Here is a 65,859-nt window from a genome sequence, read left to right as displayed (position 1 = left end):
GGGCGGCAGCAGTGAACAGTTTTCCATGCGTGGGACTGCACTTTCCGCAGGGAAACTTGGCTACTGCCGTGCCTCACAGGTCCCATCACAGCGGACCGTGTGTCGGAACCGCTTCCTCAATTTCCGGATCTTTTTTCTTTTTTTTTTTTTTTTTTTTACTTCCCCTCTTTGTTCACCAAAAAGAAACATTTGGATGTTAAAATACCTGGAAGTATTTTTTTTTTTTTTTTGCAGTGTCGATCTGGCTTATGTGAAGGCTTGATCACAGAGACCTCACCTCGAAGCCCAGCCTTTCTGGTACAAGTGGGCTGATGCGTTCATCTGCAGCTCATGCCTTTGCCTCCATATGTAGCTTTTGGTGAGGAAAAAGAGAAATCCCAGTTTCCTACTGAGCAAGGCTGCTCTTTTATGGTTGTTGAAGAGTTCCTCTGCAAGCAGACATTTTCAGTGATGGTGCAAGCCGGTTTTAGCCATGTGAGAGCTAAGTTAGCTTTGCAGCCAAAGCAGGTTCTGCTGTGTCTTGGCCAGCTGGTAGTACAAGTGCTTTACAGGCAGTTTCCTCTGCCAGAACTGTTGGAGGTAATAGTGTTATGTGATGGCCTGAAGAACAGGCTGACTTTTAAGTGTGGTACTTGTTTAGCTGGTTATTAATTGGGGGAAAATGCTTTTGTTTATAAATTGAGCAAATCTGCGTCAGTAGTTAGAATGACAGTACAGAGTCATTTTATAGAGTAGAATTAGACCTAGACAGTTTTATTGAAAAACCTTCATAATCTCTATCCCAGGAGCTACCTGTAAAATGCTTTCATTTTTCTCAGCTTATTTCTATTAAATTACCTAAGTACATAAAAAGCTAGTACATTTCACCTTTCTCTTTTTCATTCCAAGGTAAAGAGCTGGATTACAGTCACATGCCATGTAATTTCTCTACTACTGAATAAAGAAGTTAATAAAGGTTTTGTTAATAGCAGATAAGCATGAATCAAATATTTTTACATAACATAAACCTGAAACGTTCTAAAGAGTCGAGGCTATCTTTTAAGCAAGGAGACAGTTTTTCCTTCCTAGGCTTATTGATAGTATTTCTTTTTCTCCAAAAACTTTGAAGTGCACCTAGTTTATAATCTCAAAAATCATACATACTTAAAGACTGAATATTACTATTTGCCTTAGAAGCCTGGGAATAGCACCAGATGATGATTAATCTGTGGTTTACTGTAGCTACCCCTTTAAGTGCTATCTTTCTGAATGAGAAAGGCAAACAGCTGCTGAATTGCATTGAAAAAAGTGATGTTCTCCTAAGACAAGGATTTATGCAAAAGCATATTCTAATTGGAATTCTTTCCACTGTCTTATGTAGGAACAGACTAGATTTCTACACAAACCTCTTTATTTTTTCCTTTTTTCTTATTTTCTTTTTTTCTTCTTTTTTTCGTTTTTCTTTTTTTTTCTTTTTTTTCCCCCCTCTTTTCCCTTTCCTTTTTTCCCCTCTTTAATATTTTCTGTATTTTTTTTTTTTTTATTTTATTTTTCCAATAATTCCCAGGTCTAAAACAAGTAGACAAAACAACTCTTAGTTGTCCTAAAATAAAGCCAGGCCATCCAGATAAACTGACTGTTTTCTTTTTGTCCAGAGACAATATTTTTGCTGAGTCTGCAGTGAAACATAAAGATAGAACATGTTATCTTTCTCCCTCTGAGGCTCTCTAGTGCCTGCAGTTAGTTAAAGTAGAAGACTTCAGTATGGCCACATTCAGAGAGGTTTCTAATTTCTTAAGAATCCTACAGCCTGTTTCCCCAAAACCTTAACTATGCCAAATTACCATTTCATGAAACAAGCCCTATCTACTTTAGCTTTAGTAATGTTGCCCATCTTTGTTGTGTTTAAGCATATTTTCCCTTAATGCAGTTATTTTGAAATCTTTTGATTTCAAAAATTTGAAATGTGGCATTCACGCGTCAGTTACTAAGACAGTCACAGCCCTTCTGCATTATTTTTGGATGTCATCATGTTGACAGTTTCATTTGAGTAATCCAGGGGCAGTGATGATGCCACTGAAAATCTCAGTGGATGTGGCAGAATAAGTTAACTGAGAGTCCTTCTCAGAAGGGATCATTGTGTCAACAGGAAAAAAAAAGGCAAAGATACTGCATCCTATTTCAAACCCAGCTGACACAGGTCTGCACAGCCTTCTGCAGGCTGTCAGAAGTTTGTTCTGTGGTAATATGAGTTCATTCCTTCCTCTGAGCTGGCTGGAGGTTCTCTTCATATGGTATAAGCCTCAGGCAGATTCTCACAGGGGGAGAGGAACTTGTGAGAGGACCTTGCTAGTAACCATCCACAGAAAATGCTGATACTGACAGAGCCTGAGCATTCCGGGCAGCGTCTGGCTGTATAGTGTTACTTCAACTTCAGGCATGCTCTCTTCTATTGAAACGCAAACACTTACACTTGTCACCCCTAAAATAACATTGGGTAGGCCACAAGGCAGAAAGCTGCACAAGGTAGTCCGGAGAAGAAAATAATGAGTCTTCAGCTGAAAAACAAAAACAAATGCAACCAAACACTAACTTGTAGTTTGCTGGAAAATCCCTTACTCCACCAAAGACCAGTTCACCTGCTGAATGCAAAGGGGTGGGTGAGCCAGGTGTTACAAAACACAAAACCAGCAAGTTTGTGTCGTCTTCTTAATATTTCATGTGGTAGTTGCCAGAGGTCTGTCCTCCATTAGTCAGAGTTCTCTAAACTGAGCAAGGTCACAAATCAATCAAGAATCTAGTCCTGGTCCCCCAAACTGTCACATTTGTGTGCTGAGTCAGTGCACAGAGGAATCAGAGCAGTACCAAAGCTGCATCACTGAGATGGTGAGACAGGGTGACGGAGGGATGAGAGGACAAAGTGAACTGAGAAAGAAGAAAGTGGAGCAGCTGCTAGGTAAGCTGAGCTGCCTTGGTGTCCAAATCACCCAGATTGGGTGCCTAGTGGTACTGGTTACAATGTTGTCTTCTCCTGAGGGACCAGAAACTGGTTTCCTTCATGTCAGGAAGTGTTTTGGCCCATGGCCATGTAGGGTACTCTTAGTAAGGGTTTTCCCTTCGTCTGGCTGCAGTGTGCAGAGACTGACTCTGGAGTCTTTCTGGACTAAATCCTTTCAACCAAAGATTGCTTGGGCCAGAAGAGAGTGAGTGGAAAGATTGTTCTGCTTGATCAAGGTATGTTCATAGCTGTTTATTGAAGCAGGGCCACTACTGAAGCAGGGCCTTCGACCAACACCTTTCCACCCAGCCAAAAGCTGCAAACACTGAGCTGTAGGGTCTGTCTTTAACAGTCACCTGGTAGGTCATTATCTACATAGTGCAACGTGGAACAGCTTCAGCTAGAGAGGTGGGAGAGACCCACTACAAGCTGTGTTTGAGTGGTTAGAGCAGTACCGTGGGACTTCTTGTGCTAAAATCTTGTTGGACAGAAAAGAAAGTGCTTGTTAAGGACATTCAGTTCCGACTCCTGATTCAAAGAGAGAACAGTCCTTTTTTTCCTTTTGCTCATGATTTGTGTGGAAAGCTTATTCACTTACAAAGAAGAACATCTACTTGAATGGCTACAGCAGGTGAGGCAAGTGGGGTGGAAAACGAGGGTGGTGATTTGTGTCAAGTCTGAGGCTGTGAGGAAGTCCAGCCTCAGCAGGCAGGTGCTCAGGGTTCGGATTTCCTTATGTGGCAAGAAGCTGCTGAGCTTGCTATGCAGGGCTGAGCATCTGTATCCCATCTACATGGCACATGCAAGTACTGATTCCTTCAGACACAGATATTAATTTAGAGTGCCCAATATCTTGAAAAGTTGAGTAATTGCCAACATTTAAGTCCTTTTAATGGATCTAACCCAAGCTGCATGTTGAAAATAAAGCCCAGTGTGGTTTTGCATGCTTGTAACCTGCTACCTCACTGAATTGAGAGGGAGGTTTTCTGTGTTTTCAGGAAGCTCCTTGACCTGTTGTTGCTCTGCAGAAGGGCCATGCAAATTCATACCACCTCTAGAGCCACAGTAAGGCAGCTATTCTTCCCAGTGAGTGCCAGGATTGAGCCTGCTGCATTATGTGCAGCGCAGAACAGTGTATCTATCATGTTTGACGACAGGGCTCAGCTGTGCCTTAAAGACATGGTTTAGCTTTTAACAGAGCTGTTCAGCACACAATGTGCTGACTGTCATTCCTAAAGAGTAAAATGACAGATGGGCTTATGATACGTTTGTCTGGAAGCAGAGAATGAGAACAGCAACTTGGTTACAAATCACCTTCTCATCACTGAAAGGAGAAATGTCTATATTATTGACACAATTTGCATGAACCTGGAAAAATTAATGAACTTTTTCACCTTCAGTTGTCCCAAGCGTGAGCTTCACACCAGTATTTGCAGAGTGGCTCTGAGATTTGAATGCGGCCATTTGCATTCAGCAGGACAGCACAAACGCAACGTGAGAGTTCAGATATTTTAAAATGCATGTCTGCCATCAAGCTGTTTTGAAGCGAGAGCACTGCTGAGTAACAGCCATGGGTTGTACCAGTGGCTATTACCATCGCTTCTTTTTGTTACCCTTCTTTTCTTTTAATTCTATTTGTATCTGATTATCAATAAAATAATTACTGTTTCAGATCTGTTATTTAGGTTGTTATTTCTAAACTGATACGACTGCTTTTACATAAAAAGAATACTCCTGATATGTTGCAGACTAATGCATAAAACTGTGATTCCATTTAATTGTTGTTGTTGTTATTTGTTGTGTGTGTTTTGGGGTGAGTTTCTGATGCATAAGAAATTGTATCCTGCGTACAAGAAGGCTCAGTAATCTTAGAAAGTAAGGTACTACTGGGGGTAAGCTAAGGTGTCAGAATTGTGTCCTTAATGACTGTACCTACCAGACAAAGTATCTTGATATTAGTTTATATTTTAAATTTGTTACAGATAAGTGCTGATAAGATCCTTTGTATGAAAAGTCTTTGTGATGTATTATCCATTACATGTTTCATTTGCTTCTTGTTTTTTAAATGCTGCTTTAACACTTATGCCTCCTGATGGGCTTATTATTTTTCTAACAGTTCATAAGTAGATACATTAAATGCTGTGAAATAGGTTTACTTCATCACCTAATCCTATACCTGAAGAAGGTTGTGGTTTAAAAGTGTTTTCAAAATTATCAATGACATTTATTGACTCCGATTGCAGACTTCTTCACTAGTTCTTGGCATAATGAAAGATGATTATGGAGGTGGTGGTGATGAAATACTAAAAGCAATGTGTTGCTTGCCTAGGTATGAAAATGGGAATGATTTGCAGGGCTGCATTTGAAAAATAAAATTGTAACAATGAAGCATAGCTCTCTGGATGTGGAAACAGAAGCTTAAAGCTTAAAGAATATAGATGCTGATAATATTCAGATAAATGCTGGAGGCTGTTTTCCTGGGTTTGAAAGCTGATGCAAAACCAGTTTCAGCAATGCAATCAGTATATTGGGTATTCTATTGGTTTAATTTTTGAGACTCTCTTGATAGCTGTGAGGTGGTTGACACTTAATGGAAGCATTTTTTTTTCCTTTGGTTTGATTATGATGGGTCTTTATAGTGGGTCTAATCAGTAGCAGGGGTTACGTTTTCATGTAGGTCTAATTGAGAGTTTCTAGGTGGTTACCTTGAAGAATACCATTCCAGACAGTTGATGAACACTTAAGTGCTGCTCAAAGCCTGGGAAAGCCAAAAAAAAAATTGAAACAAAAAAATTTAAAAAAAAAATCAGTTGTAATCTAAGCCTGTTTTCTATTGAAAATAACCCCCTTCAAATCAGATTTTGCCATCTACTTTCGGCCTTTTCAGCTTATCTTCAGCTAGCTTGGCTGATCTGTTTCTCTTTCTTCTTTGGCTTCTCTGTTCCCTCCCAGTACCCAAAGCCCAAACTCAGTGCTGTGACAAAGACTGGGTTGCATGTTCTCCACAACATTCAGATATTTTCTTCATGGCTCTCCGTGTGAAGTCCACCTTCCCCCTTTCTTTCTTGAGAGCTGTGTACTCATAGGCCTTCAGCTTGCTGTAATAGTCTGAGAATTTGTTGTAGAGAATAGAGATCGGCATGCCATTCAGGATTATTCCAAACGCAATGCAGAGGAAAGCAAACAGGCGTCCAAGGTGAGTTTCTGGACACATATCTCCATATCCCACTGTAGAGATGCTGACCTACGGGCAAATCAACATTCAACTTATTAGCTGAGAAGAAACATACAATTCAGGGATCAGGGACAATTTTACAGTTAGCGTTTTTAGACTTCACATCATAAATCTGAAATACTCTCTGCTGACTTTTATTCTGTACTATCCATTTTATGCAAAAATCCCTAGCATAAATAATAATTCCTCTCAAGCAATAAAGAAAGATAACAGTGCAGTTTGACACGATTCAGCAGGATTTTCAAAAGCTTTGTCTGGCAGAAGGAATTTCCAAACAATTTCCACACCAGCCTGCTCAGTAAGTGGGTTTTCTTGGCTGTGGTGAGCGGATGAGAGAGATGGCCTCCTGACCATGCAAATCCAGTGATAACGACAGCCCTGCTCCCTCATCATGTTGCTTGGAACAGATGCCCTGTGTCTAAATCCAGTGTGCTTATAAAACCTGGTATTTTGTGACTTATTCTGTGAGTAGTATTTTGCATGTTACCTTTGTTTGTGATATACATTTTAGAAGTAATGAAAAAATACGTGAAAACCTTTAGCTAATTGTGAAATATATTTTTATAATGTTATATACTATTTTTTAAGAAGTGATCCAGGACTTTTAAGTTTCTAGGTAAAATCCCCTTTAATTGTTGCATACCTTTAAGGAGCTGAGGAAATACCAAAGATCTTTCTCTATTGCCTGGAAGGTTTTGCTCACAGTGTATTCTTGCAACATATATATTTATACAGCTAAACTGTTTGATCTTCCTGCTCAGCTGTATGTCAGAGGTTACAAGAGGAAGGTGTATGTGTGCCTTCAATAGGGAACATTTCTGTCTGGTTTAGCTCAGAGGTACACAGGTGGGATTTTTTTTTTTTTCTGAATTCCTCTTTGAAGAAGTGTTTGAGGGTTGTTCAAGATGGGTTTTTTTTGTGGGACTAATGGTATTTAGTATACACACTTTGTATGAATCTGTACATTTTGACATCACATTTTCTACATAGTTTCACGGACTTTGTTCTTCTCAGCCATCAGTATTTTCTCTTTTTAGACTATGAAAGTATGAAGGAACTGTGTTTTATATAGACCCAGTACTATGCCAACTACAGTAATATTGTCTTTGTGAAATTTAGTTTCAAAATTTCATGGATGTTTGCGTATGGGGATGCTACATATGAATTATGTACTCCCAAACAGTCAGCCTGTTTCTAACTCCTAATAACAGTAACTCCTAATTTATACCCTTCCTCTGCACGCATCTTGATTGTTTATAATTTTCACATTTAGTAAATATAACTTATGTTTCTCAGGTAAAACTTGCAGACTTCTGCCATCTGGCACTTCCTAGTCTGTGCAAGGGACCTTTTCAGCCAATGATTTTTTAGTTCCTATTTTTTTTTTCCCTCAGTATCTCAACACACTTGTAGTTTCTCGCTACTCGTGTGGTGAGGGACGGAAGCACTAGTTCCCTCCGAACTAGGGCTGAGACATAGAGCATTCACGGAATGAGGGTCATCAACGATTTATTGCACAGTTAGAATTCCTTATATTTGCTGCCCAAGCACCTCCCCAGAGTCAGCTGGTTCCTGTCCCTCCTGGCAGCTTCCCGTCCATGCACCAATCCCTACACACACTGTGGGTATCTGTGAAACTTTTGGCAGAAACAAAAGGCAGTAGGACTTTCACTGTAATGCCCTTCTGGCTTTAGCACTGAAATAAGTCTTTGGAAGGTCACAGTGTGCAGCCTGCCATCCTCTAACATGCTAAATAAAATGTTATTTCAAATGAAGAAAGCATTAGGGTACGTGAGACAACACAGGGTAAGCACATTTGTAGGATGCACCTGGTGCTTCCTGTGGAATAAAAAGGATTAGTCACTTGGTTTAATGGAAATTAAGTCACTGGATTTGAATGATAATACAGGATAAATATCTCCAAAAATAAATACTGAGATGAAGGCAAGATGTTTATCTCTACCAGTCAGGACAAAACCATTATCCTGTGATAACGTTCTGTTCCACTGGCATAGTCTTTTACACCTTCTTGTGACAGTTTGGGAGGGATACTTCTCCTGTGTGTGTGAGACCATGAGCACTGTTGAACTTGAACTTTAATGAAATTTGAGTGATCTGGATATTAATTTTCACTCTTAAAGAATGAATAAGCTTTAAAAGGAGTTTTATGCCTTGAAATTACAATGTTCATGTTACAGCTCTCTTTTGAAGACACTTGCTCACCTAATAGGCCTTTTTCACATCGTTATAGTCATATGGGTCTCTTAGGAGTATTTAAATCATTATGGTGTCACCAGCTTACAAAGGTGAGCCCTAGAGATTTTGCTTATATCCTGCATGTTCAGAAAACAAAGTATAAGGCTAATATCTTTATTCAAGTAATGTATGAAGCACAAATTTTTTCATAATCTGTGTATATCACTTAAAGACGACCTGTGAAGATCACATTACAGGACCCTTTGCTTTATTCACTGATTTTTTTCCTCCTTCCCATGCCCCAATTTAAAGGATATTCATCACACAGGCACATGCATGTATATATATAAATGTCTGTGGGTGTCTATAGGGCCAGTTTTATTGCGTGTGCTGAATCACTAAAACATATGTATAGGAAACCACCACATCACATCAGCCATCACTGAACCAGAAGTGCAGGCCATGGGCTCCTGGGGCTGCTGGCCAAGATAAGTGGCTTTGGATGGGATAGGGTCAATGTCCTGTGGGCCCCATACGCATCTCAGTATATCCAATTCCTATGCTGATTAACTAGCATGAAGAGATCTTCTGACTCCCTTCCAGTCCATTTGCATGGGCTTCCTTCTCCTGGGAGCAGCTGGAACATAGCCAGTCCCATAGCCAGAGCCAGAGGTCAGAAGTGCTCCTGGGGGCCCTGTAATAAACATGGATTATGGAGGCCCTCATCAGCTGCTGCAAAACAAAATGTACATGATGACAGACTAGAATAAGCCTTAGAGTTATAGACAGCCAAGATACAGGCCTTTTGCCTTCTCTCAGCACCTGCAATATCTAGCTGCACTCTGATTTAATCCAGACTGCCATAGACTCATCTTCTGCAATATAACAGAGCTGTTGTTTTCCAGCTCTGAAATGTTGCAGGCAGCAGCATAGGCAGGGATCAACATCCCCCTCTCCCCAATGCGCTTGATAAAACCACCCCTCTTCCTGCCAAAACATTGCTGTAAAAATGAGAATTGTGAAACTGCCATACTTGTGCAGGAAGATTATCTGCTAAGCATTTGCTTACAGCCTGCAACTCCCTCTCCATCATCTGCTAGCCTTGATAAACCTAAAAGTGTTTCTTTTGTCTTCACAGCTCACCTTGAAGAGTATATTTATCATTTTTATCTCACAATAGTTTGAGAAATACTGGTTAGCTTCCTAAGAGTGAATATATGCGTATCCTTGGGTGTTAACGCAATCCAAGTCTAGAGTTGAACTGCTTTCCAAACCCTTTATGAATGAAAACCTTTATGAAACCCTTTATGAGGTGAATTCCAGGTTTGGGGTGCTGAAACAGTCCTGTCAGGACATTGCTAGAGCCAGGAGGTATTTACAGCAGGTGGAGGACATTAAAATCTCACATCTTTGTGTTTCTGGCTGAATCTTCATGTCCCTGTGTGCTGGGTTCAGCTATAGCAATCATTTTTCTCCTTCTTAGTAGCTGGTACAGTGCTGCATCTTTGACTTTTAGCCTGAGAACAACGCTGATAACACCAATGTGAACCCAACAGCCTGGAAAATGCTGCCTCAAAAACACCCCTCCGCATAACTCAGTGTAGTAAACACCAGTGATAGTTCAAACCCCTCAAGGAGATGTGCCCAAATGCCTCAGAACACTAACCCAATGGCAGTCTCTAGACAGTCATTCTGCATTTATCGCTGAGGATTGTCAGCTGAAACTCAGGCAGTTACCCTCACTCCAAGTGCTTGGGATGGGACTAAAATCACACTCTTTCTAGCAGAGGTTGCAAAAAAACATTCAATGTGACATTAACCAGCTCTCAGTACTGACTGACATGGGATTCAGACCAGTGACCTAGATGTATAAGGCAGTTTGTCCCCTTATCAATTACTTGAGCCATTCTGCTTCTGTTTGTATTTATTCTTCTGTAAGTCTGGCACAGTATATATAACCTCCAGTGTTTTGTCTGTCTGCAGACATGTGCCTTAGATATGCTACCTAAAGAGGAGAACGCAATCTCTTATATAAAAGAACTGTTGGTCCTAATACATTTTTGAAGGCCAGAGCTCTGGGACACCTTTGACTTTGCAAGTTTCAGTGACCAGACTATAGTTAATAAACCATGTCTTCTCATCTTGCAGTTGTGCAGTAGAGCTCTGAAAAGAGGAAGAATGAAAATCCTGTGTCTACCTGCAACCATTAGTCCGATGCAAGCTTTTATTTTTTGTTTTTCTTTTTTTAATTTGGCAACACTGACAATGGGATTAATGCACTTCTTTAAAAGTGCAAGTACTGTCTGCATTTGATCGGTTGGGAATTTCAACACTGTCTGCCTGATTAAGCCTCGATTTAAGCTTACACCAGAGGTAAATGAGTGCAAGTGTGTGTGTGTGTGTGAGTGCATATGTCCTTAAGCTTGGAATTCAGAACAGATGTTCACTGATCTGAGCCTGCTGTTTTCAAGACTGTCAGTGACTCTAGTGAGAAAGGAAAGGGGAAGGGAGGGAGGGTCTCTGTCTACCCAGCAAGGTAAGATGTGTTTACTTACGGCAGCCCACCACCAAGCATGGGGGATACTGGTGAAGTTGGTACTGGAGACATCGTGCTCCACTGTGTAGACCATGGCAGAGAAGGCGAAGATGCCCATGGCAATGAATAGCAAAAGGCAGCCCACCTGCTGGTAGCACTGGCGCAAGGTAAAGCCGAAGGCACGCAGCCCCGTGGAGTGGCGGGCCAGCTTGAGGATGCGGAAGATGCGCATGAGACGCATGATGCGAAGCACTTGTCCCACCTTGCCAACCCGTCCCACCTTCTCAATATCGTGCTCATGCTGAGAGCCCCGACCTCGGGGCTGGTCATCATCAGCAAAGCATTCAAGCAGCAGCTGCAGATAGAGGGGCAGGATGGCAATCAGGTCTACTGCATTGAGGGCGCTGCTGGCAAAGCGGCGCAGGTCTGGAGTAGAGACCAAGCGCAGCAGGTACTCCAGTGTAAAGAACGCGATGCACAGGGTCTCAATGTGCTCCAAGACAGGCCGGCTCTCCCCGCTCTTACGGTCTACCTGCTGCATTTCCTCCACTGTGTTGAGTGCTAGGGCCACCACAGAGATGAGCACAAAGAAGCTGGAGGCCACTGCCATCACCTTGGCAGTGACAGAGGAGAACGGCTTCTCCATGAGGTTCCAGAGGCGCCAGCGCTGAGGACCATAGTAGCGCATGTGGTGGAAGAGCTGCTCATTCTCCTGAGCCTCTGCCTGGGAGCGCAGCTCACGCTGGACCTTCAGCTGTTCGCTCAGCTCATCACGGCGCTCCTCGAAGCAGATTCGGCAGCAGCGAGGTGTGTATTTGAGCCGCACGCCCCAGTAGCTCAGCTCCTCCAGGAAGCTACGGGGGCACAGCTCGTCCCGCACACGCAGCACCCCTGAGGCATAGAAGTTGTACACCAGCTGAAAGACGGCTGGGTCCCGGTCAAAGAAATACTCATCTACCTGGGCAGCGTAGTCATCACACAGTCCCAGTTGGCAGCGACGGTCAGTGGATGTAGCCAGGCGGCCCAAGCGGGTCTTTGGATAGATGGCCACTGCCTGGTAGGTGAGGTGGTAGCATTGGCCACCGACATTGATGTTCAGCACAGATGAAGTGGAAGCTGGGGCTCCAAAGGATGGGGCAGGAGAGCAAGGTATGGACAATGAGGGCTTGATTTCTTCCTCAAATGGTTCTCCACTTGGCCATGTTCCTTGTTCTTTCTCTTCCTCTTCCTCATCTTCATCGTCCATGTAATAGTTGTAATTTCCCTCAGGTCCCAGGAGCAGTAGGTGCTGGGAGTTCAATGGAGCGGTAGCAGAAAAGCCACTCTGCCAGTCTACGTGCATGACTTCATTGTCCTTCCCCTTGTCGGGCTGTGGGAGGGTATTTGGTGCTTCCCTCTCTCTGTCTGTATCTTTTAGGAAAGGAAACTGTTGCTGCATGTTGAACTGCAACATATTATTCTTCCTTACTCTTCTCCCTTCTTTGCATTCACCTGATCGAGGCATTAGAACCAGTCCTTTCTAACACTACAAAAGATGACAATTCTGTTTTCTTCTTTCTTTATCTCAGTACTATCACACATAGCAGTGTTTCTGCATTTTCTTCCGTGCCAGCCAACATGCCAGTTGTTGTTAAAGCTCCATGTGGGAAATAGACACATGAAGACTGCAGTTGACCGTTTTAATCTTGCTGACAGCCAAGATCTGAGTGCTTAGAGAAGGGGATTTAAGGGCTATTATCCTGTTCCAGTCTCATCTCCCTCAGGCTGTGACGTGAATGATTATGGATCCATAAATCTATGAAAAATCAGTAGGGCAAAAAAATCCTAAACTTTTATTGCTAATAAACCCTATACATTTTCCTAATTTGAGTATATACAGATTAAGAATAATCTAAAAATGAAAACGTATGATGGGGTAGAGAGAGCATTACAGGTTTCTTTTGTCTACATGACTGTATCACGGCTTGGGATTCCTTAATGAAAATAATGAGTAATTGATATGGAATAATGGGTAGGAATTCACCAGGGTAACTCTTAAAGTGTTTCCCAAAGGTGAGTAAATAAAAGCCATCCCTTTTTATTCCCAGTTAGAATACCTCCATGTGGTTATGGGTGGAGGAAAGCCGCACTCTGTGCCCGAGACTTTGTCTGTGCTCAAAGCTTTGTCTGTGCTCTTGGAGAGAGCTCCTTTAGACACAGTGGAAGTAAAGGGGAGTGCTGTGAAGAGGTTTTCAGCCTGCTGCTTCAGTTCAAACTCTGCATGAGTTGCTGAGAAACAGAACAAAGCCACTCTTGTTTCTCTTGCAGGGCATGTTTAATAGTGTAAAACTGCAGTAGGTACCTAGCAGGATAGAAGACATGCTTTCTCTTTGTTTTGGTGGAGGTTTCATCTTCAGCTCTGGTTGAGCTGGCACAAGCAGTAACAATGAGCATCCTGAAAGCCAGGTTACTTCTCCTTGTTACTCAAGCACTTCAGCTGAACTATAGCTCCTGTGAAGAAGAAGACAAACAAAATAAAAGGATGGCTCCTGCAAGGTGTTCTTAGCCTCCGATTTACAGTTTCTTAGTCTCATGGTCTTTCACCTGCAAACTCCAATAAGTTGTTTTAGTAGTGTCCTGTGGGAAGCAATTGCTGTTGCAATTAGAATCACCCTTTCTTTTTCCCTTTTCCCCTACCCCCTGTTGCAGCTTTTATATTTTCTAGCTGTCGACAAACCATAAGACACCATAACTGAGTGTTTTGCAATGCTTTTGTTCTCAGGCTGCATCCTAGTGGATGCATCATGCTTAGTCATAGAATCATAGAATGGTTAGGGTTGGAAAGGACCTTAAGATCATCTAGTTCCAACCCTCCTGCCACGGGCAGGGATACCTCTAACTAAACCATGTTGCCCAAGGCTCTGTCTAACATGGCCTTGAACACTGCCAGGGATGGAGCATTCACAACTTCCCTGGGCAATCCATTCATACATTAAGGTTTAAGCATCTCTAGAAAAACAGGAATTTTTCAGGTCCTGTATTGCTATAAATTGTAGAGATTTACAATTTTCATAGCAGAGATGATGCCATGAGAAAGAATCCATTCCACAGAAATTCCCCATTTACAATTCACATCATCTCTGTAGCAAGAGTAGCAATGATATGACAGGATGGTACCAGGGAAGTACTTAAATTTGACTTTACATTTCCAAACTGACTATGACAACAGAGACCAGTTGGGGTTAATACCATGAGCTCTGTCACCCAGTGCTTCGGGAGCTCTGCTCCGCTCACCTGGTGTCAGAAACCATGGGATCCTGGTTATTTTATTTCTCTTAAATCAAAGGGAGAAACGCAATAGGCAAATTGCTAATTGGCTTTATAAAGAAGCAGGAAATGTGCATTTTGATAAATGTATCTCAATTTGGAAAACTGAGAATTGGAAAATCCTACAAACAGCTATCAGTAAGGCATGGAGAAAAGGGATCTACCACCAAAAGAGACTTTAATAGTTCAAGGTCTCTGTAATTCACAGTATTCAAGGCCTGGATTATTGGCAATTAATATTTAGCTGTGCTTGAAAGTATTTTTTTCATGTATTTGTCTCCAATTTCTTGAGGGAAAAAATGGCGAGGCCCCATTAATAGGGATTCTCAATGCCTTGTTACAGATAACAATCTGCTTTGCAGTTTGCTTTGAACATTAAACCCTGCCATGGTGAGTCCTTTGTTAGCAACCTTAACGCAAATTAATGTCCAATTTCAAGGCTATTTCTTTCTCCTAAGCAAACCAATTCTGATATGAGAAAAAAAAAAAAAAAAGTCTGCAGTGCCATCATTTTGCTACTGAAAATTCTTGAATGTTTCTTAATCAAGATTCAGGCCAGACTATAAACATATCCCTCTTGCCAGCCTCCACTGTAGCATTTCATATTCCTTGTTGTCAGGCTCACTGGTCTCACGTCTGAGAAGTGTCTGGTAAGTCTTATTGCTCACTACTCAAGAGATACCATACTGTTCATACTATACTACAGCAGCAGGAGCTTCTACAGGGTGAAATTCAAGACCGTCAAGTGCCGACACCTCATGTACCTGCACAAAGACCTTGGACATCACTACTAAGCAAAACAAGAAAGATTTTTGTTTTGCTTCCACTCAGAGTAATTGCTTTGACCTAGATATTTCTGGAAACATAGGTCTTGGGCACCTGGTACTTTCTGCTCAAACTTGCCTCTCACTAAAAAAAATAGGTGAAATAAAATTGCTTAATTTATGTTCTTTACTTTGGGGTTAGACTTGGTTCTGAGCTGCTAGACTCGCAGTCTAGGTATATAACAAAAGAGTATTTTCCCTGCTTTTTTGGTTTTTATCCCCTTAACACCTTATTCAGTCTGTTGCTTATCTTCACATGTGTCGTTAATAAGAATTGCATAGCATCTTCTTGTATGGAAAAGAACAGGGCAGTTGAAGAAGCTAGTTAGGTCTCCCAGGAATCTGCTTTTGAAGGTATTGGGGTCCATGAATGATGGTCACTTTTTAGAGAACAGGACTGGGCAATTCAAAAAGTGTCAGAAATCAAAAAACTGGGGCAGAAGGGTGACTTGACTGAGCAGAGATTTTTTGTCTAGAACTTAGGCAGAAAAGGAAAGTATGTGGAAATTGGAATCAAGGATGTGTGACATGGGAGGACGACAGAGATACTGTTCACCACTGTAGGGAGAAAATTCATGGAGCCAAACCTTGATGAGAGTTCAAGATGATCAGTACTATGAAGGACAACAGAAAAGGTTTTTTAAAACATGTTAACAGCAAAAGGAGGATCAGAGATAATCTTTGTCTGTAACTTGACGAGGCCAGCCACTTCAGAAATAGGGACGTAGATAAAGCAAAGTAGTTCAATGCCTTCTTGCCTCTGTCTTCAACACTGACGATCAGCCTTAGCACCCATGGAGCCCTGTGCTGGAAGACTGTGAGTGGATGAATTATAGGTCCCAGCAGACTCTGAACTTGTTCAAAACTGCTGCTCCAGCTGGATGCATATAAGTATGTGGTGTGCCATGAGGTTCATCCCAAGGTACTGAAAGAGCTGGCTGTTGTTATTTCAGGATGTCTCTCTACTCTTTGTCAATGGTCTTGGGAGCCTGGAGAAGTCCCAGTTGACTGGAAGCTGGCAAAAGTTGTGCCAGCTTTCAAGAAGGGTAAAAGGGCAGGCCTGTCAGTCTCACTTCACTGACTAGTAAAATTATGGAGAATGTTTTCTGGGAGTTATTGAAAAACACTTGAGAGACAATGCAGTCATTGGTCATAGCGAGTACAGGTTCACAAGGGGAAAATCCTGACTAACCAACTTAATTTCCTTTTATGACAAGGTCTAGTCTACTAAGGGAAGCCAGCAAATGTAGAGTGGTTTTGATATTGCCTTTCACAGTATCCTTCTGGATAAAATGTCCAGGAAACAGCTAGATAAGTCCATAGTACAATGGGTGAATAATTGGCTGAAAGGTAGGGCTCAGAGAGTTTTAATAAATGCAGTTATATCAGGCTGGCAGTCAGTGAGAAGTGGGTTTCCCCAGGGCTTGATTTTAGCGACAGTGGTCTTTAATGTTTTTATAAACTATCTGGTTGCATGAATAAAGTATTCATCAATGTATGTTAGCTGATGATACTCAACTAGGAAGAACCATGGACTCCCTTCAGGGCAGAGAGGCCTTTGGGAGAAATCTGATTTGCAGTCAGTGAACATTATGGGGCACTTCAAACCTGTGATTTCTATGATTCTATGGGTAGAAGAAACATAAAAACCTGGCAGTCAGTAACAGTAGAGAATGCTGTCCCATCAACCATACAGTGCTCTGGAAATCAGCTTCCTGAGAACAGTATTTTCACAAGAGAAAACTATAATTGAAATGGAAGAGGGTCATGAGATATGTCTTTGCAAGTCTTCATTTTAAGGAGTGCTGACTTTTCCCAGGATGGGGGACTGTACAACTCCAATGCATTGTCACTGAGCAAATCAGCGTCGGAGCTGAGTATGCTTGCTTTGTCTCGGTAAAAAAAAACAAACCAAAACAAAACAAAAAAACCCACCACACTTTTTAATTAAAATTACCTTCAAGAATTTATATGGCTCTGTAAAGCCTTGGCGGATTAGTTACTACCTCACTAGAGAAACCATTCATAGATTAGTGGTTTTATAAGATCAGGAAAGGCCTGTAAGATCATCTGTTCCGACCTACTTAAACGATGACCCTAGAACTTCACTCAGCAATTCTGACATTCTTCTAAAAAGTGTGGCTCAGACTACTTTAACTTCTTGGGGATTTGAAATAACATGCTCAGCTATCCATAGGGAATTGCACTGGAAAATAACATGGAGGGTTGTTTCAACAGGTCCAGCCAGGCTCTTTCATTAACCTCCAGTGACCTCTCAAGCTATGTTAACAATGTGGAAAATACTGCTAATGGTGGTTGTTAATAGTGTAATAATTAGTAATGTCCTGCTGATCATATTAGGGTGCTCAAAAAGCATAATAAGGATGAAGTAGACAGACTGCAGTGTCTGCTAGAACTGGGAGGGGCAACTCAGGGAGTAGGATAATTAGCACTCTGTTCTGTCTGCCTTCCGACACACCAGTTCTTTATAAAGAGTGATTGTAAAAAACAAAAAAAAAGAGAAAACCAAAGGAAAAACCCCACACATACACACCAACAACAAACCAAACCAATCAACCAAATAAAAGACAACACCCTACATCCCCCAAACCCCTGAGCTAGAGGTTTGCAAATTACCAGATCTGCTCATAGCTGAAGCAACCTTCACTCCACCCTTTGTCTCCACTCAGGTCAGTTAGTTAGACTCAAATGCGAGCAGCAGTGAGCAAGAGGATACTTCTTGCACTGTGATTTCAGGCATCACTCTATCACCCTGGCAGACTTTCTCAGCCCTCAGAGTGCCATGTTGCTGCTGAACAAATGCTTCTCTGCTTGTTGCTTATTTCTTTTCTTTTTTTTTTTTCCCACTTGCCAAGCCTGCTGCTGCAGCTACACAGAAGGTGCTTAGAAAGGGCAAACTAGTGGAAAGAGAGGATGATTGAGGGGTGGACTAATCAACATCACTCAGTTGCTTACATCTCTTCCTGCTCACATGTTACAGTGGATGTCATGTGCCTGTTACACTTAGGAAAAGAAAACAGGAATTGTCTTTTTGCATATCATGTATCTCTCAACACGTGCAAGAGCTAGCTAGTCCCATAGTGGACAGGACAGAGCTAATATAGAAAGCAGGGTAACATAAACATCAGATAGGGAGAAACCATATTGCAGAGAGGCTCTCCAAGTAGTATTAAGTGTACTTTTTATGATCTGAGGGCATATGAGTGTGATGGTGCAGACATGGTCAAAATTACCAAGGTATATGAATTCAATATCACCAGCTGAGCCATGAGGGCTGTCTGCACACAAGCTCTGAACCCACAGCAGATGCAAAATAACACAATTTTAATTTGCTACTCTTGCACTGCAAGCTTAAATAAATTTAGTGCTTTGTGGTTGCTACATGCTATACGTATGGACAAAAAGATCACAGCTCTGCTTACATGGAATGATTTGTTAAACTGAGGTAATCTGCCCACAAGACTGAGTCTTAATATGCTCAGCAGTGATACCTGGGATGTTCAGCAGGCTACATAGCCAGAAATAGCTCTGTGTCAGGTGGCTCATGTGAGTAGAAATAGTGTGGGAAAATAGATATATCTAGCATGTGCTTTAGCAACTCAATGAATTACAGCAGGAAACATACATCTGAGAAACAGACACAAAAAAAAAGAACTGTACCATATTCTCCTAGCTTAATGAGTTCATAACCCTTTTTTTACAGGTGGCATGCTGAAGAACAGAGTGATTTAACCTGGAAAAAAGCACCAGAAGAATAACCAGTATTTTCTGTATTGCATATAGCTGAGCTTTCTGCTGGGCCTTGCTTAATGTATGCAGTGGCTCATTCATAAACATTAGCAGCTCTTAAGACACAAGCGGCTGGTCCCAGGCCTGCAATGAACATAAACAAACATTAAAACACACACAAGAGCAGCAGCAAGAACAACTTTTACTTCATAAGTGGGAACACACACAAGAGCAGCAGCAAGAACAACTTTTACTTCATAAGTGGGAATAAGTATCATCTGTATCTAAAAAAGCTGGAAATATGCTGGAAACATAGACCAAATCATGACAATAACACATCACTAAGAGTGTGGGAGGACTGGCCTGTGTAATTGACAGACTTAATGTTTTCTGAGTATTACATCTTTGTGGGAATAAGCACTTTTCATGCTCACAGAGTTCAGCTGCCAGTTTTGCTTTGAGAATTTATTTTGTACTGCCAAAAGAGAGAAAGTCTGGACATGCTTATACAAAGCGTTTGCACTTTCTTTTTCTCCAAGGAATTTACTCTTTTTTGTTTCGTTTGAGTTTTTTTGTGTGTTTGGTTTTTCTTTTTTTTTTTTTTTTTCTTTTTTTTCTTTTTTTTCTTTTTTTTCTTTTCTTTTTTTTTTTTTTTTCCTTTTACTCTTTTCTTATGTATGGAAAGGCACTTTTTTACTGGCAACGTACAGTCAATTATTTTTTTAACATGGAAGGACCCTGCACAAAAAATAGTACCCCTATCCTTAGCAAAAGCCATCTAAACCTCAATAGTGAAGTCACAAAGTGGAAGCCATAGATGAAAGCATGTCCTGAGAAAAGGCAGTCCCTCAGTCCACACATTCATTCCTGGCCTGCTGAGGTGCATGAAATGCATTCTCACCTGTCCTATGGAACACAAAGAGCCTCCTGAGACTGTAAGCTGTATCATGCTGGTACTATCAAAGTCAACACTTCCTCCCTTTTCCCTGTTTGCATTCCATCCCTAGCAAGAACCAGCCACCTAGGTCAAAGATCTCAACCTGACATAGTTTATGATGATCCGTATGTCGGGATCTTGAAAAAAACCCAAACCAGAACAACAACAATCACACACACACACAAAAAGACAAAATAAAGAAGTATATTCAACCTTTGATTCCTTTTGGTGGTATAATGGGGAGTTGACTTGGACTCGGTTACAGGGCAATAGATAAGCTGGCAGCCAGTGCCATGGCCTCTGGATAGCCATTCCTCTCGACTTTTGTGTTCTGTCACACACTGTGCTGAGAATTGTTAATTTCTTACACAGACTTTATAGAAACTTGTTAGCAACAAGAGAAAAGACAACTCATTAATGCATGTTGTATGCAACAGGACCACACAGAGCTGGAAAGGGCTTAATGCCAGGTATGTATCCAGGATTGTTTTTCAAGACTACCAACAGTCCAAGTTCTGTCCCTTGACAAACACGTCTATTGCAGTAACTTTTTTCCATAGATCCTTCTTGTTTCCTTGGGTGTGACTGCCCCTCTTGAGCCTTTCTTAACCCAGCACGCCAAGCTGTGCTAAATTAGCACTGCTCACCTGCTTCCTGAAACTTTGCTTGCTGCTCTGCACCAGAATTACACTCATGTGCAGGTCTCATGCTATATTACATTCTGAATCCAAAAAACCAGCCTGGTATCTGCCAGGTCCATAGGGAGTGAAGATGTACCTCCTCCATCTCATTGTACTCACAGGCATATTCAGCTTCATACCAGAGCCCAGGCATTACTTCAGGAAGTCAGAAGAAAATGTCGGGCATTTTTACAGCTTTTCCTTGCTGTAAGTTTGAGCGACAATGAAGCCTATTTAATCCAGACAACCACATTTCTCAACACATGCTTCTCGCATGCACTTGCATCCAGGTGAAGTTCCTGATGACTGGAAAAAGGGAAATATAACCCCCATTTTCAAGAAGGGGAAAATGGATGACCCGGGGAATTACAGACCAGTCAGTCTCACCTCTGTGCCTGGCAAAATCTTGGAGCTGATTCTCCTGGAAGGCATGCTAAGGCACATGAAAAACAAGGAGGTGGTTGGTGACAGCCAGCATGGCTTCACTAAGGGGAAATCCTGCCTGATCTATTTGGTGGCCTTCTATGATGTGGCTATGGAACTGATGGACAGGGGCAGAGCAGTTGACGTCATCTACCTGGATTTGTGCAAAGCGTTCAATACTGTCCCACATGACATCCTTGTCTCTAAATTGGAGAGGCATCAATTTGATGGGTGGACCAGTCGGTGGATAAAGAACTGGCTGGATGGCCGCACGCAAAGAGTTGTGGTCAATGGCTCGATGTCCAGCTGGAGACAAGTAACGAGTGGTGTCCCTCAGGGATGGGTGTTGGGAATGGTCTTGTTCAACATCTTTGTCGGTGACATGGACAGTGGGATTGAGTGCACCCTCAGCAAGTTTGATGGTGACACCAAGCTGTGTGGTTCAGTTGATACACTGGAGGGAAGGGATGCCATCCAGAGGGACCTTGACACGCTTGTGAGGTGGGCTGATGCCAACCTGATGAAGTTTAACCATGCCAAGTGCAAGGTCCTACACGTGGGTCGGAGCAATCCCCGGCACAGCTACAGGTTGGGCAGAGAAGAGATTCAGAGCAGCCCTGCAGAGAAGGACTTGAGGGTGTTGGTCGATGAGAAAATGAACATGAGCAGCCCTGCAGTGTGTGCTCACAGCCCAGAAAACCAACCGTATCCTGGGCTGCATCAAAAGGAGCGTGACCAGCAGGTCGAAGGAGGTGATCCTGCCCCTCTACTCTGCTCTCGTGAGACCTCACTTGGAGTATTGTGTGCAGTTCTGGTGTCCTCAACATGAAAAGGACATGGAACTGTTGGAATAAGTCCAGAGGAGGGCCAAAAGGAAGATCAGGGGACTGAAGCACCTCCTGTATGAAGACAGGCTGAGAAAGTTGGGGCTGTTCAGCCTGGAGAAGAGAATGCTTCATGAAGACCTCAGAGCAGCCTTCCAGTATCTGAAGGGGGCCTATAAGAATTCTGGGGAGGGACTCTTCATTAAGGACTGTAGTGACAGGACAAGGGGTAACAGGTTAAAACTTAAAGAGGGGAAGTTTAGATTGGATATAAGGAAGAAGTTCTTTACTGTTAGGGTGTTGAGGCACTGGAATGGGTTGCCCAAGGAAGTTGTGAATGCTCCATCCTTGGCGGTGTTCAAAGGCCAGGTTGGATGAGGCCTTGGGTGACATGGTTTAGTGTGAGTTGTCCCTGCCCATGGCAGGGGGGTTGGAACTAGATGATCTTAAGGTCTTTTCCAACCCTAACTATTCTATGATTCTATGATTCTATGGTGTAAAGACAAGTTGCATGTGAGATTTCAGCTACTCGGGCTGACAGCATAAGGAAGCATACCACCACTATTACAGACATACCGCCACTAATGGCAGCTCTAATATCTTCGAAGTAGAGAACAAAACCAGGGAAGAAATTGTCTTGGATTTCTTCATTTCCTGGCTGGAAGCAGTAAAGAAGCCTGGACGTGGTGACAAGAAGCTGCTCAGACTTCGTGCACCAGGAACACAGTGTAGGTTGAAGCCAAGGGATACTGATGGGCTGAACACCAAAGAACAGGGAAAAACCACCCTCCCTGAAGAACCCCAGGAAATACAAAAGCAATGGGGTTAATCCAAAATTAACTGATTGGAGTTTACAGCAAGAGGTGAGGCAAATAATGAACATATGGGAGGATGCTTACGGTGGCAGTGAAACAGTTGTGATACCTATAACAAGTAGTAGCCACAGCTCATCAGTCACCTCATATTTGCTGGGACTGTGGTGGGTTTTGTAGGTTTTGGGAAGAAAGCTTGATTTTAAAAGGATAGAAGGTGTTTAAAAAGTATCTGAACTGTTTTCTTAGTGTTTTGTTTTTCTGAAGCTTCACAAAGGTGGCTTCTAGAGCTGTTATTCTCTGTCCTCCATGCCTCCCATGGAGCTGAAGCAACATGTTCACACAGAGCATGCTGGAGACAGGACAACGCATGGTAATCATAAATCATCACAGGGCAGTTCTAAACTTGCCATACACACACTGGACATGCTCAACTGCAAATAAAATATTTTTCTTAGAATTAGATCACTGTTTGGCGCTGTTGGTTGAGGCTCTGGCAGTTCAGATATTCCCACTACTTTGCCACATGTTCATCTTCTTGCCAATGTCTGTCACTGGTGGCCACAGCCTCTCTCCTGTGATATTCTACTACACACAGTGACCTGCATAGCTCTAGAGGGAACATACATTACACTTCAGCTACCCTGGAGAATAGGAGGGGACCTGGGCACGCATTTCAGTGTCCCGCCTTTCCATTTAACTTGTGCTCAGAGTTAGGAACTGCAGTTTGGTTTGTTTTGCTATGAATTATGCTTTAAACTAAATCTTGATTGTAAATTAACCCACCAATACATCTTTAGCTCAGAGATTCCTTGCACTTTCTTTTTTTATTATTTTTTTTTTTGCCCCCTTTTTTTTTTTTCCTCAGATATGAGCAATTGAATACCCATCCTAGCATGGCTAAATTCAGAGGGACTATACTGTAATGGTCACAGAAAAGACATAGCCTATTTGGTAAGTGAAGCAGCTTATGAGGAATACAATTTAATTGACTGCAGCCTAATTTATAAATTAAAGAAACACACACATACATAATACATGTAACAACAGATGGCATAATTCAGCCCACCTAATTCAAGCTTCAAAGTTACAAGGCACTAGGGAGGGAGTTTAGAGTGCTAGAGTCTGTGGAGTGAGCAGAGGAGGTACTGCCCCCTCAGCTGTGCCACGACCAGCACCATATCCTTCCAGCAGCTACAGCATGGGACTGGCAGCCTTCTGCTCCCCACGGGGTAGCACCTTTGCAGCCCAACCCATATTTTGCCCAGATGACAGCTCTCATCTCTCTCTGGGAGGCTGGTACCAAATTTTAGTGGCTGTCCCTGTGTCTTCAAGTACCCCTTAGGAGGTGCAGGACTAGCTCAGTCCCTAACTCAGGGTACACAGGGAGAGCCAGCAGAATGAGAAGGTTAGCATGTGAGGAACGAGCTAATTTATGTGCTGTGTTTTGTAGCAATGGAAAGCAAGTGGGTTAGTCTGCTCCCTGAGCCTCAAATGTATTTTAAGCACATGGAGTCCATCCTTGATTTGATTTAGGCAAGCTAAAGCTGTACCTGCACACTCCCCTCACCCTCTCCCTCCACCAGCTGTGGTAGCAGAAGCAAGTCTTCCAAATAAATCCATGTAAATCAATATGATATTGTGCATAGTAGAATGGAATGAAGCTTTATCTGCAGCTCTAACAAATTATACTGATGGAGAATATGAGGTGATGGATTTTTAGTTCACTGAAGATTAATTGATGCCTTGATACTTAGACACAAAGATATATAGCAGTAGATGTTAATAGGTCACTGAAAGACAAATCTCTTTTTTAGCCTTTTGCCTACACAAGCTGCCAATGGAGTTCCACCTTAAAAACCCATGATAAAAAAAACCTCATTGGAGGAAGGATTTAAGGATTCAGCATTGCTTGTTGTCTGTACTTTGAAGTGAGCGCTGTTCATTCAGACTGCAGATGCAGCATCCTGGGAGCTGTAGCTGTTACTTGCATGAGTAATGCAAACAGGGTCTGATGGCTCATACATGCTGATAATGATGACTGACAAACGAAGAGGTGGCTTTGTGTTTGTTTTTAACATGATGTTGTGACTGGATGCCGTGGTGATTGGAGGTATAAATAGGCAGATGTTTTGGATAGAAGCATTGGCTCTTTCAAGCAAAAAAATGTCAGTTCAGCTGAAGAATGCTCTGCACTTCAGCTTAATCCTCTCACAGCACATTTATCTTCCCATAAGAACAAAATTTCATTTTTAATGAACCAGACTTGGTTTCCTGAGGAGGAGACCTCATGGTTTTTTAGAGCATATTCAGGGGCAACCTCATAATGCCAGAACCCCAATATCTTTTGGGAGGAAATTAGCTCCTAATAAAAGCCTTGAAAGAGAAAATTTCACTCAGAGTAGTTGGAACTGCTAGGCTTGGGGATTTGCTGACAGATCCTCGGGAAAGTGCTACATAGAGATACTACACTTGTCATTTTTCATCAGTAATGCCCTAAAGGAAAATTCCTTTTATCAGGCCTGTTCACAAGAGAGTTTATGTCCTGTCTAATGAAAAGAAAAAAGTGGGTTTGTTTCTGTATTTTAATTCGTTGTGTAGCTGTAAAGCTAAATTATATTAATTGTTTACTGTGTTTCTGAGAGTTGGAGTGCCTTTGGTAATTAATCGCCCTGGAGTTGTTGCTGCTGTCTGTGTGATAAGCATAATATTTAGTATGTTGAGACAGCCTTGTTCTCTGCTTTAGTGAATTCAGCGAGATGGTTAAAAAGCAAGACCTTGCAGTTTCCTCATCTGCCAGTTGTATGTAAAAACAGGAGTGTAAATGTGGATAGGTAGGAAAAAGCCAGTTTTGGACATGACTTGGCATGGTTGAGTTGTGGTGCAGATCTGTCTTGGCAATGCAGATGAGCAAAAGCTGAGTCATGTCCCCAGGTGAGAGTCTGAAGGTGTCCTTGCACACCGAGCTGAGAAATTCCTATTGCTCTGCTGCTAATCCCCTTCTCTCAGCTTCCATGGAGAAATTCATTTCAGTGCTGGACTCCACCAAAAGCCTTGCTCACACCTGACCCAAAGTCTTTGCTGTCCATCTGGTACCGATGCAGATCTGGGTCATGCTGCCAGTCATCATTGATAAGTTTGATGGGGACAGCCTTGTGCCTTCCCACAGCTGCCATCACCCACCTTATGTGTTTTCCCTGGGGGGTAATAGGCCCTGAGTGTAAGGTCCAACCTGCTGCTTTCTTCGTGGAGCAGTTCCTTCCTGCTGCACGTGCAACTGCATGTGCACATGCATGAGTGTGTGTGTGTTTGTGATGGATGGGGACAGACAGAGCTGAGGGTTCATGCATATCCTGGCAGATGGTTTGCCCAGGCCTGAAAAAGAATCAGCCTAACATTCCTCAGGCAGTCTAAATTTGGGCCAAAGCGGTTGATGTTCTCTCATGTGGACCCTATTGTCCATGTGAAAGAATTCTGCATTTCTTGTTCCTTGGGAGTGGCTAAATTGGCAATGGATCTAAGCCTGGAAAAGAGATGGCTGAGGTGGAGGCTAATGACAAGATTATGCATGCTGCAATGATGCTCAGAGATTTTCTGGAGTTATGGACACCAAATGAAACTGCAGAGGGTCTCCTTTGCAGAACAGTAAGGCTGCTGTGCTTTAACCCTAGGGGCCAACTAAGCACCACACAGCTATTTGGTCACTTCCCACCCTCAGTTGGATGGGGGGAAGAGAATTGAAAGTGTAAGAGTGAGAAGACTTGTGGGATGAAGTAACATTTTAATAATAATATTAAGAATAATAATGTAATTGAAAGGAAAATAACAAAGAAAGGACAATAAACCCTAAGAAGACAAGCGATACAAATGAAAACAATTGCTCAACACCAACCAAACAATGCCCAGTCAGTCCCCAAGCAGTGGCCCCCCTGCCAGCCTTCCCCCAGCTTTCTATGCTGAGCAATGATACCACATGGTCTGGAGTATCCCTTAGGTTAGCTGGGGTCCACTGTACCAGCTTTGTCCCCTCTAACTTCTCATGCTCCCCCAATCTACTTGCTGGTGGCATGGGGTGGGAGGTAGAAAAGGCCTTGACACTGTGCTAGCACTACTCAGCAGTAACAAAAACATCCTGTATTATCAGCATGGCTTTCAGCACGGTTTTCAGCACAAATCAATAACGTAGCCCCGTACTAGCTACAATCAAGAAAGTCAACGCTGTCCCAGCCAAAACCAGCACAGCTATGAAGCCTCTCACCCAAAGACACTTCGGATGCTGAAATTTTTATGGCTCACTAGCTGGACTGCATGAATTCTTGGAATAAAACATGAAGATCCATTATAAGGGGAACACTGTGTTTAAGTGAGAAAGTCCTTGACTTAGCAACCTATAAAGATTGGCAGAATATTCTGATGAAGTATTGCTATATATTGTCTTGAAATTCTCCCTAGGCACTCACAGATGGCCAATGTGAGGGACCAGAGAGTGGGTTAGATGTATTTCTTATGTGCTCTGGTACAACTGGTTATTTTCTTCTTGTGTGATGACCTTTTCTAGCTGCTATATCCGTTGCCTGTAATCTGACCATAGACAGGAGGTAATGAAGACAGAAACAGTCTTGCTGTTCGTATTTATAAAATTAAGGGATTTGCATAAATGTTCAGGGCTCCTAGATATGTCAAAATACACATTAAAATGTTGAGAAAAATTGTAAGTAGCTAAGTGTTGCAGCACACATGTTCTTCTGTAGTTGGTACTCACACAGTGGTGCCAATTCCATTTCTGTTCTAATAATTTTGAATATATAGTATTTGTGATCCCATATGCAGCAACAGTGTTGTGAAGAGTTATAAACAGAAAACATAGTTTAAACAGAAAGCAGAGCATATTCCTTTGCTAAGGAAATATTTTATAGCCTGCACAACTTAAAATTTTTCTAAGGAAGATATCCTGCAGCTGCTACTGCTGAGAAATGGGAAGGCCTTTGCCTTTGCCTTTACCTTTGCCTTTACTTTACCTTTGCCTTTGCCTTTGTAAGGCTGATTTACGTTGGAGATTGCTCCCTGGGTCAGAGAGGATATTTTACTGGCACATCTGGGGTAAGAACTAGAGAATGTAATTGTGAGAATGCAATTTGTCCTTGTTATGGCATTTTTCACTTGTTGCACTGAGAACACGGTTCTCCAAAATGGCGTTAAACCACGTGATCAGGTAAAACATCTGCAGGTGTGTAAAACCTAAGCCATTTAGCACTCCAGAAAAATGAAGCACAATGTCTTATATTATCCTAGTGTGCCACCTTGTCAGTTACTATGTGTACCACCAATTCAACAGCCAAGATGAAGTACTCTCGTAGGAGCTGGCTATCATGAGACTCCAGACGGCCCTTCCTCCTTCTTGCAGCACATAACCTAAATACGTAACAACTCATTCACCATCACACTGAAAGTCTGTTACTAGAATGACACAATGAAATGAACTGCTGGAGAAACAAAAGACAGTTTGGAGACTTTTGCATAATGTTCCCCTCTGAATTTCAAGCTTAAAAAAAACAAAAAGTGTTTTATTTCAGCACACCTGGTGGTATGAAATAAGTAATTCACAGGAGGATTATGCTCTTTACACCTGAAAAATAACAGCGGCCATTGTCCAGGGACAAAATTTGCTCTTAAGCAAAAAGACAGTCTACCAGCCTGCACTCCTGACGTAAAGTTATCTTTATCCACCTAACTGTATTCAAATTGTGGCTTAAAGAGCAAGATAAGATTCAGATTTTTTGACTGATGAAATATGAGGAAAAGGCTGAAGATTTTTTTAGAAAGCAAACCTGAAAAAAGTACGGTGATCAGTGCCTACTATTGCAGGTACACACTTGTCATTTGTGTGCCTCAGGGTAAAACAGAATCAGAAGTGTTTTCAATTTACTGTATTTGATTTCACTTCTGAGGTTAACAATCTGTTCAGGGACTCAAACTGTGATGGTGGAAATATGTCTGATTCTGAATGGTTTTGCATTCATGAAGCAAAGAGAGCAATACAATACTCATCCTAGCAGTCTATTCACAATATCCTGCTACAATTACCTGCTTGGCAAAGGATTGCAAATGCAGTAATTCTTGAGGTAAAATGTTTCTGAATCATAATGCATATCCATTTGGGCCTAAATGTGGAATTCCTCAATTTAATTTGAAATCAGATGTGTGAATATTGACAAGGCATAAGATAACCTCAACAACATTTATGGCTGGTAAAGTGCTGAACAACCTTTCTATAAATCATGAAAAATGAATGATAAACTGGTTGAAGAGAATAAGGATTCTGGTGAATATTGATGCATCTGCCGAAGGAGCTCCGCTAACCCTTTTCCCTCAAGTCTCCTGTCCTCTGAGAAAGGAATTTTTTGGCTGTGAATAGTGTCATGAAGTCTTTGAATGTGTGGTGAAGTCTTTCAATGTGTGTACTTTTTTTAGCTCTTTTGAGAACTGGATGGGTAGGCAGAATTTGACATTACCAGGCTTTCTTTACATGTGACATCCAAGTCTGAATCAACAGTTCCACAGTCGAGGGGTTACTACAGGAATTAGGGCACCCTTTGTATCCCTTTTTCTCTCATGGCTAAATAACAGCTAAATAACTGTGAGCCATTCAAATCTGTTTCTGTGAGGTATAAAAATATGATGCCATTTGACCTCATTAATGAACTGCTGAGGGCCACACTCCACAGTAACCAACATCTCCGTTTTTCCAGGCAGTAAATCAGCACTACTTGGTTAATTTTAATGGGCTCAAGCTAATTTACACTAACTGAGGACATCATCCAGCAAACTCGGACTCCCACAGTGTATGGATTGCTTCATTCATCACAGAATCACAGCTGTCTCCAGCTGGCAGAGAGCACCTATTCAGCTCCTTAACACTGCACAATAAAGCAGACTAAAGCAGGAAATGACTAAGAGCATGAGGTCCTTGTGGGACTGTAGGGTGCATGTACGTTTTCTGAACATTGTATGGAGTCTGGCTAGGGTACTCGTGATTCAGCCACTGGTCTTGGGGATGGGAGAAAACAGTTTAAATTCTCTGCAGGATCTTAAGTTTCAGAGTGTGAGGTGCTCCTGCCCATGGCAGGGGGTTTGGAACCAGATGATCTGAAGTCCTTTTCACCCCAAACTATTCTATGATTCTATAATGCAATGGTGTATCTAATCATTAATTACAAGTTAACGTATAATCACAGGACATCATAGGTCCTGTGTTAGTACACTTTTTGAAATCTGACAGAAATTGAGCATAGAATATTAGAGATTTTTAAATACATTTTTTTCTGCCACTTATAAACCTGAAATACAGGATAATGTTGAAACTCCAGCCAAAAGATGGGACTTTTTTTTCTCTTGGATCTTTTTCATGGTTTTCTTAGTTGATGAGTGTTATTTAGTAATACTCAGTAGAGGAAAAAAAGAGTAATACAAAATTGATATAATTATCAATATTTTCTACTGCATGAGGATATTTCTACTTTAGACAGTAAATATTTCTACTTCTAGCCCTATAGTGTCACTCTTGTTTTAAATATCAGCAGCACTACCCTGAAGGAGAAAGCCTTAATGAAATTTAGGAGCCTTTGTGTATACCACCTAAATATCTGTGTAAATATATATATATGAACATTGGCCAACCACTCTGATTAAGTTCCAGAAATTAGATCTTAATAAAGCTGTCTACATTTCTGTACCCAATCCCACCTTTCCAGGACAGCTGGTACCCGCTGTTTGGCACATCTGTTGTAACAGAAAGATACTACTTGGATTGTAGGCATCCTAAGTAGGCAGTAATGAGCAAGATGAGCCTCTTCATGTTGGTTTCATAGAATATATATGGGTTAACCAGTGGGAGGTTGATTAAGAGGATGAGAAGAGGTTTGAGCTGTGAGGAGGAAAAAACTTTTCTTTCTTTCCCTCAGTTTACAAAAAGAAAAGTGTATAATTTTGGAGTTCTAAAGGCTGAGATTTTCAAGCAGAAGAAGAAGGTGAATCCTGAGAAAGGGCATAACACTTATTCATCTATAGAGTTTCCTACGAGGCAGTTCTTGGGTCAAAGAATGAAGAGGTGAAGCTGCTGGTATCTATGAAATCAAGCTTGTCAAAGGAATGTCTAAAACAAATTTACAGACAATAGTAGAAGGGGAGACAGAAAGCGAGTAAGGAAAAATGCCAATAAAATAATCCATTAACAAAGTACTATGTGGCACACAGCATCTGTGACCTTGGCATATCCCCAGAAAGCTTAACAACAAATCTTATGTTCTTAAGCCTAATAATACCTTTGAGTATATAATAATAATACCCTTGAGTATTATTATATATATATTATATATATAATATATATATATATATTATATTAGTATATATAATAATACCCTTGAGGCAGCCAGCCCTCAAGGGGCAAATATATTCTAAGCTCCAGGGACTCCATCACAAAAAGGAAGAGAGGATCTTGCTGCACTTGTAGGTAGGAGTCTCAGCTTGAACAGCAGATGGTTGTGGGACACATTCTCAAACAAGTACTAAGCCATTCGCTTATTACCAGTTCTGCTAATTAAAACACAGCTGTATCAGCCCAAGTATGGCAAATCTGTCATATGATTGTGCTTTGGATTTCTTTGGCCTGCAGATAAATAATGCTTTTCTGATGTTTTTATTTTGTTTCTGATATTTCCTTCTATACAGTGGCTGCTCTGGATACTAACTTCCCTGTTACATTTTGACCAAACACGTTAACTTATGCCTTACCTGCAAAACTCGGGGGGCACTACAGTCATCAGGTTTTTGTTGAGGGAAGGCAGACTAGAGAAATCCTAACACAGATACCCAGCTCTTCCTATCTCTCCCTGTTTTGGAATGAAGTCTTTTAGTACTGCTCAGGGCTCTGGCTTTTGGTATGATGTCTGAAAGTGGCTCTAAGGATTGTGATATGCAGTCCAGTTAAAGATTTAGTCCTGGGTATAGAAAGCATGGCTCTTATGATAATATACCAAACATTGTCTTCCATAGTGTTGTATATTGTACGTACTTTGCTTGGAAGTTATTTATTATATTACACTCTGTTCCTAATGGACTGGAAATACTTTAGGGTAGAATAATTTTTCCTGTTTCTATCCATTATTTAGTACAATGCAGCCTTTACTTTAATGGCAGCTTTGGATTATGCTAAAATATCAGTAACATCAAAATCAAGATGACACTCTTGTATTCATTTTCCCTGCTAACGTGCAATAGGTGCTATGTTATCAACCTGTCCTAACTACCTAATTGTTGTTTTCTGCCTTGGAGAAAGCCCCTTAAAATTTACAGCCTTCAGATATGACCCAGATAAAATCATGCAGTAGTCACACAGGCCACACAGCAACATTAAAGTGACAGGATGTGATGATAACCAATTAAATACCAATCATTTTTATTGACGGGGATTATAATGATTAATGCTGAATTGGATAGGAAAAGCATCTGTACCCACCTATGAAGTGCCTGGAGTTATAACTTCATTTTCTATTAACAGGAACTCCAGTGTGATTTCTCAGCCTGGACTATAATTTTGTCGGCTTGTTATGGGTGTAAAAGTTGAATTCTGATGGTGGTTGCTGGGATTGGAGTTCCCTGCTGGCTTGCCTTCTGCATCTCTTTCTCAAATGTGACATTCTCATTTGAGATCTCCCAGTCAGGGGCTGTTTAGATACATTATTGAATTTAATAAAAGTGTAAAAAGACAGGTAAGACAGGGAAATGAAAGTGAGGAAAAAGTATATGCTGTGTTTTCTAGTTCTCCGGTAGCTGTTAGTGGGAATGGAAATGACCACCAGTTGCTCAGTAATTAGCCGGTACCCCAAACAGACAGATTTTACAGCTCACAAATTCTGTTTAAGGTGATCTCACTAAAGCAGACCTAGACTGGTCTTATGACATTGCCACCTAAGATTTCATGCAGCCACAGGAACCTCAGCAATTCAACTGCCACTCCTTGTCCCCAGCTCCAGTGCTCCTGCAGACAGTCACCAGTGTGTGAAGACACTGTGCCTTGCCTCTCCAAGGCTACACATGCTGGAGATGTGGCAAAGATTTCCAGTCATTATTTATTATTATTTTTACACAGCAGCAGAAAGCTGAACTTACGCAAAGTCTGATAGATATATAGGTAAGTTGGATTGGTTGATTGATTTTGGTAAGAAAGGTAGGCGTAGTAACTGCATAAATAAATGTTAAACAAAACTGCTCAACAACAATACAAATGTTGTATAGTATTTCTTTGCTTTCTTTGGCAGCCACAGGCTGTGACCTTTTACTAAAAGTCAACATTTTTTAGTCAAAACATTCATTGGGCCCCTAGATGGTCTTGCAGGTGATGCATCCATAACACTGTTTCAAGATCAGAAGACTTACCGTTCATTAGCTTTTACACCATGGTAACACCCAGAAGAAAAAGGAACATGGGCTCACTGTGCTTTCTTAACATTGATAAACATTTAACTAGGTATATCTCAACACATTTCAATTCTGTATGGAAATAGCTGTAAAACTGTGAATTACAGAGGAGGAAGAACAGTTTAAGGGATCAGTTATAAGCTTTGGAAATCTTTGTTCCTTTTTTTTGCTCCAGTTTTCACTATGGTCAATAGCAGAATAAAAAACATTACTGCTATTATTGTGGTTCATCACTCTGAAAAACACTTTACTGGTCTTACTTTTTTAACTTGTGAATGTGCTTCAGTACCTCAACATTCATCAGAAGGTGGGCATTCATCAGTGTGGTCACTCACAGCAGAGACCCAAAAGATCTGGCTGCCAAATCACATTACTGGATCAATTAGATAAAATTTGCCACATTGGCAGTTTTTATGGTTATAATTTGATCTTTTTTACCAGCCCTAAATTCTCTTTCAAGGAAAATGTCTTTTTAGACAAGAAATTATAGCCTGTAGAAAATATCTGCTAGTAAGTTGATTAATTAAAGGCTGCATTCCCTGAAAGTAACTTTATGTCTGTCAGTCTGGAAATGAGAATATGAAAGTATGGCTGAAAACCTGGGGGGAAATAGAAGTAATTAGAGGTAGTAAAGGTTTCTGAAAGGTCTGGACTTACACTGACAAGCCATGGTTTAGCAATAGGCCAAAAAAGTCAGAGGATCATCATTCTCCTTCCCTGGCAGTGTTCAAGGCCATGTTGGACAGAGCCTTGGGAGACATGATCTAGTAAGAAGTGTCCCTGCCCATGGCAGGGGTTTGGAACTCGGTGATCTTAAGGCCCTTTCCAAGCCTAACCATTCTATGATAAGATGATTCTACGATTCTATGATTCTTAGTAACCTGAGGAAGCTAAGTTCATTAACGCACAAATACCTTAAAAGCTCTCCTGGGTGTACAAGCACGTTAGACATGGTGTGATTTTCCCCTCTTGACTACTTGCCAGATAGAAATACAGAAGACCAAAGAGCCAGTTCAGCACGTTTATTACTTCCATGACTACTAAGTGTAATGTTCCTTGGGTCTAGTTGAAAGACCCATGTCAGAGGTTTTAAATCTTGCTCCTTGCACTGGGCTTTCTCAGGTAACCCATGGGGCCCGCTCACTGGTTTTCACAGAGCAGCTATGGGAAACAGAAGTGCCTCTCTCATGTCCCCTGCCTGAAAGTGGAAGCAGCATGGAGAGCCCCAAGCCTCACAGTTGCACCTCCAGGGGAATCAGTCACCCAGGTGGTGGCATCTTTTACCTCTGCCTAGTGGTGTGCCAGACTCCAAAACCTTCTTTGCATCTCTACGACTTTCCAGGGTTGGTTTAAAAGGAACCTAAAGAAGTCACTTAAAATTACACTTGTCATGCAAGTCATGTGGATCTGTGTTTCATAATCTATTAGATACCACATAGAATCGTAGAATCATGGGATAGATCACTACGTATGATGCTAACACAACCAATGCTACTACCATGTTTGTGTCTTTAATGGCATGCTAGGTTGGTTGCTCAGGAATAGGCCTTTTTCACCAGATATCTTAATAATTATAATATAAAAAATGCTGGAGGATTTATGGTTCATGAGGTCAATAACAGTTGCAATCGCTGGTTCAGACATTTCCAGGCTGTTGCTGAAGGGCTAAGTGCAGCTAAAGCCCCAAACATGAGGATGTATGTAGCTGTATTGTGATGAGCCAAAGATCTACATGTTCTCTTGAACTTTTCCTTTGTGGTGGGTTTATTTGATTCTTTCTGTCTGTAGTGTAATTATGTGGGATATATCAGTCTGGACACATGTATTTCATGTTTAAATCAGGCCAGTTCTTGGCAGGTTTAAACACAACTAAAATAAATAACAACACAAGGAACCACAGATATTTTTGGATCAGTTTAGTTGAACAGACACAGTTTGGTATCTGGAAATCCATCATACACACTTCCTCACTTGTCAGGGGATACCCATGCTGCTTTGTGAGAAGAGCACAACCACAGCCTACCTGAGGGATTCAGACTTACAGTAATAAAACAGCTCACAGATTTTCTGCTTCAATGAATTATTTGTCATCTTTGAATTATTTGAGCAGGAAACTGCCTGGAAAAGGATGTTTTTTATTCAACTTTATAGCATGGTGCTTGGCCTCAGCCATTACCAGGACCCAAGAACTTTCTTAAAAAAAGTAAAATCTCAGTTTAGTGACTTGACCCCCTTTCAGCTTGTCTAAGAAAGACATAATCACAAAAGAATTGTGCTGGTTCAGAGCAAGCACTTGAATAAAATCTACAAGTATGGAAACAATGGTTCTATTCTACTTAGATAAAACAATCATTTAATGCCTTTAAAACACAATCTATAATTAAAATAGTAGAAATAAGGTTGCAATGTTATTGAAATAGGCTGTTGTGGATTTCTGTGCCATAGAAACAAATGTTTATTTCAATTATTGGAAAGAAACCTTATGAATTAATTTCTATATAAATTAAATGTTTTTGAAGACATAGTCTATGGTGGAAAAGGAGTTGAAAATAATCTCATAAGGATCTATCTGCCGGTGCAGAATTAAGCCTGCAGCTTAATGCTGAAGCGTAAAAGCTTGCTGTTCAGAGGAATTGTTATAGGCTGCCCCATAGCACAAGGTGCAGCCACGATCTTGGGGCAAATCATTAACATAAAAGACAATGGAAATGCTAAACTGGGAGCCTCTTATCTCCTGATTTTCTTTCCCCTCTTCCTTATGGAGGAAAAGATGACATTAATGCAATATAAAAGAACAAATAAAAAAGGGCCAGACTGAGAAAAAACTAGTTCCAGATGGTCTAACAACATTAATTCACTCCCTTGTATACTTGGCTCCCCTTAAATGGAGAACTCAGCATTACTTCCGAGCATAACATAACCATTATGTGTCTTGTCTTTGTGTGCGTGTGCACATGGAGGGGGCACATAGTTAACATTTTGGAAGCAGCATGAGACTGCAATTTTTTAATTTTTTTTGGCAGCTGGCACATAACATTGCCTTTCAAGTAGATTTTTTTGCATTCAATCTGTTGGATTAACATAACTAAAACGGTGGTCATAGGCCAGAAAAACATTGTCTCTCTGTCGTTATTTCTTTATTGGCTCGCCCTTTGACAGTATTATATTTCACTGTCTGCCAGCTGGATGACAGAGTGCCTGGCTGAGCTTTATTATGTTGCCTTCTGTGGTGGACACAACAACATGTCATAAGCAAAGTATCCATGATGTCATAGTTTTTTCCTTTGGTGGATGTACGGCACAGAAAATAAAAGCTGTAAACCAGCTCTTTGTCTGTGCAAATTTCCTTGCTCCTGCTGGTGGCTTACATTCTTACATTTGTTATTTTTCTTCCATTAAATGTTTATACTCTGCTAAATAACAAAAATTAAATCGTATCCTTTCCTTAAACCAACCTTATGCTCTTCTATTTCATGGGTCTTGATATTCAGGTATAAGGTTTCTTTGGAAGCTCTGAACTAACACGGTTCTTCTGTTTATTTAGCTGAAATACCTTCAAAATCATGTCATGTCTCACAACAATACTGGATGGAAAACTGTGTGTCTGAATATACTAGAAAATAAAATGATGCTTCCAATGATTCTTTTTTATGTTTTGGTGGTTTTTTGTTTGTTTGATTGTTTAGGTTTTTTGGTTTGGTTGGTTGGTTGGCTTTGGGGTTTTTTTTGTGGGATAATTCTACCCAAAATTTAAAACTGTGAAGATGTCCTCTTTCACTCAAGTCAGGTTGAATATTTTAGAAATATGTCACCGATGTTTTCTTTGTATAATTTCAAGTAAGAGAATCCCTTCCGGTGTTTGGCACCATGTGCTAACAATACATTGCTGAGCCTGAAAAACAGAGAAAAACTGCTTTTCGTTTCTTAAAAGCAGATCAAACCTTCCCTCAAGGCTGCGGGATATTCTAAATGCAAGGTGTGACCTTAAAACTTCACTGGTTTCTTAAGCTGATATAATTGTCGCAAAGCACATAATATCAAGAAGGTTAAACGTTATGCAATAAATATACGCTCCTGACCTTTAGAGCATCACAGATGTCTCCCACTTGAGCAGAGACTGTGTTGTAGCCTGTGATGTGTAGCCAACAAGCTACCTGGCAATTAAGTAAGATGGAAAACTTTTGCTATAAAATTTAGCCAATCATCTTAATGATCTCTTCATTACCATTACCAGTGAGGCTATTCTGATCCTGGAGACCTCTTTTCTGTAAAATGTGTCCCACTGAACTTTGCTCTTACTTTTAGGTTATTACTGTGGTTGTACAATTGCTACTTTGAGGAAACCCCAGGGTTCCAGGTTTTGTGTGGATGTTTGAGGAACGACTGTGCTCCAGATACCAAGCAAACATACCACACACGTAGGGTCTCAGACACAGAAAAGTATATTCTTATGCTGTTATGTCAATATAATGGAAATTACATCTAACTCTGAAGTAAGATCCATAAAAAAAATATATTCCCAATACATAGGTTTGTTTTGTTTTTTTGTTTTTTTTTTTGTTTTTTTTTTTTTTAATTTTATTTAATCTTTGACATTCCATTTTTTCCTTTATCCACAACAAATAACTTTGCTCTGATTTTGTTGAAAACAGGGCAAACTTTCATGAATATTCAGGAAAAAATGAAAGTTTTTTTCCACCTAAAGTGTTCACAGTGCTACACATAATGTTGATGGTTATGCCTGAGTTCAGTCATGCGTGTATCTTAATATGTGCCTCTCTGTTTTTTTAGTTGCATGAAGTGAACTTGAATTAGTTGTAGCTAGGATGGAAACGACAACAGTATGTCCAAATCTGCAGCTTGTTTTACATCAAGCAAGCTATTCTCTTCTGCTTCTTGTACAATCACTTGTCTTTACACAAAAGATAGAAAAGTTGGTCTGGGTTTAGTGCTGTTTGACTACCATTTGGCATGCCCATTCAATTACTGCACAAAGCAGACAACAATGCAGACTCAAGCCCTGCGCCCTGTGTTAACTTGGCTGCACAAATGAGTCTCCAAGTTTAAAAACAGTGGAACAAAAGAGCTACCATGGAGTGACTGGGATTTATTTGGGTGCTGGAGTGCACAGCTGCTCCAGGGAGGAGGGTGGGAGACAGCATACATCATCAGGTCTAGCCTGTGCTTGGCACAGGTCCCAGCTGTGCGGGAAGGAACTGAGCAGCCGTACAACCTTTGTGCTCCTCTCCTTCCCCAGGGCTGGCCTAATACCTAGAGCACAAACTGCATGAGTCCCACAGCAGAGCCACCCAGCACAGGGTTTGCCAGGCTGCAGCATAGCTCTGGTTAAGTGCCATCTCCTGTTACACCAATCCCCAAATGTGTTCAGTTCTGCAGGCAGACCTGTGGTCATTTTGCATTACTGCAGCAGGGCAAAGGGGTAGAGGTTAGGTGAGAAGTGGACTCCCAGCTTTTCAGCGAGTACTACTTCGTCACCGCAACTTGAAAGCTCAGCACCGTTTTTCAAAGTGGAAAAAAGTCCCTTTGACTGCTTTGCTATCCTCAACAATCCAGGGGTGACCTAACCTCCAGCAGAAGGTGGTCTCTTGCTTCATACACCACTGATTATCCCAGACTGCTCATGTTTGCTAGTGATCTAAGAAGCCTGTTAAGAAGGCAGAGTAGGACTGTGGAAATTACAAATGAAAACATCGCACAGGCAATATAAACATGGAAGAGTGAACACTTAACTGTGACTGTTTTAAAAATGACCAATTGTGGTGGAAATGTGCCTACTTTCAAGGAGCAGTCAGTGCAGCATGTGAATTAAGATAGGCAGAATGAAAATAATTATCTTCCAAGTCAAGGAGCCATTCACATGTTCAGCTTTAGTGAAAAGCTAGCAAATTGCTGATTTTTTTTTTTTTTTAATATCATCAGACAGTTTTCTAATAGCTGATTTTATTCACTTGTCCACTTCTCACGCAGCGACAGATGGGGAGGCTGGTGCAGTACATCCAGCTTCTACACCACAGCCCTTCATCCTTAAGACAAAGTGGTATAGTGATACAAGTTCATTAACCTGATTTTTCTTTTTGTCAAAAAAGATTTTTCTTTTTGACAAGAAGTCCAAGACACTTTCTTTTTTTCTCCTTCAACTTACACTTCTGATAAAATCTCCACGCCTTTAGGACAGGAATGATTTAACACTATAATAATGTAAATGTCACAATCACAGCAATTTATTTATTAAATTTAAGATGAATCTTGATTTTTAGAAATGCTTTTAGTGACATAGTCTCATATAATTAATAGAACCATTTGAAACAGTCAGCAACATTAAGGCATTTGCTTATACTATTAGGTTACTGTTTTTGAAAATGTACTTATGCTGAGTATGTTAAAGCATGACAAATACAGTATATAATCTTGTATATAAGACTTCCAAACAGCATAAAGCAAATCCAGGTTATTCTTGAACTTCCCATGTAACCTGAACAGATGAACTCAGACCTACTGACTGGGACTGAGAGTTAACAGAAAACGTAAGTCTTAAGCACGTAAATGTATACTCAAAGACTAACTGAGCTAGGTCCTGAAAGCATTATGTCAGCTGTTCCGGAGAATAACACTTACTCAGTTTGGAGGCTGACATATGCATTTTGGTCCATTACTGTTTTCAAAGAACAATGCCCTGCTTTGTGACACTGTACCAGAAAGCCTTACTGACTCACCACTGTAAGAAACTAACATCTTAGTGATAGGTTGATCAAGAACTGAGTAGTAAAGTCTGATCTAAGTTGCAAACTGTGAGACACACAGACACATAAAAAATCTTCAAAATGCTTGAGGATGTGAGTAATGCAACCCAGTAGGGTGCCCCAAGGTCATGGCAACTCCACCACCTGCATCTTCAGAAAAGGCCCTGAGAAACCTGATATAGCTTTGAAAGTAGGCCTTCTGTGAGCAGGAGGCTGTACGAGATGATGGTTCTGTGGTTCTGTATTTGAAATCCAGTTAATGCAACAATCTTTTCTGTTTACTATTCTTGTTACTTTCAGAATTGCTGCTTGCATCTCAGACTAGTGTAGTACATTTTGCAAAATGAGCATATACACAATTTATGTGGTTGGATTGAACTTTGTATGCTTAATGCAAAATCTTATGACTAACAGTGAAGTAAATGTCCTTATGGTGCACATTTCCTACACTGTCTACTGAGAGGAACACAGCCACAGAACACTAGAACTCACCTCAAGTCTGCTAAAATTTAGTTAAATGATGGCACTGAGCATCCTTAAGTGAAATCTACATGTATGCTTCTGTGTATGAACGCATAGATGTGCATGCACTCATTCTCTGCTTGAACTTTACAAGCTCTAGTTAATATTCACAATGACTCTGTGACTTGTTAAAAGTGGAAAAACTGAGGCATAGAAAAAGGATTTTTCCTAAATGGAAAACACTAAGTGGAATACACTTTACACTTACTTACCATAACAGCTATCTAAATAGCCTTTCATACATACCTAATGTAAAGGCAGATGTGATGCCTTATGAACCACAGGACTGTATTGTGCAGTCATATCTCTAAGGTCCATGAAGCAATTGAACATGATGGACTGGAGCACAGTCTCTGTAGTGACAGGGGATCCGGAGACAATACCTTTTTGTAGCTAACTGTGTCAGCTTCTGGGCCTAAAAAGATAAACTGCTGAGGGAGGCATTTTCTTCTGTGCCAGGCTGAGGCTTTCTGTGGTTTTTGCACATTTGTTTCCTCTCTCGGGAACATTGTAAAAAGTAAATTGGACTCTTTGTTGGTACACTTGTCTGTGTATTTCTTTTAGAAGTAAAATTGTAAGTTCCAAGCAAGTCAAGTTATAAATTTGTCAAGCTGAAAATAGACACTGATTTGGTTTCCTTCCTATTTATGCTAAGTGAAAAGCATCAACATGTATTAAAGAATTGTTAATGGATATTCCTGGCTAGTGACTGGTTATGGCCTTCTTAATCATCAGCATTTTAGTAGCTAAGCTGTGCCTAGCTGATCTTCTGGACTTTCATTCATAGCCAAAGTAGAAAATGGCAATCCTTCTTTCCTCTCCTCTATGTACTTAATGCAGCTCACGAAGTAGCAGTCTGTAATGAGAAGGCTTCCATGAAAGACAAGTTAATGCTGTATCTTCACCTTTGACTTAAACTGATTTTATGCTCTAGTTTGTAATGTACTGCTTCATTTTTAATATTAATTTCTGAAAATCTTAAGTAATAGAGGATGTCTTTCTGCCTGCTTATTATTGCTTGTTCCTTTGTTTCCACAGATGGATGCCACAGAGGCATTGTATGCTGCCCTCAGAAAGAGGCTGGAGTCTTTCCATAAGCACCAGACTCTCTGTCAGGGATTCATCCTTCAAAGAGCACTTAAGGATGTTGCTGCAGGCCTTCTGGAAGCCTCCCAGACTTTCTGCAGGTTTGTTTTTTTTTTCAGTTGCCCTACCTTTTGCAACATGAGCAGTAGAGTATGTGCATGTCTTGCTTGTGTTCTTGGATTTACCCATGCAATTGCTTCTGATGGCTATGGATTTGGGTAGGTTCTTTTCTGAGATCTACGGTCAACACAAAAGAGATTGAAAGTTTATTTAAGGGTATGGGATGACAAAAACAAAACTGGGAGATAGCCCAGACCACCACAAAGTGCACTCACCACTCTGTGGTTACTGCCCACAACCAGTTCTTTGACACTAGGTAACTCAGGCTTGCTCATCCTTTGGTTATGCACCTCATACTCCTCTGTAATACAGACCGTGTTTCACAGCATCAAGAGTCTTCCAAAAGAACTAAAAGGGGAAGTGCAAGCAAAGGGGAAGACACCACATGTCTAGGTGCACCAGAGGCACTGGAATATTCTCTACTGATTATTAGCGTACACATATCAGACCCCTGGCTCATCCCCATCTCCTGAAACAGAATGAGAAGCTTCACTTCTTCCCTACAGGAAGAACAGAACAGGCTCACTGAAAAGAATAAACTGAATTACAAAAGCTGTAGTTATTTCAATTCTTCACTGATTCATTAGTGTGATTGTTAAGCTGTAAATGACTAGGCTGGCTGCTTGACTTCCTACCATTCTGAAATAATTTAAAGGAAGATTCATTTTCTCAGCTGTCCCTACAGTACCATGTAAAAAAGTGCCACATAGTGTTTGTTAAATTAAGTAACTGCTACTGAAATGTCAGACAATGAGGAGAAGAACCAAATAAATGTCAGGTCTAATTATTGTTGATGATTTGTTTCACATCTGCTTGCGGGAGCCATACTCTGAAGTGGATCCTTTTAAGTGCTGAACACTGGATGAAAGAGTTAGCATAGCTCCTAGTGAAAGTCACGTCAGTGTAAACTATGTATGTACATCGAGCATTAAGCAGTCTCCTGCAAGAGATTCTTGCTGGTCAACAAGGGACCTTCAGGTAGCATCAACTAACTGGGAATGCCTGTTGCTTGCATGTGACCTTTGAATTACAAAGACATGCTAACAAAATGGTAGTCTTCAGCAGTTGGTGGGTATTCGTATCTGGCCCCAAAGATGGTGAAAAAAATGGCGTTTTTGAATGGTATTCCTCTCAAGTGGATGCATTATATCAAATACTGAAATGCAGTTCTCATTACAGCATTTCAATTATGCTCTCTGTAAGTAAGCAGATTTACAGCTTTTCTTTCTCTTTGTTCACATACATAAACTATACAAGCAGTGATAGCTGGCAAAGAAGAAAAGGGGCTAGGAAGAGCTAGCTATTTCTCTATGTGTAGGACATTTTACAATCTGGCAGCTATTCACTTGATTCAAGCAATTGTTCAAACTCTGTTTCTGAGGCAAGATAATAAATTGGTATGTTACAGAACTGCCAGATTTTACCTGGTAGCAGGAACTTTGTAATGTGTAGGGATCACAACCAACAACTTACGCATAAATTCTATGGACACCATCACACCCTCCAGTTGCTTTGTCCTGTTCTTCAATCAAGAAAAGCTGCAGGGGAGTGTGTTGGATGTTGTTTAATCAAAGAACAACCAATGTTTCTTCTTGGAAAACCAGAATGACCAAGTTGCTCCTGCATCAGTAATCACACACATAATTGGAATTTTTGCACTGAAGCTTTATTAAGCGTCATTTTTTAAAAAAGGTTCATGGGGTGAACTTCTGTCACCACTAGAGGGACAAAATGAAAGTTAGAAAGTCACAGTGTTTTGTCACTTTCACAGTGGGAATGCTTTCACCAGGAAGTAAACCAGTTTCAAGCCTCACTTAACTTGCGGACTGAAAGAGCCTGAAGTGGATACACATACTGAAGTATAAAGTTCTTGAGCTCTTTATTTCAGATGATGCTGGAACTGGAGAAAAATGTTTTGTAATTCATCTGATTCTGCTAATCCTTTGCAGAGATTACATTTTCCAGTGACATTACACCATGCAACATCATTGCCACTTTAGGAGGACAAATCAATTTCTCAAAGCACAAAGTTTTTTAGCCATTGAGAAGCTATGCTTCTACCTTGGTAAAGTTTTCTTTACCTGGCAAGTTAAAGCTGCAAAAATATGATTGAAAGATCACATGGGAAATCCCACTGAAACAGTAAACTAGTGCCAACCAACACAGATAACAAAGAGACGGAAAACTGTATCATGTGATAGACACAAACTTAAACTTTGCTGCCAAAATGATTGGAGTACTCCAATGACTGGGCCTAGACTATTCTCTGCAAAGATGGCATGAATGTTTGCTACTGCCTGCCCTCAATTTCATCCACCACAGGAATTCTCATCCACATGGATAATATTTACCTTCATTTTCAGGATTAAAAAAAAAAAAAAAAAGTATATTTATTATCAAAAGAGCAATATTTTGCAAGGTTGACCAATTCTTTTGTTTCTTCAATATTCACACATATCACAGAATCATAGGATCCTGTTCAAACTGATGGGGAGCTGGGGAGGCGTCCAGTTACTCCCCTGCAGTGAGCAGGCTTTGCCATGGGCTCAGGATAGCTCAGGGCTTTACTCAGCTGGGCCTTGAAACCCCACAGGCTGGAGAAGGCCCAACCTCCCTTTGCCCTATCCCCACTGTGAGGCTGTTCTGGGGCAAAGCCTTTGCCTTAGCTCCAGACCTAGCCTGTCAGGCTTTAGCTTGTGCCTCTGTCTCCCACCCCCCCACCACACACTGCTGTGAAATGTCCAGCTGAGTCTCCTCCATCCCTTCCTGTTGCTGCCAGGGATGCTGCTGGGTGCCACCAAAGCTCTCTTCTCCAAGCTAAACCAGCCCTGGTCCCACAGACTCTCTTCCCACCCCAAAGGCTCCAGTCCAGGACCATCTTGCTGGCTTGAACCTGGCCATGTTTATCAATATCCTTTCTCTGTTGGAGGCCCAGAATAAGTGGCCAGATGTAGTCAAATGAGCACTGAGGAGAGGGGACAATCCCTGCCCTTTCCTAGCCTGCTCACACCACCACCATTGTCACGGCTGATCCTTGCTGCTGCCTGGCCCCAGCCTGCATCCCTGCAGGGCTCTGCCTTCCAGCGCAGAGTTTGGCCTTTGCCATGCTGGATTTCATTGCATTGTCAGCCCCTTTCTCCTATCTGAGCAAGTCCCACTAGGGCAGCAGCTCTGCCCTTGAGTGCATTCAGTGGTTCTGTCCCTAACACCTATTTGTCCTCCATGTGCCTCTCAGAGTTCCTGATAAAGATGTTGGACTGCACTGACTCCAGAATAGACCTCGTGGTACCCCATTTGTTACCCACCTCCAGGTTGAACCCAACGCCTTGAGCACAACCCTCAGACCTTAAGTTTTTACCCATATTATTGTCCTCCAGTGCAGGCTGTAACATCCCAATTTGGACAGAAGAATACTGAGAAAGTGTTGAAAGTCTGAAGGCAAATACGGTAACAGTTGATCATGCCCTAGTACCTCTATGCAGTGTGTGTGGAGTTGCATTCATTAAGTTTTACTACAGTGGTAACAGTAGCCTGCCATGAGGGGAAAGCCCAAATTAAGAACACAAAGACTTTTCCTTAACCACCCCTCACTAAATAAGTTACTTGTATCTCTAAGTCCCCATGAGACACAGCCTTCTAAGCATATTTGCAATCAAGGCCTGAGAGGAATGAACAATCTCTTAAAGCACATACTCTACCGTTGAGTTCATGAGCTAAAAACTGCAACCACAACACATTATGCAACTACCAAATCACAGGCTAACTTGCTTGAACTAGAAAGTCTAAGTCTTAATTTAAATGGATGGGTAAATTTTTCTATATTTACGCCCCCCCCCCCTCAAATGAGTAAGTTGTTCAAACAGAACCACTGCTGCTCACTTGCAAACATCCACAAAAGGGACCTTACAGCCTGCAGCACTGCTTCTAGACTGTTATGGTGTTTGCTGTATTCAATGCTCAGCCTTTCCAAGAGCTCTTTCAAGAATAAATACTTTCCACTGGAGGAAGAAACTGTTCTAAATGTTGAGTTAATCCTTTCAAGTTACTGTCCAACTATTTGTGTTTTAAATCTATGCACTGTCAGTATAGTAAAGTATTTCCATGTATTTGAATTTTGACTCCAAGAAAGCATATCTAGAGAAGGTAGGGAAAAAACAAAACCTCCTTAGCTTTAATACAGAGGATATTGCCACAACAAAAAAATATATTTGGTTTTACCTGTCACTTGTCTTGATTTAGTGCATGGTGTTTCCTATGTTCAAACAATTCATTACAGACCAGAGAGTGTCTTAGTTACATCAGCCTTCAGTAGGCTGTCTAGATTGTGGTGCTTGGTTTTTTTTCCATGTATGATATGAAGCATTTTCCATGGCTTGACAGGGTCATGTAAGGCTTGACTGGGGCTGTGCCAGGACAAATTAAGACCAACATGCTTTCCAGAGTCTTTATTTTCAATGTTCAGCAGCCTACATATTCAGCAACTGTGATTTCACAGCCTCTCTGTCCCCTTCCTGCTCTTAAAGACTTAAAGACTTAAGAGTAAGTAGGAGCAAATTGTGAAGCTTTTTCAGGGAAAAATAAGCAGAAAACACCAACCCAGGAATGTACTAAGTTGACTTCTTCACTTCAACAGAACAGACCTCTTCAAGCACCTTCTTCCAGTAAGTGACAATACTAACCCCTGCTGTGAGCCAGCTCAAAGGAGGAATGGGAGCATGTTTCTTCACAGGTATGATGTGGCATATCTACAGAAAGTAGTGGCAGGCTTTCACTTGCATCCAAGATTATGGAATGAAGAGTGCATCTACAAGCTTTTTCCTTTATCTGAGGTCTCTCATCCCATTTCTTTCAGCTTGAGTTCTTGTCTCTGTCCCTTTTCCTAATCTAGCAAGATTCAGCACTTACATGAAAAATAGATAAATAGATCTTCATTGTTTCAGCAAAGATCTGATAGCAAGAAAAAGAAAAGATATGTCCATTAAAAATGTAAGCAAATACAAGTTGGGTTGGGAAAAGGCACACTGCAGTTATCTGTAGCAGAATGAGGGACAGAAGGCGAAGAAGTGAATCACATGAGAAACTTCAATTCCCTTATGTTCATTTTCCTCTGTTTTTGCTGGCACTGTACATATTTCAAATTATTGCTCAAAGGCAGATCAAATAGGAAGCAGAAAAAAATGTGGGAGCAAAGGGACAGCATTAAGAGAAATTTGAATATTTGTAAGGAAGAGAAAAACCCAGTTGCAAAACTAGCTGTGCACTCACATTGGCTAGCAGATGCCGAACAGAAATAGAATCATAGAATCATTTAGAGAACCAGAGGGCTTTCATTCAGCTTGGAAACAAAAATTATGCCATTACCTTGAATACTACTTCAATAACCAAGTAAGCCACATTTATGTGTCTATTAGTAGCAAGTTCTTTGAGAGGAATACACAGCCAGCTGAACAATAAAACCTGACCAAACAAGATATTAATGTCCCATTGCTCTGGGAGCCCATGAGACCACAGCAGAGCACATCAGATGAGGATGATCTCATGATCTCTGAGACTTCACTTAATGGCCACAGTACAGCCACAGGCTGCTGCTACAGTAATGCTCAGTACAGCTATACCACCTTCATTAGATGCCAAGACAGACACATGACAGATCAATAAAACAGAGCTAAACAGTTCCAGATGGCAAGGGAAAAAATTTGTTCAAATAGTAAGGCATTTGTTTTTCAAGTTGGAAGTGTTTCTACAGAAGGAATCCCAGGCTACTCTCCAAGCCTGCTATGGAAATAAACAACGATTTCATAATACAAAAATGGAAGGGAGGGCAGAATTAACCTAGTGAGATTAAGAACCAAACAATATCTTCGACTAGGTACAGTACATCTTGTATCACCTCCTACTATTGCCTGATATCTCCCACTCCTCCTCCTCCCCGCTATTTGAAGGCATAGAAGTTTTATCTGGTGAAGTGTTAAGTCTGCTATAGACTACAGAAACTACTTTTGTGTACCAAGGTGCTATTCTGACAACTATGTTCAGCACATAGGACTAAGGTCAGAAAATAAGTTTCTAGAGACCCCAGTTTCCCCAAGAACTAACTCAGGTTCACAAAATAGATTCAAGTTCCTAATTAAACTGAATTATAACCTTGGGAAGAAGTGTCAGTAATGGTCTACTCCACATGCCCTTTGGTATGATACTGGTGACAGCAATGAACTTCAGGAAAAAAAAAAAAACAAAACAAAAAACCAAAAAAACCCAAAACTGTTTTGTCTTCTGTACAGACTGAAAAAACAGAGCATTTTGCCTGTACATAGCTGACATGCAAATTTAAAACCAACAAGCTGATGGACAGTTATGTTTTCTCACATTTCAACCCAAATACCTTATAGCATCCCAAGTTAGACATATAACTGAAAAAATCTAATTCTATCCTGTAACTAATAACTTACATATTAGGCTGATATGAAAAGCACTTTATCCCAGAAAGTACTTGGCAAAATATAGTAGTCTTATAGTCTAAAGTACAGAACTTTAGAGTTCTTCCTACATTCTAATCTTCATAAGACATTTTAGTCCACATGCATTCCAGATACTGAAAATGTCTACAGCCAGACAAGAGTTGCCAGAGATAACTGGCTGGAAGCTTCAACTCCCCAGAGTAGCAAGCTTGCTAGAAACAACTTATTTAAGCCTTCAGAAGCTGGCAGCTGTCCTCATCTGTCAAGAAAGGTGTCCACAGTACACAGAAGACCATTAAGAAAGCAGACTTCCACTGTAACTGCAATGATAACTTGCACTAGAACCAAGCCTAGGAACTGACTCAAGTTCTGATGTGATTTTTATAGTTACTATTTTAGAGACATGATTGATTGAGAGTGATTTAACAAATCATCACTAAAGCATAGGCAGGAGATTTTCACTTCTTCCAAACTATGTAGCTTTGAACTTGCATCCTTTATTCTTCACCTTGATGGGGGAAGGATCAGAAACAGTTAAGTAGCATCTCCTTCTACAGTAGTTACAGGGTGGCAATTCAAGGCCAAGATCCTAGTGTCAGGGGAAGAAACCACAACTTTATCCCAGAGAAATTATTTGTCATTAAAGAAACTATTAAAGGTTAGGGAAACTACCCTGTACTCAGTTGGAGACTACAAAGTATTTACACCATAAAAATCAAAAGCTTTCTCCTTTTTTACTCCAAACTTGATCACACAGCAAAATGCCTGAAGACATCAGAACCTGTAAGTTCATTCAATCCTAATGAATGAACTATGCATGTGTAGAAGTTAAGAAACATACTTGATGCTACTAAAATTAACATTCAACTAGTATAGTACTAAGTATTTACCATCAAGATTAACATCACCTTCCTGGATCCAGAACAGTTGTACAATTTATTTTTCACTCTTACAGTCACCCAAGAGAAAGACTCCAGGCACAGTATTCCTAGAGCCATTATAATGAATTAGGTTTCCCCAGGAAAGGGGACATTAGCTCATTCATGCTTATGGCAGGGGACTTCTGTCATTACACAGGTAGCAACAGGGGCTTTTCAGCCAAGAAAATCCAGGAGCAGGCTGCCAAGTCACAGCTCTGCTCTTCCTTTGTGTATGTGTAGCAGCTACTAAGATCCAACTTACACTGGCGTTGTAATGAGGAATAGCTACTAACAGCTTGATATCACCATGAGCTTGTGCACAATATCCTTCCCAAGGACCCTACACTTACATGGCAGACAATGCTTTAGTCTGCCTCCATGTAGTATCTGTCAATGCTACTTCCTAAGAGCTTGCAATAGTGCTTGAGTATTTTTAGCCACAGTCAATCCTCACTTAGGAGGTCCAGCTGTACTCCTGTGAAAGAAGACCCACTGATCCAATACCCTGCAGAGTATTAGTCTCACAAATGTATTACAAACAGTTACCTGGCAGGTCAGTAGCGTCTTAGCAGGCTGGAGTACTGCTGAAATAAATTACAAGACACTTCATGTGCTGGGTGGCAGTAGCAGTGTAGCACACTAAAACTTCCAACTCAGGAGATACTCTATTTAACTTCAGTGCTAATGTAATAATGGAGACCAATACTTTAACTGCTTCGGTTTTTTTTATTTTTTCCCCTTCTCCACATGTAAAATTTATGGTGGTTTCTTAAAGAGCATTCATACTTGTATATCTCTAAGAGGTAAGAGACAAGATTGTTTCAAACATACATACAAAATTACTTATGTTTACAAATTTTTGGCAATCATAGTAACCCGTTTTTTCCTATTGCCATTGCCCAAATTATTGGAAAACACAGTGTACAATAATTTACATTTGAAATACTTCAAAGTGCTTGATAGTGATTTTTCCAAGAATAGTATTTACAAATGGCCTATACACATATGTACAGGTGTTACAAGTTGTGGCTGGAATATGGCTTTCTATGGAAAGTGCTCTATATTTGGTCAGTGGTGTTACTGACTGACCAATCCAAGGGTTACTGATAAAACAGTAACCACCAAAAACTGAATTGTTGTGGACAGGTATTTACAGAGTTTGTTGTTAAGCTGTATAAAAGTTATTTACATAAGTGTTCCATACATAAAGTATCTTCTTTCTTCCAAGAATGGAGGAAGTCTTTCAGCCACAAACCTGGTTACTATCCCCAAAGAGTGTAAAACACAAGTAAACCGGAAGCAATTGCTGATCCAGTGCTCATGCCATGTCATCATCTGTGCTTACAACAGATATCTGTATAAAATAAGTACAAGTTAGCTACTAATAACAGATACAAAATAATGCATAGCACTACTACACTGCAGTTTGAAATGGGCTAGTTCTGCAGGCTAGTGACCACATTCAGCACTAATTACTCCATCTCAGGTATAGGAGAGTAGTTGCCTACTACAACTTCAAACCTGATTAAAAAGACAAGTTCAGATCACAGAATGGTTTGGGTTGGAAAGAATCTTAAAGATCATCCAATAAAATCCCCTGCCATGGGCAACAGCACCTTCCACTAGAGCAGGTTGCTCAAAGTGACATCCAACCTGGCCTTGAATACTTCCAGAGATGGAGCAGCCACAGCTTCTCTGGGCAACCTGTGCCAGTGCCTCACTACCCTCACAGTAAAGGATTTTTTCCGTATATGTTAAGTCTACCCTCTTTCAGTTTAAAGCCATTACCTCTTGTCCTATCACTACATGCTCTTTCAAAAAGTCCCTCTCCAGCTTTCTTGCTGGAACCCTACAAGTTCTCCACTGCAAAAGCAGCCTTCAAGAGCAGAGATTTCTCCTAAACTCAAGTCAGGTATCATTTAGCAGTCTTTATATCTACTCTGAGGATTAACCTGGAGCCTCAGACATGTCAATAGGTCTACTTACTGCAGGGTAGGTGTGTCCTACTGAAGCACTGTGTCTTCCAACATCAATTGTAAGGTCCTCTTCTGTAGTTTTCAGGTAGACAGGATTATCAAAATTCATGCTTTTCATGTTCTTGTGCTGCCAGTGACGCCACATGAAGTAAGCAGCCACTGCAGCCATTACCAGCAATACTTTAGAGAGAGAAAGAGATGGAAAATATGGAGTACAGTCAAGTCAAGCTCCTGACAGAGTGGCTTGTCCCACCACAATGAGTCCCAAAAGCTAGTGAATGCTGTACTCACCAACAGGAAGAACAGTCCAAACTGCTGATGTTCCTCCAGCTGCAGTTACTTCAGATGTTGTACTACTGATATTGAAACCTGCACGAGAATTTCAAGTAGTAAGCTTGTTTATTGACAGGCTGGCAGTCTGTCAGATGCAAGCAATCCCCAAGCCCAGAAGCTGCTATAATATTAGCTTCTCAGTAACACCGCAAAAAACAGCCTAGCAGGCTTCATCCTGTATTAGTAGGAAGCTGTATTTCTTGCCTTCTCTGAGCACTCCTGGAATTACATGGAACCTATAGGCTCCACACTGTCATAAGTGAACTAGCTCTGTTACAGCTCCAGCTGCTGTACTTGTACTACACACACCTGGCCTGTGTTCTCTATTTGCATGCAAAGGAGAAAGCTTCAAGTAGGCTAGTGGGTCAGTTTTCATTTAAATTTCTCTAAATGTTTAGCAGTCTGAGTTATTGGGACCAGTACCTCCAGGAACTAGTCCAACAGTTGGAGATTTTTCTGTTGTGCTGGCATCTTTAGCCTCAGTGTAAGCCACAGTTGTTCCAGTACCTGAAACTAATTATAGATCAAGAACCCAGTTAATCCTGAAGTTCTGCAATGGCTTAGCTATGAGAGCCATGGTAGTGAATGTTTAGCAGATGCAGAGTGATCATGCAGCTTGTTAGCTTTATTTGAAACACTGACATTAGTTATTTCACTAGCACACACTCAGCTGAAGGTTTCTGATCAAAATTAATTCCAAGAACAAGGCTAGACCGTTAATCAGGCATGAATTTAGGTATTTAGAGTCATGACGACAGTAAGCCACCCCATCTCTCACTTCAGGTTTTCTGAGTGGCATTTTAATTCTACAAGTTTATTTGTTAGGTAGTCTTCAATTTCTATAGCAACCCTTTAGAGCAGCCAATGAAGAATAGCATCCTTGCATTCAGTGCTCCAACTGTGGTAGTCAGAATCAACATGCAATATAGTAAGTAGTACTTCGGAGTTTCTAGATCCACTCCACTGGACAAACAAGCCTGCCATATAGTCAGTGCTGAGGGTAGCAGCAGCATGTTTGGACCACAAAAGGAGGTCCCTGGCTAGCAAGATTCACCTATCAGCTTTTCAACACTGTTTATACACTGTAGAGCCATATTAGTTTATACCCCTTTTTTATAAGAAAAAGGCTTAGTATGCTTTGTGCATGTGCTTGCTGTCTCCAGAAAGACATGGAAGTATAAGGTCTTGTTGCCAATGATGATGATACAGAAGCCAAGCATGAGGTTTGAACAGCACCTGCAGACTTCGAGAGCCAGCTTAATGCATGCTAGAAGACCACTCATCCAAGATTAATTATATCAGATTAACCCAAGCAAAGCTGTCACAGCCTATGCTACCGTATTTGCCTCCAGGTGGTTCAGTATCCCTACTTCTTCCCCGTCTATCCTGGGAAATACTTCAGTCATGTTACCATACCTGCACATCTCAGACCATCCTCCTGCAAGAAGTATCCAACAGGACATGCACAAGTGTACTTTGGAGAGTGTTCATTTATCTGAGGAGCTGGCAGGCACAGGTAGCTACAGCCTCCATTTGCCACGTTCTCTTCACACCAGTTTTTGCCTGTTGGTACAAAAGTCGACAAGAGTGAGCCTTCATATCCAAGATGTGTAGCACAACTATTTGCTCAATAGCTCTAGTAGAGTTACTTGTCTCTGCAGGTTACAGATTTGTACCTGCTCTGCCTAAGAAAGAGGAATTACAATTAGACCTTCTCTCAGTCCCAGTGAGGTTGCTTATGTTAAGACGCTCCATGCACTCTAAGTGAAGTCGACAGCTATACAGGGAAGGAATACCTTTTGCCATCACCCAAGCAGAACAGGGCTATGTATACTTAACTATAAACCCCATTAGGGTTACCTGAAGGCTGAACAAGTTCATGATACACAATGATGTCCTGTGCATCATTGAGGTTGTTCACTAGGGTAACCAGTTCAGTTCCAGTAAATTTGTTAGCACCATAGACTGCCTCATTCTCTCCATCAATCCAGTACACACGGTCCTAGAAGACAAAGTCATTGCATCCCATTACCTCCATGTTGCTATCAGCAGCATCACTGGTAGACACGTACTAGCAAGAAGAGGATCTCTGACAATTACTACAGAAAATAATTCTTACCTCAAATATTGTTAGAGCAAGAGGATGAGGAAGGAACATATGAGACTTCAGCACAATTCTACGGTCCTGACCATTCAAGTCCACACTTGACAGTGTATGTAGTTTAGAATCAAGCCAGTATAAGCGGCTTTTTACAAGGTCTAGGAGGAAAAAAACCAAACATATTTAGTATCTACATAGAGAATATCTCCAAAGTCTCCTGAAAAAGTTGAAACACTCACAGATTCAAGAATAGTCGCAGTGTTCCCCTAGCTTCTTACCATACTGCTGCAGTGCTGCCTACATGGTCTGTGCCTTAACTATGATATAGAGCCGTGCAAGAAGAGTAACCATTTCAGTATCTGAGAAGTGCTATCTGTGCCTGTTGCAGTTTCTCCAGGCATGCACTAGCTTCCCATTCTCAGAAGCTGAAAATAGTTCTCTGAAGGATGACCTTGGCTTTAGTAGCGAACAAATTGCTAAAGGTCCAAAATATCTCAGGCACACAGACAAGTTCAACATACCTAGAGCAATTCCATTAGGCCATTGGATTTCTGTTGTCACAAGCTGCTGTCTGTCAAATCCATTCATTCCTGCTTTTTCAATTTTTGCTGGCTCACCCCAGTCTGACCAGTACATAAAGCTGTGAAGCAGAATTTATGTTGTATGATGCACTATAGTACTGTGTAGTATCACTCTTAATTATGACCAATAACTAACAAAGGCTACCTAAGTCAGTTATCAGGACATGGAGTAGCTGGTACGTCCGCTTTTTTAAGAGAACCAGGACAAATACTCACCCAGAGAGAGGATCTACAGCAATAGAAGCTGGCTCTCTCAGTTCAGAAAGAAACAAAACCTTTCTTTTTGTGCCATCTAGGCTAGCCACTGAGATGGTCTTTAATGCTGAGTCAGACCAGTAGATGTTCTTATAAACCCAATCAACAGCAATTCCTGCAGGGCTGTGTATGTTGTCCAGGATTCTGACATGTGTTCCAACTTTATCACGGGTATCCATAGAAGCACTGGAAGACAAGAATTACTTGTTTTCAACCCCTTCCTCCACAGATACTACCACCTAGTATGCCTCAGCAAATACTGCACGCAGATGTCAGGCAGACAACGCAGAAGATGCATTTGTGACTTTCCACAGTGTCTTTTGTAACACTGTAGAAGCAGTTACTAAAATGCAACAAGCATACACATTGCTAGTTGTGGGAACTTGCATCTACTGTACTTTGTCTTTAGGACATCAGGAAATAGTTCTCATCACCAAAGCCTAGAAAAGTATCTCTTTGGTTAAATGTGGCACGGTTTAGGGAAGCTCATTAGGGTTCAGAAGCTGAGTCCATTTACCTGAAGATTGCTTTTTGGCTAAAGTCAGCCCAGTAAAGCTTTTGCTCAGCAATATCAGCATCTAGAGCCACGGTGTTTCTCAGCTGCTCTACTAGCTGAATGTATTCTTTCCTCTCAAGGCCAATCTTCCTGATATCTCGGCGGTTGGTGAAAATTAGACATGGTTCCTTCCCTGTGAAAACAGTGCGTTATCTGCATTTCTAGAGATACAGCCACATACTGTTCTTTTATGAAAAGTTTAAAGAGTTATATTTACGATTCACAATTTCACACTTGCTAGTGGGTGATGACAGAAGTCTTGGCTGTACCATACCTCATCCTTTCTCCCCTCAACAACCCTAACCTTTTCTCCCTAATAGGGAGTGGTCCTCTGTCCAGGGAGCAGACACAAGCAGTTTATGTCAGGTTGCTTTAAGTACTGTACCATGACATCAGGACAAGGGGTAACGGGTTCAAACTTAAACAGGGGAAGTTTAGATTGGATATAAGGAAGAAATTCTTTACTGTGAGGGTGGTGAGGCACTGGAATGGGTTGCCCAGGGAGGTTGTGAATGCTCCATCCTTGGCGGTGTTCAAGGCCAGGTTGGATGAGGCCTTGGGTGGCATGGTTTAGTGTGGGGTGCCCCTGCCCATGGCAGGAGGGTTGGAACTAGATGATCTTAAGGTCCTTTCCAACCGTGATTCTGTGATTCTGTGATTCTGTGATTCTGTGATTCTGTGATTCTGTGATTCTGTGATTCTGTGATTCTGTGATTCTGTGATTCTGTGATTCTGTGATTCTGTGATTCTGTGATTCTGTGATTCTGTGATTCTGTGATTCTGTGATTCTGTGATTCTGTGATTCTGTGATTCTGTGATTCTGTGATTCTGTGATTCTGTGATTCTGTGATTCTGTGATTCTGTGATTATTAAAGTATTAGGAGTGCTCAGATCTGTATAAGTTATATTGATAGTAGCACAACAACTAGTCTCAAAACCACAATAGCACAAGCAGTACCTAACTTACTACCTCATTTTAAAGTGGGAATATAGGTCTTATGCTAATACTCACCCACTGCCTTGCACACTCCCGTAGCAAGATCCATCTGATAGCCACGACTACATTCACATTTGTAACCCCCTTTCAGGTTGATACAGATTTGACTACAGATACCAGGGTTCTGGCATTCATCGATATCTGTAAAGACAACAATTTAATTTATTCTCATCTCCATTACTAACAGTAGGGTCCATGTTAATCTACTTGATACTTGCCTCCACAGGTTCTCTTGTCTATAAGCTCAAACCCAGCTGGACAGTCACATTCATAGCCAATAACAAGATCTCTGCAGATATGAGAGCATCCACCATTGTTCACAAGACATTCATTTATGTCTACAAGAGAAGAACTGGCAATTGTGAGACAGCACACGTATTTAGGCTTAAAGTCTTAGTCATGGAGTACTTTACCAGATACCCACCCATTTTCTAGCACTGCCTGCCACGTATGATAAGCCACTTGGACACTTGAAGTCACATGTAAGAGACCCTCCTCAAATTCATATTTGCTCAGCTATCAGCATGCTACTTGTGTTACAAGTTCGCAGCAGGACACAAAGATTGAGGCTCCTGGAAGTTTCAGAGTTTCTAATGTCTTCAAGTGCCTTCTGGCCATACAGAAGTAATTCCAATAGGCAGTTTAGCAGTTTCTTACTAGCCTATTGACTAGGTTGCTCTTGGTTGTATGTTTGACACCAAGGAAGTGCAGATGGGCATTCCAAACTGGTATCTGACAGAAGCTGTATCCAAGCAGGTCTAGAGATCAGCATTGTGTAATGAGTTTATTCACTTACTACACTCCTTGAGAGGCTCATCACTCCAGTCCTTGCAGTCTCTCTGCTGGTTACAGACTTTATTGACATCTATGCATTCTCCACTTCTGCACTTGAATTTGCCAGGTCCAGAGCACTGAATAACTAAGATAATGAAGATTGTGAAGGCAACTACCAGCTTCAAGAGATATTCTGCAAAGACTTTATTCCTGCTTAGTCCCACACTTACCGTTGCTACAACTTGCTTCATCAGTGCCATCCAGACAGTCTCTCACACCATTGCACTGCCTACTCCCGTGGATGCAGTTACCATCTTCACATCTGAACTGGTCTGGTCTGCAAGTCCGAGAAGCTGGAGGACACAGTCATTACAGACTTAAACTCCTGAGGTTTTCTAAAGGAAAGAAAACAAAACAGGAGCCAAGCAACACCCCCTACAGAAAGGCCAAGTTAACTTACGGCAGTTGATTTCATCACTTCCATCCTTGCAGTCAGGATCTCCATCACAGCGCCACTTCTTGTGGATACATTCACCTGAGCCGCATTGCACCTCACTGTCAGAGCACTTCACAGGAGGTGCAGGTTGGCGGCCACATTGCTCTAGAGATTCATCTGAGTGGTCAGAGCAGTCAGCATCATCATCACACACCCAGCTGATGGGGATGCAAGTGGAGCTTTTGCACTGGAACTCATGAACTCCACAGGTGGGAGGTGCACACTCCAGCTCGTCAGTGCCATCATTGCAGTCATCTTGACCATTGCAGACAAAGCTCTTGGAAATACATAGCCCACTGCTGCATGTGAACTCTGCTGGACTACAAGTCACATTGCCTGGAATAATAGAAATAAGAGATTAGCAGATTATCACAAGAAGGCAGACATTTGTATGAAGGTGTTTTGCTTTGCAGGTTCTTTATCAGCTGTTAGCTGACAGAAGTTCAGCATTCTGTGTAGGGCTGTAAGACAGCCTAACCAAATACCTACAGGACACTTGGGCCCCACACAAACTGTCCTCCTTGCCTTTGGATGTTATGAGCGAGAGGCATCATTTTTGAGCTACTGAGTGAAAATAACTTCCTTCTGAAGCAGCTAGGCTGTTCTGCTTCAGACTGTGAGCCTTTCAGAAAATAGGCTCAAATCCTGTGAACCAGAGACAGAAGGTAAGAGAACTGCTAACTCTAGGCTAAGACTAAAGTAGCCAGATGGTCAGCATGCACTGTAGTTTGAAATTGAAATGTTTAGTGCTGGTCCCCAGGACAGCAGTGGCCGTTTTGCCTGGACCAGTGGAGATAACAAATCAAGATCTTGAATCAGTTTATCCAGTGGTTTTAAGCATACCCACACAAATTAACACTAGTACAAATTATGCTGGTTTAATGGTAGTGGGGCTAGCAGTTCAGTATGCCTAGACTAATAGTTTTAACAGCTCCATTAGAAATGCTGTCTATGGATTTGGCAGATTAATGTATGTGCTTGCTAAGTAAGGCAGCAACTCCAGTCACATAGTGAAAGTCTGAATATCTATGTTTTTCTAGCACATCCAGGTAAGGTGGCTCTGATGGAAGCCAGCCCTGTGGCTTTGATTGCAGCAGCTTTGTCTCAGGACACCTCAGACAACTCATATGTTGTCTGTGGGGAATGCTGCACTTCAACACTGGCAGAGTCAGCTTCATTTGAATACCAGCCTGAAGCTGTCCCCCAAAAACCTGAAACCCAGCTTCTTCAGTCTGCATTTTCACAAAGTGCATAGAATACACCAGGATAGGGCTGTAAAGTAGATCTACTGTGCCCTTGGCTACAAGTCTCTACTACACTCTTAAGAGACCATTTGTTAATGTAAGCAGCAACTAGAGTTACCTGTTGAGAAATTCTGCAGAGAACAAGTTCTGATAGTTTGCCTGACATGTGATTTAGCCTATTCCTATGGAAAAAAAAAAAATAGCTAGAGACCAAAGACAGATGTTGAACAGCCTATATAACTAGTTCTCAATTTCGCAGGATAGAGAAGTGTTAGAAGTCCATTTTGCTATACAGGCTGGAATACAAAGTCAATGTAGGCTTTAGGAGACATTGATACCACGAGAAATTAATCTTCCCAGGCATACTGCCCAGCTAACTACTTTCTAGACAAGTCAATTTCAAATAGAGTTATGCAGCCACTGTTTCTTCCCTTACCACAATTCTCTTCATCTTCACCACTGTCACAGTCTTTTTCACCATCACATTTCCAGGACACTGGGATACACTGGGTTGACTGAGGACCACAGCTGATTTCATTTACCCGGCATGTTCTCATATCTATTAAAAAAAGTTTAAGTTCAATTTAAGAGCTACTGATCTTGGGTTTTCAGAGTTGTCCTGAAAGGCTTCAGCCCTGGGCAAAGTTGTAGTTAATTAGATACCGACATCCATCTAAGTTGATGGCTCCATCATGGGAGAGGTTATGCTAGTTTGTAGCATTCAGTAAAAGAGATTCTTCCAGTTCCTAATAGATGAGTATTTTAAGGGTATCTTTGTAGTGATAGTTGTGTGACTGCACACCAGTTACACTATAGAAACTTGAGCTATAATACATAGTAGTAGGCAGGAGTAACACCAAAATGCAGTAAGACTTCAGGCTGAAGTATTCTTCAGCATGGATCCTATTGATACAGAGAAATGAAGCTTAACAGATCTATATTCCTTGGCTAGTTACCACACTTCAGACGGATTGCTAACTATAAGACTGCACGGTCAAGCCTCTGCACTTCTGCTTCCTACACTCCAAGATGTGGTCAGTCACTCACTTCCTACACAGCTCTGGTTAATTTACAAAGTAGTTGTCTTGGAGGACAGTGATCACTTGGTGAACATGCCACAGTAATGGTCAGGCCCTCATGTTGTGCTTGCTGCTTCTGACCATCAGGAAAACCTTGCACTTGCTATCTGTTACCAGGTACAAGTACAGAGTCCCCACTCAGTTCTGTATCTTTTTAAGTAGTAAAAAGCCTTGTCAAGACCTCAAAAGAGCCAAAGCCAAGCTATCACCTGGAAAGGTACTCTCGAGTACAAGTCCATTCTTTCTTTAGGAAGGGAGACAGGCTGCAAGCAGATGAAGTCAAAATGCTATTTTGTGCAGGCTTGCCTGCACCAACAGGCCAGGTTCACTTACGGCACAGTTCAGCACTCTCATCAGACCCATCCTCACAGTCTGGATCCCCATCACACTGCCATCTGTTAGGCACACACTGTCCACTGGCGCACACAAAATCAGTTTCAGCACACGTCTTCTTCACTGCAGAGAGAAGGACAGCCACTTGTTTAAAGACCTGAGCTTAGTTTGTTTGTTGCAGATAGAGGTAAGCTGCCTTGCCCTAGGAAAGTGATGCAATATCCTTAGTTCTTGGATGCCTGGTGTTGCCCTTCACCTCTCTAATGACAGCACTGTTTAACACTTCCTAGAGAGTTATGCTGTGCACAGAGAAATATTCCTCTTCCCATAAGGCACTCAAGGACTACTGTTGTTAAGGGGGAAACTATGCTGCTAGCTGCCGCCTTGAACACACTGGACTTAATGCAAGGTCTATTGGTATTCAAACCCTGAGTTTATTATCACGGCATTTGATTTGTCATTACAGAAGCCTGGTACTATGTAACCCTAAGGTAACAGTTTAGGTCTGTTTGAGGAGACCGGCAGTTCAAACACACCAGTCTTGCATATGGAGTCTGTTTTGCCTCATCTCTAAGTACTTCTAGTCATCTATCTTGGCCTCTATGTCTGCTTAAAGCAAGATTTGGCTGCCAAAGCTAGGTTTCGTGTTTATAGGAGACTCAGCAGAATCACACTCACAAATAAATCAGGGCATTTAACCATGGAATAGCCAAGAGCTATGGGCTAATAGCAAATATTTTCTAATATGTCTTCAAGGAAGAACTGAGAACAGGCTTGCATTCTGTTCTTGACCACCTCTGCAAATAAACTCTTGGTCATGAGGTTTTCTGTTAGTCACCAATTTCAGGAGACTTTCATAACACTCAGGAAAATTCAACTGCCTCATGTGGATACAAGGCATCAAGACAGTCCTCCACTTGTGCTAGGGTATCTGGCCTCTACTCTGCATTCTGACTGCAAGAAATGCTGGACAGGATAAGGATCTCTTCAGCTATTTGCTGTAGCTCCCACTAACTAGTAAGTACTACTCCAGAGGTATTATTTTGATTACTTACCACAGGCACTTTCATCACTACCATCTAAACAGTCTTCGTCACCATCACATTTCCAGAGTAAAGGAATACAGCGTCCATTACTACATGGAAATTGGGATTCTTCACATTTCGCTCTTGCACCTTCAATGAAAAAAAGAAAGGCACAACCCAATCCTGTTCAGAAATACTTTGTTGCTTTCCCCCACTGCTGATCAGGAAGCCACCCAGCTTAATAAACTGCAGAACATCAACATGAAACCAGATCAGAGTTCCAGATCTTTGTAGTTACCTTATTCAGCCATGAAAGTAAAGCCAGAAGCTTTCCTTCACAGTGCAAGTGCAGAACTTCAGCACTGTGTCCACCCGCCAAAAAACAGTAAAGCAGTCTTAGTGTTCTTCTTACTGAGTTTGCCTTTTCAAGGCAGGGTTAAGGAAGGTTGCAAGGGAGAGGGATGTGTGCACATGACTTATGTTGTCTAGTGCTTAGCACTACATTCTCAGAACTCTTCAAGTTGTAATCAAACTGGGTTTAAACTTCACTAAAGTCAAACTAGATTAGCATTTCAGTACTCTGCTGCTATTGAAATTACAGCAGAATCCCCAAAATGTCTGTAAATATAGCTTAGATATTTGCTCTGTAGTTACATAAGTCTTCACTTATTTATACTTCAAGTATAATTTCAAGTTACTCCTCAAACAAGGGCACCCAGAGACATTCCTCTGTATACACAAAAAGGGAATGCTAAGACAGCCAGATAATTTACAACTTCCTTCTGCAATCAAATCTTTTGATTCATAACTGGTAACAGTTTTTATTTGTTAGTACACTTGAGTAAGGTCCTGCTTTCTGCATGATGTGTAGAGTGCATTTTCCAGACTACCTTCAGCTCCAAAACTGTATGACCCCATCCCTCAAGGCAGCCTACTTCATCTTGAAGCTTTGTTATAACTGTCACTAACAACAGCCTGCTTCTCCAGCAGCTAAGCCAGAGCTTAGCTTAGTTCTGTTCTTAGTTCTTAGAAAACCTTGGTTCCATGTAATGCATTCAGGCAAGTCTGTAAGCGCATGCATCAGTATTGGCTGCACATGTCTACAGCATGATGCAAGACTCCTGCTCCTCCTTGGTTTATTGCATCATTTAGTGGAGGTTCTTTGTCTTGACATTCCAAGGCTTACAAAGGGCATCAATTTTTCAGAACATTACTTGCTATTTTATATCTTATGTGTATGACAGGCAAAATGCAGGACAGTTTCCAAGTGGAAGGAAGCATTCAGCCATTTCACATTACATTGACCAGCCATTGGGCACTGGGCAATTGCAACCCATGGACAGACTATAAACAAGGACAACATGGACAATTTTACCTGCTGAGTGTCTCATGTAAACTCATGCTAGAAATAAAGGATTTGAAACAGCAGCTTACTGAGCTCTGCTAATGTTTTAGCAGTCTTACTGGTTAAGTAAAGTCTAACTCACTTGTCAGAGTAAAGCCGTAACAACTTGTTTCATGGGAACAGTGTTCAAAGACTGCCAAAAAACTTATATTCTGCATTTCCATCCTTCCTTTCCTTTTCAGGATGGGAGTCACACCTGCATGCCCCTTCTAGTAGCATGTTTTGTAAAGCTACTATTATTTAGTCAAGAGCTATCAAACAAGAAGGTTGCCTTGCTCTAGAAGGCACACTCCAGACAGTTTAGAGAGGGTGCAGAAGCCTCAGCTATCATCTTGCTCTAAACCTGACATAACCCAACATCACCTTGCTGTCCAGTAACCTCTAACAGAAGAGGTCTTCTGCTTGCAAGCCCTGGTCACACATTATTCCAGTTATTACTGTACTACCACCTAAAATATACAACTGACTCCTACTAGTTTTAAGACATTCTCAATCCCGGCTTTCGGAATGAGAACAGTCAACCTTTCCCAAAATAGCATACTAGAGATACTCGACTAAGCCTGCCACCCAGAAGATCCCAAAATAACTCCACAGTCCTTAGTTACTCTATTTCAAGCCAGAACAACCCGAAAAGGCTTGCTGAGACTGCTTAGTATATTGTGACTTACAAACATAACATCACTTTGACCAAATGCTATAGGGCAGCTAAACTACACATGTTGCTAAATGAAACAGTAATTCAGCTTGGAGTAACAGCTTTAACTTCACCATTACAACGCTTACAACAACCCATTCCAAAAAGGTTACATTCCTTTTGCCGCTGATACCAAGCAAAATGTCAGAGCAACCATTTTTGTCAGCTCATGAACTACAACAACTGATAGCACATAACACCCACACAGGTGCACAAAGGTAGAAGTCAGCATCTGTTGCTACTCCTGAAGATGCCTGTCAAACTCTAAGAGCCCCTTGGAATGAGCTCCAGTTAAGACAAGGATCAGTTCCAGCCAGTGACTGTGGTGCCATGTCTTATACCAAGCACAGTCCTGCAAGATCAGGTAACCACTTGGTCATGACACTACAAGCCTAATCTGCTGCTTTGTAGTGACACATTCATAGCTCTACTGTGACTTCAGTCACCAGACATTTAACGATTTTTTAGATCAGCATCAATTAGCCACTAATTCAAGGCTTCTCTTCACTTACTACTCATACACAAGAAGTACCTTCACACCTTTCTCCTCCTTGGGATAAGGGTTAGGCAAAAGATTCAGAGAACCAGTAACTTCACAGCCTCTGATTGCTAACACACATTTTTTACTGATCCCCAGGTAGGTACTTGCTAGAAGTAGGCTCATAAGCAGCAATATGTGTAGGGTGAAGGAGCACAGTTGCAATGACTATCCAACTTAAACTATCTTTCTCCATACCTCTCGTCTCCCTGTCTCGGCCCCTTCAGCAAGTTGTCAGATTACTTGTCTGGGCAGCCACAAACCTATGACACTTGTGTGCTGTCATCTGACACCAAGTCCCAGAAAAGCTTGCAACAGCAATTGGGAAACCTTGAGAGGAACTAGCTTAGACTTCCCCAGACCCTGGGGGTGTCATTGCAACTACAAGCAGGAGAGCGCTGGTGGGGACACTAACTCAAATGGGGGAAGAATCTCTGACTCTGTCTTGGTGGCCTAGAGTTGCCCTCCACTGTGTATCTCTTGCTACAATTTCTTACTACAGTGCACTGGCAGTTTCAGTGATTGCCATCTTGGTCCTTCGTACTGCAGCTGTTTAATCATGTCTATTGTAGAGTGGATATAGAAGCAATCTACATGACTGGGAATTGAGGAGTGACTAGGCAGACATTTCCTCTCCTCCTTGTCTGAGGAATTGGATACAACAGTGCCCTGGCTGTGCTCTACCTGATAAACTCTGTGTCAGACTCCTGTGCACAGTTAGGACTACAAGGTCCAATCACCTTTAAGCATGCTTCGCCAACATAGCAAAAATCTGACACTGAGGCCTACTTTAGGGCATTAGTCAGGAGACTAAAAGTCACACAACAGACACATTAATTGCCCACCTCCCACCTCAAGAGTAGCCTGGACCTCAGTTCCCGAAGGAAGAAAGGAGTCAGTCAACTATTGCTTCCACTCAAGAGAAACGTATTTTTAATTAACCATTCAATTGGCCTAATGTGCCTTTGGGATAGCTGCTACTGCGCTAGGAGGCAGCCCTGAAGCTCGCCACGAGCAGCGCTACTAGTGCCCAGCAAGAGAGCCCGGCTCGCAAGGGACCCAGCGCTGGCAAGACCAAACCTTGCCACCAGGTGGAGATCCCCTGCGGTGGTTACCGTTGGCCCCGAACCAGATCCATGCCAATGCTGCTGTATGCCACAAAGCCAAAGTTGCAGAGTAGTTTGACAGCACCTTTAACGCCTCAGGCTTTCCAAGGGCGCCTCTTCCTCCCTCCACGACAAAGCCCCAGCCTTCCCCACCCGGCCCCGTGGTGAGCCGAAGGCAAGCAGACCCTCCCGTCAGCACCAGGCATCGCGCAAGAAACCAAACCCTCAGCGGCACCCGGGTGGCTCCCAGGAGAGGTGGTCGCCGGGGCTCGGGCCCACCCTCATCGGCCCCGTGCGCCGCCAGGGGCCGCCGGGGAAGGCGGCTCCAGACCCGGCAAAAGGGGCGTTGGGCAAACCCCGGCGGCAAAAACCCTCGAAGGCCCCTCCGTTCAGCCCCACTTCCACCACCACCCCGCCCGCCCCGGGCAGCGGGCTAGCGGCCAGAAAGACAGAGGAAAAAGGATAATAAATAAAGGGAAGGTCAGTGAGAAAAGAGAAAAAGACATTGCTTCTGTGAGTGGCGGCAGAAGCAGCCTCAGCGGTGGGAGCCCCAGCACCACCACCCCCACCCCCCCCCCGGCCCCGCACTCACCATCGGCGGTGGCGCGCAGGCAGCTGAGGGCAAGCAGCAGGTACAGCGCCCAGCAGCACGAGACCGCCCGCCGCCTCGCGCGGCGACCGGGGCTGCCTGACCCCTCGCTCAGGTCGCCGTGCTGCCGGTCTAACCGCATCGCCGAGGCGGGACCGAGAACGGGCGGGGAGGGCGAGCGGGCAAGCGCCGCTGTCGGAGACGAGACGAGAAAAGGGAGCTGGAGACATGCACGGGGGGAGGGCGTCCCCGCGGCGCTCTTATAGCAGCCGCCCGGCCGCCCTACGCGGCTGCTGGTGACTCACGGCGCCGCGCCGGGCCCCGGTTGGCTCGCCAGCGCAGCCCGCCCCCGCTTCCTCCTCCACGGCACCTGCGGCCGCCGCGTCGCGCCCGCACTCCGGCTTGGCACTGCTCGGCGCGGCGCGGTGAGTGGTGCTGCGGCGGTGGGAGGCCGTGTCCAGCGCTCCCAGCCTTTCTTCCGCGGGGCGTAGGGCGGTGCGACCCCGCTGACAGCCCTGGCATCCGGCGCGGCGGTGTGCGGCAGCCCCGGCGGGGGGGAGCTTTGGCGGCGGCGCAGCGGATGCGGGGTGGGGGGGGCGGCTGCTTTGTTTCCTTTGCTTCCCCAAAACGTGTCCATCCGCGCCCTCCCGCGGGGAGGAGGCGTTGCGGACCCCCGGGCTGGGCGGCACAGTAAGGCGTGCCGACATCTGCGTTGCGGGATGGTTTTGTCCAAAGAAGCGTTTTTTCGGTTTAGTGCCCCCCGCCCGCCGCCCCACGCGCAGATGCCGGCGTGCCCGTGGGGTTTTTCCTCCCTCCGTAACAGAACTTCACTTCAAATGAAGTAGGCTCAGCTCTTCAGGAAGAAATTCACTACTTCTGTATTCTCCGATCAGGGATGGTGGCTAATTAGTAATTGTACAAAATGATACGCTGA

General features: G+C 42.0%; 2 protein-coding genes across 2 annotated transcripts; both read right to left on the bottom strand.

The window, feature by feature from the left end:
• Window positions 1-5,669: 5,669 nt before the first annotated feature.
• KCNV2 (potassium voltage-gated channel modifier subfamily V member 2) lies at window positions 5,670-12,397 on the bottom strand (the record flags this gene model as incomplete). Its single annotated transcript, XM_080638258.1, has 2 exons — window positions 5,670-6,221; window positions 10,964-12,397. 2 exons carry the CDS (start codon window positions 12,395-12,397, stop codon window positions 5,946-5,948), a joined length of 1,710 nt encoding a protein of 569 aa, XP_080494384.1. The 3' UTR covers window positions 5,670-5,945.
• Window positions 12,398-50,161: 37,764 nt separating this feature from the next.
• Window positions 50,162-65,067, bottom strand: VLDLR (very low density lipoprotein receptor; the record flags this gene model as incomplete). Its single annotated transcript, XM_080637728.1, has 18 exons — window positions 50,162-50,197; window positions 50,830-50,999; window positions 51,111-51,188; window positions 52,569-52,715; window positions 53,013-53,154; window positions 53,272-53,411; window positions 53,775-53,893; window positions 54,051-54,275; window positions 54,607-54,778; window positions 55,658-55,783; window positions 55,861-55,980; window positions 56,439-56,561; window positions 56,647-56,769; window positions 56,877-57,248; window positions 58,593-58,715; window positions 59,569-59,691; window positions 60,624-60,743; window positions 64,929-65,067. The coding sequence occupies 18 exons, from the start codon at window positions 65,065-65,067 to the stop codon at window positions 50,162-50,164; spliced, it is 2,598 nt and encodes an 865-aa protein (XP_080493854.1).
• Window positions 65,068-65,859: the final 792 nt, after the last annotated feature.

The sequence above is a fragment of the Psittacula echo genome, assembly GCF_963264785.1.
Source record: "Psittacula echo genome assembly, chromosome: Z".
In the NCBI taxonomy this organism is placed as follows: domain Eukaryota; kingdom Metazoa; phylum Chordata; class Aves; order Psittaciformes; family Psittacidae; genus Psittacula; species Psittacula echo.
Note: the sequence above shows the minus strand (reverse complement) of the source record. Positions and strands in the feature narration are given on the sequence as shown.